Consider the following 71,907-nt stretch of genomic DNA (forward strand, 5'->3'; position numbering starts at 1 on the left):
ACTTGAGTATGATGTGTAAGTATTACAAATCATTAATGCAAAGTAAAGAAATAAAGAATTCTAATATGTGATGTTTTATCGATATAATAAGATCTTGTTTGCATATTATTTAATGTGAAAGGATATGCTTGAATTTAGATATGTGCTAAGGATTATTTGTTTGTTAGGAACCAGGTCAAATACGAGGTAAGGATCATATTTGAGCTCAAGATTATATTATATATGAGATATGGATTGTATCATATACGAATTAGGGATCAGATATAAGCTTGTATTTGGGTTAGAGATGAGTTAGGGATTATATATGAACTCAAGTTTAGGTCAGATACTAGTTCGAGATTAAATCATAAATGAATTATGGAGTAGATCCTCTACAACCCTTTTTTTTGTTTCCTATAACTCTTTGTAGTTATTATCAAGTTGATGGTGTGCAACATCATCGAGACAGTTACATTAAATCTTTTAAATTTAGAATTTCTTTAATTGTTTCATTCAAAAACTCTATTTGAATAATAAAAATGTGTAAATGCTAAAATTCGCTCTACTTCGAGATACTCCTCCTCCCAATCGTTGTCCGCTCGGACATGCAATGGGTCCACTCCAACGATCAAGTTAGAATTCGTGTCTCCCTTTTAAGATTTTTTTTTTAAATCTCAAAAAGAAAAATTCTCCCCCCTTTTGAGTTGACCCCCTCTTTTTATAGGGGTCCTCCTCTTTTACCTTTATCTGACCGCTTCATTAAGTTGACCTAGAGTAGTTTACTTACTCTCTGATTTGCCAACTGCGGGGGTGGTTGTAACTACTCTGACAACCCTGGAATAATTATAACTGATCTGTTAGGGTATGGGTTGTCATATCAGTCAATCAACGGTACACCTGTCAAATTCGTCTTACCGACCTATACTAATTTGTGATATCCATGGAGTCAGTCATCCGAGCTACTTGATGGGTCGGCACCGTCCGTACGAGCTATGTGTCTATACATCCGAGGATTTCCCTCCACAAAATGCATTTTTTTTTCTTTTCAAATTTGATCTAAACCATGAGTACTAGTGGATTGCGTTGTTATTTTTCTTCAATATGATGTTATATGGACTCGAGAACAAGAGCAAAAGAAAAACGGGCGACAAAGGATCTGCCCCCTAACTTTATATATTGCTTTTCATTTTTTCCCCTTTTCTTAATAATAGTTTTCAACTTTACCATCTTTGTTCATCTATGTTTTTTCAAAAATACACATAACGTCCATCTAACTTTATTGTCCTTCCTCTTCCTCACCCGTAATCCCAAAGAAGATTTCATAGGCACAAGCAAACCCCTAGCACAAGTATATATTATATGGGTAAAAATTAGAAGACATCCAGATGTATATTTATCATCGAGATTCATCGTGAGTAGAAGAAACGAGATTCATGGTAATCTCATGATCATGTGTTATTTATTTGATGATTTTTCTCCCGCCAATGGAACCTAATTTTATCGAAGATATGAAATTGAATCCTTTCCCAATATAACTGTTATTGAATCTGATTTTGCTCCTAATATTTTTTAATGTATTGTATTTTAAACGAAAAGAATTCTCTAGGTTTATATTGATGTGTCAACATTAGGTTTTGCATCTTATCTACTTGTGTAGCTAAAAAGATAGAAAAATTTGTAAGGATAAGCAAAATGCTTGCAGTGCAGTTTGAAACAATTTGTGGTGGACAGGCAAGTGTCTAACTCTGCAATTTTATATTTAATGCAGGTGTATCCAAATCCAAGTACCTAACATCTTAAAGCCTGCTTGCTTCCATAAGTTTTGTGTGGTCAAAGTTTGTGGTTGAGTTTTGTTAAACTTTACAAGAAATATAAAAACTTTACTGAAATTTATGATAGATGCATGGTTTTTAAACTAGATATCGCGTCTCGTCTCGTTCAACTCCAATACCGAGTCATCTCGGATAAGTTTTTCAATACATTTGAGACATCATGTGAGATAACTCAAAAAATTGAATGTGAGACGTAAAACTCGATCAAAAAATGACTTTGTGAGTTGGTCTCATTTAGTTCTGATACCGAGTTAACTTGGGCAATACGTCTCGGTCTCGAACGAGATTAAAAATCATGGGTAGATGGAAAGTCTACCAAGCAACAATCGCACGCAAATTTTGGATGCCAATTTACCTGTGGCCATGTGCTGCAAAACAAAACTGCAGTCATGGTGGAATGTGGGAACAAGCTTTATAGAATCTTGAGAGATTCCTAGACCCAATTGACTCCAGTTCTTCCTTTTTTTGTTTCCTTTAAATTAGTTTAATTAAAGACAAGAGATTGGATTTAATGTAAATATGATTTATTAATTTTTAATTAATTTTAATTAATTGTGGTTATATGGACGATACAAGTCACATTCTTTCACCCACTTGTACTTTGGTCCTTTGTCCCCTAGCCTAAGATATTTCTCATCCCTTCCTTATATGTTATTCCACTAGTCACGCCAAAATTAGCGTTTTATCTTGACCTAGAAGCCATTGGATCTAAAATCTCGATTTAATTTTATTGGATCGATTTATATTTATTAGAAAAAAAATTGGATTGACCATCGATTTCATTTAACTCGGACCCTGATTCAATTTTATTAGATTGATTAATAGTTATTAAAGTATTAAAAAAAAATTGCTGATTCTTGATACTGATTTTTTTTAAGCTCCTTAAATTATCTTCATTTATGTTTGCAGGAAAATAATATGAACGAAAGCTAATGGTTTGGTAATCAAATCGATTTTGTATAAAATCCGGTGAAACCTCATTGGACCATATGTTCAGTTGGATTTTAAAACACTGATTATATCGTCGATTATTCTCTCAAGTATAAGAGATCGTGCCACTAAAATGTCAGTGTAAATGAGATTAACATACAAAAGCAAGTGATAACATGTAAAATAAGGTTGCAAAATAAAATAGTAGGCTATATCATGTTTTGAAAAATTAATTTAAAAAGAAAAAGAAAATTTTAAAGGAGAATATGTGAAGAATTTTAGATTTCAAGGCTTGATAAATTATAATATCTTTAAAATGCACTTTATCCCCTCTCAACCAAATCCCACGAGTGCTTAAATTGTCAATAAGAAGATGTTTACTTGATGATTATTGATAAACATTGACTCGCTAAAACTGACATAATTGACATGGCATGTGCAAATAACCACGTATCCATTTTCCTTGTGTATTCCAAAGAAAAAGATATATGATTCTGTGCATTGTCATATCAACTGCGTCAATTACCAGTTTTAGCATGTTAGTTTATTGCAACTCTTACATGATATAGTACAAGTCAAAATCTTTACTATTACTATCCAATTATGCATGATCTAAATGTTGCTCGAATTCATCCTTAATGTGCATTGCCCCCTCACCACCAAAAATTAAAAGAAAAAAAGTTGGATTAGAAAAATATCATTTTTTCTCTTGTACATGTGTTTTTGTCGTTGTTTCGACTTATTTGGATTCTTTTGTTTTATTTAGGGGTAGAGTCAGATTTTGCTCGAGTGGGGGCAACCAAGAGTAGAAAAAAATTGTGGGACAATTAAGAGTGAAAAAAATAGTTGCGAAGGCAACTAAGAATGATTTTATTTATTATTATTATTTTTTATGGGGGCAGTAGTGACAAATTTATTTATCCGTCGCTAAAATCTATCGCAATAGAACATTAATCCATAGAATTTGAAAACTCTTATAGGGGCAAGTGCCCCACTCTAAATCCGCCCTAGGTTTTATTTATGGTTTATATCCATTTGCACTACCGATGATTGGATCTTAGGTGCCGTACTTCTTAAATATTATATATCAATTTTTTTTCCGATAAGTCTATTTTTAATGAGATTAGTAAGTCGATGGTGACGAGAATTGAATCTGAGTCAATGGCATCATCACGTCCATACTTGACTAACTAAACTAAACTAATTGGCACTTGCAAGCTATTACGTAAAATTATGAACTCGTAGTAATTGATTGATGAGATTTTGATCTTACTTATGATGGAGGGAGGAGATTATGGTCTCATAAATAAGGCCCCACAACTCCTCTCAATAATGCATATTTGCCAAGTACGCAAGGGGGCTCAAGCCCATTACACACTCACACGTATACACGTGCACTTACAGGATAGGGACTCGTTCATTTATTGATTGTATGTGAGAGGACGACGATCACGAGGTAAGTCAAATTTCCTTAAATGGAGGGAGGCATGTAGAATATATTTAATTATCCAAGGAAACATTTCAATTTTGCCCAATCATACGGCCCCAGTAGTACCAAAAAAATGTAACAAATAACTGATCCCACCAAATGACCAAAATATCTGTTACCTATAAATATAATTTTGGGAAAATTACTTAAAAGATTTTCAGAAATTTTTATATATATATATATAATCCCTAATTTTTGTGTGGTAGTTTGATAGGACATTTATTACATTTTTTTCTTTCTTATCGATCTCTTGTTATTGTCGAGTTCATAATTTTTAATGTCGAATTCATCATTATTTATTGTTGAGTTCACCACTTTTTATTTACTGTAGAACTCGACACTAGTAATATTCATCAATTTTCAATCTTTGAGTTTTTTCGAGTAAAATACATGAAAAGATCGATTAAAAATTTGAGATGATGATTTCACCCAAAAGAATCATTCTTGATCAATTTTCATTAAAAAATAAAAATAATGAAATTTTTTTAATTATATATATATATATATATATATATATATATATATATATCTTCAAAATTTAAAAATAATCCTTGAAAATTACTCTTTTTTTCTTCCTACATTTTTTTTAACAGAATTGAGTTTTCAAAATTCGATTGAGATGTTAAAAATCTATTTTTTTTAATGAAAATAATAAATTTAAACAGTTAAGACATTCAATCGTGAGAAATGTAAATAAAGTGAGAGATGATGTTTAGGGATTATCTAGAAATAGATATTTTTACTAAATGAATAATTGAAAAATCATCCAAAACTTATGAATTATTTAGAAAGAAGGCCGTCCATTCCTATAATTTTACATAAGCTTGGAGACCATATCAGTTGTAAGTGTAGCAATATCATTTTAGTGAGAGAGAGAGAGAAAGAGATAATTGTCCAAGTGGTTATCGGACCTTGAGAAGATTAGAAAAATTAAGTTGTTTTCTTCGAGGGACTTTTCTCATGTCCAACGTCATATAACACGGAGCAAACACGGCTAAGCAACAAAGAAAAATACAAAAAATTTCAAGAGATCATTTTCTATAAGGTCTGTCAATGGTTCGGATCGGATCGGATCGCAGTTGATTTAATACCAATCCAGTAAGGATTGGATCCCCAACTGATCCAATAAATTTCACGTTCGATTCTTATCAAATCTCAATATTATGATACAAATCCCATCCAAAAAAAATAAAATAAAATGGATTCAGTCTCCTTTAATCAAACCCGTTTTGATATAAAAAAAAAAATCTAAGTAAACTTTCTCCCATATTCATATCCGATTCCAATTGGACCGGAACATTGATGATTTGGAATTGAACCTATCAGATATTTCTAAGATCGGAATTGAATCTCATTGGATCAAATCCTTATAAGAATTCGAAATCCTTAATCCAGACTCATATTTATAAGATCGGAACAAATTGAATTATGGGTCTGATCCGATCCATTGATAATCAAGTTATATGAGTATCCCTAGGAAATATTTACACATTTCATTTATTCGAAGAAAACATCTAATTGACCCATTCAAACTTTCCTTTTTTTTTTCCTCTTCAGTACTCTTAAAAGTGTAAAAGCTCAGTAACGAGTGGGGCAAATTGTATTTTTAAAATTACAGAAATACCCTTATTAAATTAATAAAAACAAAAACCTTATTAATGATTCTTATTTGTAGGTACAAACGTTAAGAATGGGTATTTAGGGAATACTTACAGATGGCAGTTGGTTTTCACAGAACGACAAATGTCTGTTCCAACCAGAGAGAAACGGAGAGAGGCGGGATCCAGTTGTTTCATTTCATGTTTTAGGGTTTCCTTTCTTTCTCTCTCTTACTTTCTTTAATTATTTATATATTTCTCTTTCTCTCCCTTTCTCCTCTAAAACAAGACCACAGATCCTTAGCTTTCGAACTGTTCTGAGACCACCCCCCACCCTCTGAAACCTTAATAAAGCTGTTCTGCCTTCAACAATAGAGAGACCAACTGGGTTATTATTGAATCTTCTCAAAGCAGCAACCACCATAACTCAACTCTCTTTCAAAAACCCATCTGGGTTTAATCTGATTTTTCAGTACTTCTTTTCTATTTCAAGGGGTTTTTAATGGCTGAGGACTTAGATGATGGAGAGTTCTGGCTTCCTTCAGAGTTTCTCACAGATGACGATATATTAATGGAGAAGAAGTATATCAACATCAACAAAGGGAGAAATAATATTGAGACTGATGGTAGGTTCTGCTTCCCTACTGAGTTCCCTTGTGGGTTTCCCTCTTATGGGCCATCGAATCTGAGTTCACCCGTCGAGTCAGTAGTGGGTTCAACAGAGACTGAAAGCGATGAGGAAGATTACCTAGCAAGCTTGACTTTGCAGATGGCTCGATCCATGCTTCAAGAAGTTGAGAAAACCTCAGCCCCTGTTTTTCCTGCCGAGAACCCCAAGGTTTGTTCTTTTGTTTATTAAATCGATTGAAGGGAGCCTTCGTTTTCCTACGATTTTTCATTAGTGGGTTTTTTTTTTTTTTTTTTGTGAAGATTCTGATTTGGGTTTCTTTTTTCATTTACAGGCATGGGTTAAGGTTGGGTCGCCGCAATCGACTCTGTGTGAGGTTGGAAGTTGGTCTGGTTGCAGCGCTGGCTCAAGCCGAGGGAGTCCAAACGGTCCTTCGCAGATTTCTTCTCCGCCTACAACACCTATGAATGGGAAAGACGACGCTTGGGATCTCCTTTACGCCGCAGCAGGGCAGGTTGTGAGGATGAAGATGAACGATGAAGGACCCAAGTACAACTATGGAAGAGGTCTTCTGGGTCCTCCTCGAAATCCTTCTCCAGTTTCAGTTCCAATGAAACCATCTAATGGTGGATTCTACGCCAACCCACCACTCACTCAGCAACAGATACAAGTCAATCAAGTAAGTTCTCTATGACAACAGTATAACCCTTTGATAGGAAGTTTTAAACCCTTTGATCCGTCTTTCTCAATGGCTTATTGGGTATTTGGGTTCTCTTATTTTCAGTTTAATCAGTTGAAACAACAGCAACAGCAGCAGCAACAACGAAACTCTGCTGTTTGGGGAAGACAGGTTAAGTTAGCTCCACCTGTTCATCAAAACCAGCAACAACTACAAAATGGAGTGAGGACTGGTGGGTTTGGTAATGGAAGATGTGGTGGTCGTCCTCTTGGGTTGCCTTCCTCTGCTTGGCCGCCTTTGCAACAGCCACAACAAGCTAGTTCGGGCATGAGAGCTGTGTTTCTTGGTGGGTCTGGTGCAAGAAGGGAGTCTAGCGGAACAGGGGTCTTCTTACCTCGCAGAGCAGGAAACCCTACAGAATCTCGCAAAAAACCAGGTAATTTTTCAACCCAGATCTTTAAGTTTGCTATTTGGAGGTTTCCCCTGTTTCACAGATTTTCCAAATATCTTCACTTTATTAGATTTGTTTGATATTTCTTTATTTAACTTGGTTAATTTGTAAATTGGGGTTTTAATTGGTGTACTGTTTTGTGGTTTTTCTTTTCAGTTTGTTCGACGGTTTTGCTTCCTGCCAGAGTGGTTCAGGCTCTGAACTTAAACTTGGACGACACGGGTTCTGCTCAACCACGCTTTGGTGGAGGGTTTGGTCCTGAACATGGCAACCCCATGTTGTCGCAACAAAAGCGAAATTTTCGGCCACAACCAAGTATGAATCACGAGGTGGTCCGGCTCCCTCAGGAATGGACGTATTAACCAACTTCAGTACCTAACCAATTTCTTACTGAATAGTGTTGTTATTTTGTTGAAGTTAGAAGAAAAGAAGAAAGAAAAAAAGAATCAAGGAAAAAAAATTCAAGAAAATGTTGAAGTTTGTTTTTAGGGGATTTATATTAATTTTGGAAAAGAAAGAAGACAACAAATTAGTAGAAGTAAAGTTTTTTGTTAGTGTTAGAGAAGGTTAATAAGAAAGCGTCCTGGTTTTTTTTTTTTTGGGTGGAAGGAAAGAGTGTTGAAGCTTTCTTTCTATATGATAGTGGTGGTTAGTGGGGAGGAGGGGAAATGGTGTTTTTGTAATAATAAATGGGTTATAAGTCAGTCTGTATTTGTTGGGGGGTTTGCAAATTGTATTTGGGTTTGTTCTGTGGTTCTGTTATTTTTTTCATGTAATAGCAGAATTATAGGAAAAGAAGATGAAGAAACTCCTCCCACCACTGTTTCCATAACTAAATAAATGATATATTAGTGTTTTTTAATATAGTTTTTGTAGTCTTCTAATCATCTTCGATTTTCTTTTTAATTTGTAACCCATATTTTGGATTCGAATTTGAAAATATCATGTGTGAGCTGGAACTAGTTGGATAATTTGCTGGATATAGCTGGACTCTGTCCTCGAGGTTGAGATTGCAGAGAGATTTGAAATGGGTCCCTCGTTCAGGAATTCTGATTTCTAAATTCTAAGAACTCTTCTTCTACTGCTCTGATCTGATTCTGAAATTAAAATTTATGTTTTTTTTGAAATAAAATTATAAAATAATAAAATATACTTTAATAAAGAGAGAGGGGTCAGTGGGGGAGTGGTTCCTTCGACACGAAGTATGGTTAAGTGATTTGATGGGAGAAATGGGGGGAATGGGGGGAGTGGGCCAAGCTTTACTCTCTTTATCCTCGTGTCTCTCTCAAAGCTATCTTCCGTGATTGGTCTCTCTCGCTCCCGCAGTGTCTTACGGTTTATATCTCTATCTTTTTCGGTTGACTAATGTCAAATCTGTTACGTGTTAATTGTTTATAATTTAATTACGAGTCAAGTCGTTTGTCGTTTCTTTTCTTTTTCTGTTTTATTGCCACTTGGCATTTTTTTCCCTATCTGATAGGTTTTTTTTTAAGTCACTGATTAATTTATTTACGGAAGAGATCCACCAATAATAAATGTGGCAAATATCTCCTCCAAAACTGCCTCGAGATTCACATCACCATTCCATCAAATTTGCTATGGTGACTGTTGTGGTACTTGTCAAAGATACTTGAAATTTGGATTCAATGGTCATTCAATCGGGATAAACTATGCTTAGTTGTATGATTGAAGAGGTTTAAGATGAATGATTTTAGAAAGAAATTCAGAGATTTTTAATTAGAAGTTGAAAGAAAGATATTTAGGTCATTTTCAATTCAATTAACATATGAGAATGTTTGGCCACTAGATAATGTCATCAATAAAAAATGGAAGAGAGTTGGGGGAAGGGGGGTTAGGGAGTAGGGACAAATGGGACATGTAATTAATTGAAAATATAGGGGTGTCTCTACGTTCTGTGGGGGCAATTGCCCCACTAGCTCCATCTTGTTTGGAATGGGTAATTTTTTGTGAGGTCGAAACTTCTAACCCATTGAAAAGTGATTACAAATTAACAGTTAGAAATTGATGATGCATGATTCTTTTAAATTATAAATTAGGATTAGAAATTTAAGAATGAACTGTTTTTTTTTTTTTTTTGGGTGGGAATGATTTCCTCCCGATAAATATTCTTACAAAAAATCAGGCCAATTCAAAACTTTTAGCTCTTACAGGACAAGACACTTTGTCTAACTTTAACTATCAGTTTATCTACGAAAAATCGACCCATTTATATTTATATCTTTAGGATTTCTTTGGATTTCATCTCCAGTTCATCTTTGTTTTAATTCAACTTCTATTCTTATAAAATCACAATCAATCCCTAGATCTTCTTTGAGATACTAACTATTTAAGTTCAATTAGCAAATTTATCATGATTTTTTGATCTTTTCCAGCAAGCATAACAACTTCCTTTGCCATTGATCGATGGATCATGAACTATAGCGTTGACATGGGGTTTTCTTATTGGCCGTCTTTCCAATCCCGTCTCCCAAGTTTCACTTTCCTCTACTTCCATGTGCAGATCTCGAGCATATTTTTAACATGTTTTTTCCACGCTATGTGATCTCCGTATCTCTTGGATGAGTCTGTGGTCTTGTATAGAAACCATATTATGGCCACACAATAAGCTTGGAAAATCATTTGTGGTCTGAGTCAAAATGAAAGAAATCAACTTGAGATCATTGGTCAAGTCAACAACAAGGGTCAACTCTTTTATGTACAATTTTTAGAATGAAAATCTTTAATTAGAAGAGAGCCTGACAAAGAAAGGCCCTTAGCCCTTCTCGGATGTTTAGACAAGAAGTCATACTGAACCGGATGAGTAAAATGTCTAGAATGTGAGATAATATTAGGAAACATACTTGAAAACTCAAGGTTTGTGATTGTTAAACCACAAATTAGAACTATTTGAATCACTGTAATTCGAGGGCCTCTGAGATTCAGTTGGTATTTATATGATTATATATAAATTATATGTTTGGTTTGATTTGATCCTTTGGTCAAAAGGCCGTAGTGTCTGTTATGGAAAGGGATTCAAAAAGATTTTCCCATCTCTTTTTCTATCAAACACATAGAGTAGAGAGGCTTGGCAGCTACGCATGTCAGGCTTCACGTAGCAGGAGTTGTGTCTTTTTATTTTTATATTTTTAGTTATTTATCTTTATCTTTTTTTCTCTTTATTTATTTTCTTTTTAAAGTATAATATTGGTACTCAGGAGTTACTGTTAGAGTGGTGGCCCCTCCAAACCACAAGACCTAATCATTTCTTTTTATATTTTTATTTTTATAATGACATCAAGATGCAATCATTTTCCTTAAGATCCGCGAGTCACGCAGTAATCCCTCCATTCCCGCAAATTGCAATTAAACGATGATGCTATTCGCACCCCAACTTTTATTTATCACAATCTAATTAAAATATAAAATTAAATCAATGAGACAAAGATTGAGAATAAGTAAAGTTAGGGGTGTCAATGGGTCGGTTGTGATTCGGTTCCTAAGGAACTTAGAACCATAACCATTAATATTAGTTCAAATCTGATTCTTGTTGGTTCCGGATCTGATTCCAAAATAAATGGAATCGGAACTAAAATCATCAAAGTCAAAAATCATAGGTATCTATCGATTTCGGTTATCAAAAATCGAATGAGAAAAAAAGTATTTCAAATCATTATTACAAAAAATTTATTTCAAAAAAATTACATATTATCAACAAAATTATTTACTTAGTTATACTAAAGATACAAATTAATGATTTTTTTTCAAAAGTAAAAAATTTATCTTTGTTAAAAGTAATAAATTTTTAGAAGAATAATTTATTTTAAACTTCAATTGATAATTTATATGAAAAATTGAATAATTGTATATAACATGCATTTATTTTGAAATAAAAAAAATATCTTAAATCTTCTATAATATGGAAATAAATGACAAAATAAATCGATTCCAGGCACCCGTGGTTTGATTCCGATTCTTATTGGTTCGATTCCATTTTAGACCCGGTTCTAATTGATTCTAATAAAAAGCAATTTGGAATCGAGATTTTCAATTTTAATTCCAGTTAAATGGGTACCCATTGACATCCCTAAGTGGGGTGCTCAGGATGGAGTTAGTTGGGATTTTATGTATTGACATGTCCATTTCACTCTATTCCACCACTCATCATATCCCTCTAATTCTTGCCTCCCCATAACTATAGTTTACCCCCACTAGGAGAAAATCCTGGCTGTGCAACCGGGGTGCCAATAGAAACTCTCTCTCTCAATCATGTGCCTAATCGTAGTTATATGAGTCTAGTCTCAATTTAAAATTTTGAATGTATTATAAGACATTGTAATGTTGGGATAATAACTTGAACCAATCTTTTTGTAATGAATCGTGATAATTTGATTACACCATGTGGCACACTCTATCAACTCTTTTGACGTGATAAGTTCGGAAATCATAGATCTGTACATCTTGAGATACAAAACTGTACTTACCTATAAAAATGTATCCCGAAGGAACCATGTATCCCAAGGCATACAAATCTACGATTCCTGAACTTATTAGTGTGCCTTGTGGAGTAGTCGGATTATCACTACTCTTTTGAAATGTTCAAATGATGTGTCTTACTATTTAATTAGGGCATGTGAAATAATTTAAGAAATTGGGGTTTAATAAGTACAAGTTAGGGTGCAAATAGCAACTCTCAAGATGATAGGCGGGAATTACTACTCTCTCTCACAGCTGGACCCACTGATCCAATTCATATTTTTTCTACTCTTTGGTACACCCAACTCACCTACTCTGAAGAGAAAAATCAACACTATTGTAGATCCCTTCCAATTTCTTTTGAGTATTTCTCATGATTTACAACAACTAGAAATATATAAATAACCATTTTTATTTTTATATAAAAAAATTGGCAACAGAGATGGGTTTAGGAATGTAGCTATATAAAGACTTTTACACTTTAGAATCAATTTTTTTCTTGTCCTGTCCCTCCTCCAATTTCATGGCCGTCGACCTTTGTCTCATTCTCCAGTAGAAATAGTTCCAATAATTTTGTAGATTCATTCATGCATAGTTTAGGAGTCCAGCCATTGAACATGTGAGCTGATGATGTCAATGTTTGGTGAACGAACACTCTCTTGTCCTACTTTTGATTTGCACTACTAATTCCCAAAATTAACAATTGTAAAATAATACGACTAACGTTTAGTTTACGTGTAATTAAAATAATTCTCCCTCTCTATCTAATGATGTAGGCATTGCACGGCCTATACGGCTCTAAGATATAAATTTAATAGTGCTAAGTCGTCTTGTGTAAAGAATAATTTTATTTAAACTAAATGGGAAGGATGAGGATTTGTATGAAATTACGCTAAAAAAAAAAAAAAAACCTAATAAATTAAAGATTACTTGTAACAAATTAGTATTTTGTATTATAGTGAAGAAGATACTTTACTTTCAACAGAACAAAATGAAAGAACACGACCCCAATCCCAAATCTTTGAGATAAGGTTTTGATGACGATAATTATATAAATTGGACCGATAAATGAGCCGAAGATCACTTAAAATTGATGCAAGGGCATGAAAGGGAAGCAAGAGGTCTCATCACATGGGGGGCCATATATTTCTAAAATATTGAAGGGGCATCAATAATGTATATTTGTGGGGAGGGTGTGTGGGGGTCTGATTTTGGACTTAGTCCATGGTTTAAGCACATGTGAAGCCTCAATTTGTGGTGGTGAGCTGGCGAAGCATGTGATTACAACTTTGTGTAAGATAGATCAAGAGCCTATCTAGCGTAAAAGGACAAACGGCTGAGTTTATTGTTGGTTGTCACTAATCCAGTTAATATTAGAACTACTAAACTACATAAATTTTGTTGTGTTCTTCATTTTTATAATTTGATTTAGGGGTTTTTACATTCTCATATTTAATTAAGGGTGGTTTAGATATAATCTTCCATGTTTAGGTGAGTATTTGGAACATCAGTACTTTGAAATGGATAAAATGTTATTTGACCTTGGTCTTCTTTTTTGAGACGTACAAAAAAAAAAAAAAAAAACCCTAATTGCCTTCATCTTCGATCTCTACTCAAACTAATCATCTTCAATTTCTTTGATATATTTTTTTAGTCTCATCCTCAAGTCAACGGTTTTCTACCATAGGTTAAGGTGAGGTTGGAAATAATTAATTGAATAAAGAGTCTGATTAGTCTTACTAACTTAGTGAAGAAAAAAAGGGCTTTGCTAAGTCTCATCCACTATCAAAAAGCCCTCGAGATTCATAAAAAAGTCATCAAGATTTGTAACAGATCTTGAGATCTTATTTTACGTATCTCGATGCTTTTTAAAAAAACTATAGATGGGGCTTAGAAAGGCTTTTTTCCTCACTATCTTAGTAAGGAAAGGGTTTCTCTTGAATTTACTATATAGACTAAGAATTTCAAGATGACTTTTTTGTCTTATGAAATAAATTAAGATTTTTATTTTTGTTAGACTTATAAGATTATATAATTTTTGTTAATTTTTTTTTTAGAGTTCTTATTTTTATTTGATGATGTAGAGTATCTACATCTCTTTTGAGATGTAGACTTAATCCGTACAGTTGTATGTCTCGATCCAATGAAAATTTTCAATGTGCAATAAGGTAAATCAGAAGGTCACCCAATTTTGAACACAAGACCAAATGGAGCAAATTGTTGTTAGTTTTTACCATTAAACCAACCTCATAGAGGGGTATGTCATCAATTTAAAACATTCAATTAAGAACTTGACTTTTATGAAATATAAATATTTTAGTGTTTGGTGACTTACCCACATCAAGCATATATAGGACCTCATCATAAGTTAGGTGTCCTGCTCGTTATTTTGAGGACATGTGAAAAAGTAATCATCTAATTCTATCTTTGTTATCTTAGTGGACTAGCTCACTAGCAATGAGTTAATAGCTTATACCCTATCTGTTGAAGCATCATCATCATGGCCTTGTATGTGAAGGTTTAAACACATTTGTGTCTCTCATGATGGTAATAAGTAGGTCCCTTTATACCGTGCCTAACGTTCATCATCATGTTTGTCACTCTTCCATCAATAGTAGTAATAATCTGAGGGCCCTCATTTACTACTTATATCACATGGTGGCGGGATCCACCAGTTGACCTCTTGTAGTAGGATAGTAGCAATTGGAACTCTGGGTTTCAAAACTCGTCTGAGATCGAGATGTATTGCTCGAGTCGTCCCGATAAAATCCAGCAATGAGATGGACGGACAAGTCAATGTATCGAATGAGATTTAAAACTCACGTTTGTTTTTCTTATTATTGAACGAGACGTCTCAAACATATCGAAAAATTTGTTCGAGACGACTCGACCTTGTTCACGAACGAGGTGAGATGTCAAAATGAGTTTTAAAACCATGATTGGATTGAGAAATTTCTTTGTTATAATGATTTAAAAATTTATTATTATTATTATTTTTGACAACGAAGGGTATTCAGGTCAGTTTGTGTGCACCAGACTAGTCCCTACGACCTACACCCAGGCTTTACCCCACTTACGTGAAACAGTGCGTGGCCACCAAGGTTTTTTTATGGGTAGGGGGATTCGAACTTGAGACCAAAGAAGGAGCATACCCCTTCATACTCTAGACCCAAGTATTATTTACATACTCCCCTTAAAATGAAAAATTATGTTCACATACTAGTCATTCAACTTTAGCTATAAGTTTTCCCCCCTACTAACAACTTTCACTTTTGGGTGATTTAGACGTGCCCCTATGTTTTTGTTAATATTAGACACAAACTTATGTTTTCAAACTGATATTATGCCCCTTTGACCTAGGTTTTGTTATTTTTACGTTTTCCATATATGTAGATGCTACAATCTCAATAATGAGTTACTTTTTGTGTCCAATGCCATTAGGAATTATAACTTTCCTTTTGTGCCTTGTTTACAAAGAAGTGGACTTCATTTCTACACCCAATTTAAAGTAGCCTAAAACAAATAATATTGTAAACCATTGTGTGTGTGCGCGCGCATGTGTAGTGTTCAGAGTATCCTATAAAAAGGGAGAGGTCTTGAGTTCAAGACCCCTTCTTTTACCACCCACAAAGATTTATCCCAACTTACTTTATATGTGTGATTTGTGGGGGTACTGTATGTATCGAAATTTAGGAGGAGATTTGGTGCTCTAAGAGGTCAATTGCCTTGCCCCACTAGTCAGGCTTGTGGTCCAAAAACCCTCGTCATTAAAAAGAAATATAAGAGAACTATTATTACTTCACCAAATTTTATTTATATACAAACGATTGTGAAGTTATTTATCAAACACTAAATGATTTTAAGAGTCATTCTATTTGCACCCACCAGTTATGTTCAATGCACTGACTTACCACTATACATTCTACCCCAAAATGTGTTTTAATCAGGTGCAGTGAGTACAAATGGTGGGTGCAAATAACCTCGTCCTCATATTAAAAAGATGCCATTCCTATTCTCTATGGTCTTATTCTCTTAAAGACCCTATGAAAAGAATAACCTAAAAGAAAGAAATATTCGAAAATAATGGAGGAAGGGAGATAAGAAATCCAAGAAGAAAATTTTGAGTAAAATAACAATTGATCTGAAAAACTGGTGAGATCCAAGGAAAATTATAAAGATGATGGAAACTACCAAGTGAGAAACGAATCAAGGTGACCAATGAAAATTTGTTAAAGAAATACACTGAAAGTTTGGTGTGTATTAAGTAAAAAATGGTGTGCCAATAGAATCTCTCATGTAGAAATAATACATATTTTTCTCCTCTTGATAATTTTTGTCATTACTTCCTTAAAGGGCTAAAAATACTGGCACAATCTCTAAATTTTAAGATGAGCCCATGGACTTGGGCTTTTTATAGTAATGGAGCTTTACGAGGCTTAGGGTTGGACCTTATTCTCTTGTTGGCCTTCAGTCAGGTGGGCCTTAGAAACTTCTTCTAGAAACGGAGCTCTAGAGTTGTGGGTCATATGGGCTTGGGGTCTTTATCAAAATTGGCTTAATGAAGATATGAGCCCAAAATTCCTCAGCTCAATGGGCATGTTATTGCTAGGATATTATCTTTTATAAGTTTCTGAAGGTATTGTTAAGAAGAGTAGTACTAGCCTGACCAACTTACTAAGTAAAAAAAAGGCCTTACTAAGGCTCAACCATGGTAAAAAACCTCGAGATTCGTAGAAAAGTGTTTGTGTGTTTTAGAAGGCGAATAGAGTTATGAGATCGGACATTTTTCCGACAGAAAATTATGTTGTTGTGCCAGCCCTGAAATTAAACAGGACTGAATTTTTTATCTGAGTATATGTTTGACTATTATTATAAAATAAAAAAAAATACTTTTAGGCATCTCATAAAGATCTAACCAATTAAAATTACAAAGTAATTCTCTAGAATAGTATCCTTAAAAGCTAGAGAAATCCTTTCCTTATTATGATAGCGAGGAGACCTCGGGATTTGTATAAATCTTGAGAACTTGTTTTACGAATCCCAAGACATTTTTGACCGTGGATGAGACTTATTAAGGCCTTTTTTCTTCACTATCTAAGAAGGCTAGTCCGACTCTGATAGACATTGGAGAGCATACTTGGGTACTAATTCTACCAAAATAATAAATAAAAGGGCTCAATTACCCGAAATTCTTAAAAGCAAAGATCGATAATATGGCAAAATAAAGTGCAAATTCGAAATGGGTGATATGTGCCACATTTCAAATTTACCATAACTATTCCTCATCTTTTCAAGCTAAAGAAGGATGTACCACAACTAGAATCAGACTCATTCCAATCATATTCACATGGCGTAACCACTAGTTTTTTGTGATAAAATTTTGCTGCCAATGCCTTAAGAACTCGTGAACATTGTGACAAATGATCTATCATGTAATTATGTTTGAGTTTAATGATTAAAAAGAGAGGGGACTCTACAATTCCAACTTACCGATAAAAATATAAAAATTATTACCAATAAATAATTTGTCTTTGCAACTCTTTCTTTTTCTAGGTAAGCAATAATTAATAGTCAAATAGGGGTAAAATTAGGTTTTGAGCCTAAGTCATGGCATCAACACTTGATGAGCCTTACCAACTTAGTCAAGTTGGCACTTTTAACTTTCATTTCCTTTTAAATCTCCTGAAACATTTATAAAATAAATTTTCATTTAATTTTTTTTTTCGCACAGAAGTAAATAGAAGGATGAAATTTCATTTACTAGTTAGAATTTTTTATTTTTATAAGAAATAATAATAAATTTTCTGGAGAGTGTGACTAATCTTATTAGAATAGTTAGGAAAAAGGCAATACTAACGAAAGAATTTCTAAAAAATTAGGGGGAATTTAACAAGAAAAATCTGTATTAGGGTGCGTTAGGAAAATTTCCCTGAAACCTTGAAAATTGAAATCACATTGGAATCAACGACTTTGGGGGTCCATCACAGCATCACTAGCTCAAAGCATCCGGCCGTCGTGTGCAACATTAGGTTTATTTTTCTTCCTTGACTCGACTCCTCTCTAAATTGAATCTTCTGTTACGAACCCAATTGAGTTCGTAAAACTTTAAGCTCCATCGATGATTTTAGGATATTAGGTTTCTCATTCATAGACACATTTTAACCTGTATTCTTAAATCTCTGATTTTTTTTTCCTCAACTGTAAATTAGGCTCTGTGAAGTCTAATTTGGTGTCTGGAGAAATGGTAATGAGTGAAGATCCAGAGCAAGAATTTGTCCCCCAAAAGAAGAAAACTCCAAGCGATGAAGAGAAAGAGAAGAGGTAGATTTTTTTTCTTTTGTTACGCAATTTGAGCTGAAATTGGTTGCTTTCGTTCTTTCAATCGCTATCTTAACTTCACTGAGAACTATTTCTGTTAATTGGGAACATTTAGCTATTTTATTTCTGTGCCCTTGATAATCAGGAGAAAGAAAATCGTGCCCGGAAGTTTGATGAAAGCTGAGATGAGGCCAGGAGGCGGTTCTGTGAAACCTGTAGATGGTGATCAGGTACATTTCCTCCATTTTTTCAGTTGTTAGATTTTCAAGAAAATCCACTTTTGATGAGAATTGCACAATTGAGTTAAGTTGTTTTAGAATTTTGGGTGATCCCATTGCCACCTAATGCTTATAAACCTCTTGGTTTGATGTTCAGTATGTGAAAAATGTTGGTTTTTTATATGTATGTAAGCTGGTCGAGTATTAAAGAGAATTTTCGGTAATAATTTTGAAATTGGGGTTGTACAATTTGCAGGTTATATATCATTGCACGATTCGAACGCTAGATGGTGTTATTGTTGAGTCAACAAGATCAGAACTTGGAGGTATTTTTACTGTTTTCAAGTACTTAATGGGTATATATATCTTCATTGGATAAATTTTCATATCATGGTTTTTTATGGCATGATAACTTCTAATTGGGTTTGGTTGATATATTGCATTCTTTTACTTTTCTTGAACAATAAGGAATTGAGGTAAAGTGTATGAAAAATTGCTGGAGTTAATTTAGTATATGTTGGAGAAAAATTGAGATAAAGTCAATACCTCGAGCAAAAGACTTAGTTTGTTGCCAAACAAGCAACTATCTGCATGGGCTTTGAAGAGCCATTACACTATCATGAATCTTAATATATCTTTATTTGCAATTTGCAAAAGCAATGTCCTTTTGTAGGTGGAAAAGGACATAATTGAGAGCGTGGATGAGAGAGTTGTGGGAACAAATGGTGATGAGAAAAATGAGCTCTCAAGTCCCTAGGTGTATGCTATTCGTAGATAATGTAACACTAGTTGATGAGACTAGAAATGGAGCCAACACAAACTAGAACTAGTGTTATTCCCTTGGGATGTTAGATTCATCCATTGGGTTTATCAATTTGGAAATTCTTCTATAACTAATTAAAAAGGAAATTGGGGTTTGAATAGTAATTAAGAATAGAAAGGAATAACTGAATTAATTCATTGATTTGCCTAGGTTAGTTTGGTTTATGATCAATAGAAAGAAAGTATTTGTATTTTATACTAATCAAAAAAAGAAAAAAAAAAAAAAAAGAAGAAAGAAAGTTTTTTCATCTTTGAAATATTTTACATTCATTTCATTGGAAGGGTAGGTGGCCAAGGAATCATATATGTTCTGCGTGGCAAAAGGCCTGAATCTTTATATCTTTGAAATCTTCAAAACTTTTTGTCTTATATGGGCTAGAGGTTTCAGAATGAGCTGATTTTTTGCGGGGATGATCTCTATGGTGAGGAGATCATCGTCACAAGAAAAGAAAAAAAAAATCATCTCATTCTAAAACTTCTAGCCCCAATTTACAAGTTGAAGAATCCTGGACCGTCAATTTCTAGTGTTAATTTGTAAACCACTTTTGATGGGGTTAGAAGTTTCAAAATGGGTTGATTTTTGGTGAGGATAGTCTCCAAAAGTGATTTACAAAAAGACTTTGGCCATCTTGTTACCCCTTAAATGCTATATATATGTATGTATACATTTTCTTTCATCTCATGTTCTGCACGGTTTTCCAATCTTATCAATTGAATTTTAGAGTATACCTCATCTTCTATTATAGTCCTTGTAAAAGGCCTGGATCACAGCTTGTTAATAGATTTGTTTTTCAGTTGTTAAGAATTAAATGTAATCACTTCCCCCTTTCACACATGTATGAAGACCACTTATTCTAATATAAGGATCTAATAGGATTGTTTGGACATTTACCTTATGTAACAGGAAAAGGAAATCCACGAAGACATGTCCTGGGAAAAAGCAAGATGATACTGGGATTGTTGGAAGGGATTCCCTCCATGTTGAAGGGAGAAGTAGCAATGGTATCTGCCCCCCAACGTTGCCTAGAATGATTATGCATTATATTTTACTGTACCTCTATTGGATAGTTAAAAAAGTGAACAACATCATTGAAGCTAAGAATTCTTGTTGGAGTCTTGTTGCATATTTTTTGCTCTTACCATTGCAAAATTATACCTGCAACTGTATTTTCTTCTTGATCAATTTGCTTTTCTGAATGGAATTAACTTAGCCTAGTTCAGTTAAGACAATATATATTTATATTTTTTCAATTGCTGGATACATTTTCATGAAAATCCTATCAAATTAAATCTTTAACCTAAACAATTTGAACCTCTTATGATAAACATCCCTTGATTTATATTTTAATCTTTTGATTTGAATACAATCTAGGAGAGATTTAACGATTATCCCAAATTATATAATTTGACTTGAAGCATGGGGTACATTTTCATTTGACAAGATGGCTCCTTTGTAGCCTTTATTTTTATTGAACTTTAAACAGCTAAAAAGCAACATTGGTGGGTGTTTTTAGGAATTGCCTAACATTACCTAATGTGGGTGGCAATGAATGTATGCCCCTGCACGTCATTTGGAAGATTGAGAATTGACATTGTTGATAAGAGGTGGACACTTGTTTGCTTTGATGAAGAATTGATCATAGATGATTCTAAGTTTCATTTTTCTCAGAAAATAGTTGAGTTTAGCACTATGTCTCTGAAGTTCTTATCGGGATTGACATGCAAATGATTCATCATTATCTGCACTTTGTTTGTACAAAACATTGCCAGTATATGATGGGTTGTGATTCCTATGATCCGACCATTTGAATCCTACTCCTTGCGAATCCGCTTCGATTCCTTTGGTCAAATTCTTGTCCTCTTTGGTACTTACCAAAACTGACTTATACCATCATGCATGTGCATATTCACCCTTAGGTGCATGCATAAGTGTTGAATTAAATGGACACTTGTTAAAATAATTAACCATTAGTTTTTTCAACACTGGTGTATGATGTGGTGTCTCAATATGTGTTTGTTGCACTACTTAGCCCACTGTGGTGTTGATGAGTGATAGTACTTGTAGGCTTCCTTGGGTTCCCATTTCTTTGATAAATTACATTTCATGCCTATGTCATGGTCACTGGTACGTATTGAAAAAAATGTTAAACACTGGTGCAATATTTTGTGCTTTTCAATATGTAATGTATCAAACATTTCTGCTGGATATATTTAGAGTGCGCTGTATACGTAATCCACCCAACTTATTCAGCTTTGCCCTTCTCTTCCTGACTTGGTGTTTTAAAAGCCATGCTAACATTTCTATCTGCCTCTGAATATTTTCGCAATAGTATGGGCTCTTTGATTTTACTGTTTAAAGTTTAATCTTGACCTAGGATTTTCTCTTGGTTTTGATTCTCGAATCTGAACAATGTAAGATAGACCTTCCCTAATGTGGTAAACAGATTTGTGAAGCTGTTGATAATGTTGAAAACAGAACTTAAATCATGGAGTTGCGTTTACATTTTAATGTGTGCCCACTACCATAGAAGTATGTGTTGGACATCTCATCCATTTCTGACTCTAATATTGATTGTCATGTTTACACTGTCAATCAATGCTGTTCGTACAATGTTTCTTGTTTGGAGTTCGGTTTTTGGTTCCATTTAGTTGTGTCAATATGAAAATTTTCCATCAAGATAAATACGGTTATTACTAACTGTGCTAGTTCGTGCTTCATTAGTAGCAATTAGTTGCTTGTTTGATTTCCTAGTTGATACTGTATATTTCTTTTGACCCATTTCAAATTTTGTGCTTTCGTTCTTGTTTCAGTTCAAGATGAAACCTGAGCTACATTACGGTGAGGTGGATTGTCCAGTTGCAGTTTCAGAGAGCTTCCCCAAACATGACGAACTTCATTTTGAGATTGAGCTGATAGATTTCTGTAAAGTCAAGGTAATAATACTGTTTAATTCTGAGATGTGAATGAGACTGAATCTTGCACATGTACTTCTTAATGGCATTTTTGAGGAACATTACTCGTGGTTTTCTTGAGAAGTTGTAGCTCTGACTGTTCATTGAGATTTATTCAAGGTTTATGAGGTTTGACTATTTTATGTAAAGGGTACTACTTTTCCCCTTCTTGGAACCTTTGGTCACACTAGTGAGGAAGCTGAGACGTGAATGACCTCAGATAAATTTTGTTACTCAGAACTATGATTGGCATTTGCATAATATAATCCAGTTGAATTAATAAGTGATCGAATGATATAGCTCTTCTTATTATTATGTAACCATTTGCGTCCAATCTCGTGCATGATATCCATAGGGTGGTTCTAGGGGTTTCCTCACTAGACTAATTTCTCCCTTGAATTACTATTTTTGTACAATCTGGATGCAATTTTTTTGGTATTATGTTGAGCTTGTCCACAAAAGTGGACCCTTCAGATGAACATATAAATGTTTGATGTCATGCCAGTGGAAGAACTGCCTTTAAAATCCATGAAATTTAAAATGAAGCTGTGCCTAGGTTATCCATAAAAAAAAAAAAAAAAGATTTGCCTATGTTTCAACTGCAGTAATTTGAGATTGTGTCACCAATGGCATGGTTGTAAATATAATATAGTTCACTTGTGGTTAAGGATCCTCAATGCAGCATGGAGCGGTTCTTTTGGTACAAAGAATAAAAGTGTATTTTTCATTAATTTATCATTAACTGTATGTTAATTTATCATCAAATGGGAACTTAGGTGTAATGAGATAGTTTAAGGATGGGCTTGGGTCCTATTATTCGGTGGTTGTCTTTTGTTCTTTCTTTTTCTTGTCCCTTTTCTGTAGCAGGTAGGTCATCTTGAGCTCCTCTTAGAATTTTATTATGAATAAATTCATACGTAATCCCCTCGCCCCCTGAAAAAAAAAGTTGTATTCTTTTTGACATCTAGAATTGTCCCCAAATCTGGTATTGAGATGGAAATTGTATGCGAACTGATGTTTACTTCCATGTTAGGGCTTAGCTCTTGTGATGCATCTAGCTCCTTCTGTAGTTCTGAACTTGTTTCTTCTATTGTTTTTCAGGTCATCAGTGAGGATTTGGGAGTTGTGAAGAAGGTATTGCAAACTATGATGACCTATTACATAATAGCCTTCACTTCTTTTTGAACATGTGGATAGTTCTGTTTCTAGTAATTATGGGGAAAGCCCCAAGTGCTTGCAATTGAAAATGGAAACTAAATTCCCATGTTTACAAGTAGTGTGAATTTTGAATTTTTAGGTAAAAAAATGTTTCTAGTATTAATCTGCAAACTAAATTCTTATATGAAAAAAAGAGAAAAAAACACTAAAATCATATCTGTGCTTGCCTTACTAAAATAGAAAAAATAAATTTTTTCTTGTGACTTATAGAGTCAGTGCTAGTTGGAAAAAGTGGAGGAGTACTTCTGGAGTGTTATGTGATTGGCATGTAAGTATCAAAGTAAACCCCAAGGGGCTTGCTTAGTGGCAAGCCGAGCCTTGATAAGCTTCCCAAGAAGGGTAGTTCAAGTGTTCAAAACCTCACAAAGCAATGAATTCCTTAGGGCCACCCTCCAGTGTCTGGTTGACCCTCAACTCAACCAGTTGCACGTAGGATTTCCCAAGGGGCGGTGCGTGTGACCGTGGGATTAGTCTCACCCGAAGGGTGGGGATACCCACAATAAGCAAAAAAAATGTTATTATCAAAGTGAAGGACAGATTTTACCAGACAACAATAAGGCCAGTCATGCTTTAGGGAGTTGAATGTTGTGTTATCGAACAGCATATCGTCATGGAATGAGTGTAGAAGAGATGCCAACGTTGAGATGGATGAATTGTAAGACTAGAAAATGTATAGTAAAAAATGAGTATATTCTAGGAAATGAAGGAATGGCTCTCCATAGGAGATAAAATAAAGGAAAATATGTCGGGATGATTTGGACATGTACACAGAAGATTAATAACATCAACATTGAGGGGTGCTTTGGGGCAAGTCGAGGGATCTAAAAGGACAAGAGGAAGGTTGAACATGTATGGAGGTAGTAAGAAAATATATGAAGGAATATGCCTCGATTGAAAATATTACTTTGAAGTGTTTTATTCAAAGGAAAAAAGGGAAATATAATACTGAGTGGTCAAGAAGAATAGAAGATCACCCTATCTGGAGTTACATCACAAAAATAATCATAAAACATCTGAAAAGCCAACAAAACACTTATGATATCACTGTTCCATCAAAAGTCTCAAGTCCTAAAAAATACTTCGAAATTCCTTACATAACTTGAACCAGAAAAGGAGTGCTTTGAGACTTATGATCTTTTACTTTCAGCTCTCTTTACTGTAAAATATCCTCCTCTCTTTCCAAAGTCCCCAACGAATAGCAAGTGGTAAGAATTTCCAGATTATCCTACCATTTGACTGAAGATAGGGTTAAATGATTGAATAAGATTCAAGTTGCTGACCCCAATAATTGGGATAAGGTTTAGATGATGATGATGATTTTTCGCATCGTGACCTTTGTTTCTCTTGGCTACTAGCCTACCATTGGGTAGATCTTCATGATATTTCGGTCACAAGGGGAATTAATGTATTATTGTTGAACAAACCATTGTGTGGTCGGCATCAGATGCAAGCCTTCACTTTGCTAATCTTATTTTACATAACCTGAACACTACCTCTGTGCCTGTTTGAATCCAGTGCACGAGAGCCGAGATCAATGGTTTGAAATCATGGGTATGGAGATTCCCGCCGGAATGCGCTCCTCAATCTTGATGTGGAGTTCATGCTCGCAAAAAGATAGTGCTTAATGGATCATGGTCATGGTGACCCATTCATTTTCCCCTTAATTGATATCTATATTCCAATTACGCTCGGCTTTTAGGTTTTTTTTTTTTTTTTTTTTTGTTGCCAAATCACGTTTTGAATAGGATATGCTTGGGGACATGTTCCATCACACATCCTCATATGTATGGTAATGTTACTCATTTTTTATGATTTCTAAATGATGAATTGTGCAATCCATCCTCCGTAGATGAATTAATTAAGTTGTTAACTACATAGTCTCTGTGCATATAATTTTATCTATATTTTATTGGATAAATATATAGGGTGAAAATTTTCTTTTATTGATCAAGTATTTTTATCCTTTTTTTATTATTTATATATAACTGAACTATTATATACATGTACACATATGTCCAAGTTTCAGGCTTCTTGAAGATTTCTTGTCTGATGGAATATGCTATATATATATGGGGGCGGTTCATGGGACATATGTAAAAACAATGGTTTTTCAAAATATGGGTTAGAGGTTTTGGATTGAGCTGATTTTTTGTGAGGATGGTCACTATGATGAGAAGATCATCCTCACAAAAAATCAGCTCAATCTGAAACTTCTAATTCCATCAAAAGTGATTTACAAATTATTGACAAAAATTGGCAAAAAATCGGCAGTCCACACATTCTAAATCACTTTTAATGGGGTTAGAAGTTTCAGATTGGACTGATTTCTTTTTCGGATGATCTTCCCATCATAGAGATCATCCTCACAAAAAATCAGCTCAATCCGAAACTTCTACCCATATTTTGAAAATTTATTAATGTTACATTGTTTTTACATATGTCCCTTGATCCGTTCCCTATATATATATATATATATATTTTTTTTTTTTCATTTTTTAAAATAGATTTTCTTGATATTTGCCCACATATGATATTGTGTGATCACTTCTCTGCACATGCATATGATGATTTCATACAATAGCAAATGCGGTTTGATAACATTGCTTGTAACTCAATTAGGGAGTATGTCTCTACTCACATGGCATTTTACACCTCGTGTTTGTTTTTGGGGTCCAAGATACACGTCCTTATCATTTTCACATAGCTTGAAACAAAACTTCGGAATGTGTCCCTATTCATTTTCTCAAATTCAACAATAAAGGGCATTGATGTGTCCTCTTATTTTATAGTACTAGTGGGGTATTACTGTCATGTATAATTTATTTTCCAAAACGAATTTGGAAAGAATCAAAAGAAATTGAGCAGGAAAATACATGTATGTGAAACCAAGGAACCAATTGGCAAATGAGTTCACAAATTAGTTTTGTAGTTAGATAGATGCAAATTTAGTTTAAGTTCCTTATGTTTCTATAACTTGAATTATATTTGTGTGACAAATTATAGCATAATCATTCTTGCACACATTTGGATAGGTAATAAATGAAGGGGACGGATGGGAATCCCCAAGGGAGCCTTACGAAGTAAAAGCTTGGTAAATGCTTACTTTATCCTTTTGTATTCAAATTGTGCTGCAAATACAATTTACCACTGGACTGATTTAGATATTTGTTCTCCTGGATGAAAAGTTATAGTTTTTCTCCATTTTTGTAAAATTTTGATTGGATTAAGTTGGGGTTATCATAAGCGAACACTGATTTACAAACATTTTTTTCTCCCAATTATCAGTCTACACTTTTGCTTTTGAATTTTGTGCTAGATAATTTCCTCTAGAATTTTTAAAGTAAACAAGGAATTGAAAATAATATTCAGAGCACTTAAGAGAAGAACTCAAGCTAGTACTCTTAGAAATAATTTGTAAATTGTTTCAATACAAATAAGGTAATTTAGACAGTCTCCTCTGGGTTTTGGTGAATATTTGAGTTACTCCCTCGTTTTCAAATTTATGACATACCCTCTTGACCGTAGTCTTCTGTAAAGACTAGCAGAAAATGATGGAAATACCCCCATCTTCACCATCTTGTAAAAACTCTTTCCCCCCAAACCCTTCATCTTTAACCTTGGGGTTTGAAAATGCAGGGAGGCATCTCAAATATTCACCAAAACGTGGAACTTTATTCCTAGATTACCCACACAAATAACGTGAGATTACTTCTACTTCATATTTTACCTCCTCGTTGCCAAAATCATCCACGTTATTGTCTGCATTATCATTGTCCAGCTTCAGAACAAGTGAGAATGAGATGTTCAGTTTTGAGGCGAATGTATAGCATTGGTCCTAAGTTGGTTCACGAACAGAGGGTTAGTGCAGGCTAAATTTGGTTGAGAACTGATGAACCACCCTTCCACACCATGTTTTGCTGTGGAAATAAGTTTTTAAATGTTCTCCCCCCCTTCATAACTACTGTAATAGAGATGTTTCAAGTTGACAAGTTTATTTCTAGACTATTTAGTACAAGATACAGTTAGTGAAACTCACTATTGTTGACCAATGACTTAGATGGTTTGCTCTCTTTCTTTCCTTTTTAATGGATGGGTCATATGAACAGACACTCCAATTCTAAGCACCACCCCCCCCCCCCCCCCCCCCCCCCCCCCCAAATATTAATAGCTTTCTGATTTGGGAGGGAAGCCTTTGGAGTCACCTGGAATTCAGTCACGTCCAAGAATGTGGCATTATAATCTAGTATTTCCCCCCATTAATTACTTTCTTATTTGGGAGGGAAGCCTATGGAGTCACCTGGAATCAGAGTCACATCACTTTTGTTTTATGGTTTTTAAATAAGGAACATTAAAAAAGTCATAAATAATATTTTGTCAGAGTAGAAAACATTTTCCTGTTAAGAATATATCTTTCTCCATCCCATTATCTAATGATAACCACTGTCCCACAACCCATTGTATTGTTATTTCCCTATGTACCAATTCAATCACACTTGAAACTAATCTAAGCTCATTGAATATTTCTGTGTCCAGAATCCTTTTTAATGACCTTACCCAAAAGAAGTTGACCTCCCCCCCCCAAAACAGGCTCGTTGGCAATAGTTCACAGCTGAGTTTGACCTAGCCTTGGAAATTGGAATACAAGCCTAGTAGAACCAACAACATTGCTGATCCTTGGGCCACAAGGCCAAGCTAGAAAAACTGAAGATGTTCAAAATAAAAAGAAAAGACTTTCTAAAACATGTATAAGATTGAAAAATAGAAGAGTATGCTATAAACAAACAAATCATGTTAATTATTTTCCTGTTCTACAACATTTTACCAGTCAGTGAAAATAATTTTTTCACTTATCAGAAAAAAAATGTGAATATAAAACCTGGGCTAAGCACATTGATATTTCTGTGTCCGAAATTCTTTTGAATGGGAAACCGAAGAAGATATTCAAAATAAAACTAAGGCTTCTAAAACATGTATAAGATTGAAATATAGAAGAGTATGGCAGTATGCAATAAACAATAAAAAACACATTAATTTTTACTTCTAAAAAAAAAAGTGAAAATAAAACCTGGATCTTGAAGTGAACAGTAAAATCATAGAGGAAAGTAGACACACATGTTGAAAATTTTGAAAGAAGAACTACGTGGACATAGGGATCCTAAAGATCACATTTCCCCAAGATAAAAACTAGCCAAAATTATGTTTTTAAAGCCCAAAGGTTATTTTTCCTCTTCTCAAGTCTCTTTTCCCCTGAAGGAAAATACAATACTTATTCCATGCCTTACTATATTAAGTGTGGTCATCCCCCATAATATATTGCAACACTATAAAAAAGTATTCCATTCGTTTCAATTAATTTTGATTTTGATAGAATTACATAATTCAGCTTATGCCTCAGGAGTCCTTGCTGCTGTGGGGTGTCGAGTAATTGGCACTGCTGATATTTGGATTATGGGATTCATCCTGTAATTCCATTGACTTCACTTGGCAAGCGTGAGAGTTCTCTTGAATTGGGAAATCCGAGATATGTTGAGGACCTAATTAGACATTTTATTTTGTCTTTTCTTGATAATTAGAAGAAAAGAAGATAATAATGAAAAGCATAAATCAAGCTTGCTTGTATATTGCTATAAGCTGTAACAGACTTGACAAGTTTGACTCTGCTCAGACCACAACTGACTCCGGATCGATACCCCTATAAATCCTTGGTTGTGGTGGTTCTTATCCAAATATTCTGTCATATATCCAAAAATCGATGTATGTTTGAATTTTGTATTCATATCTGCATTTGTAAATGCCCCTCAAAATATATCCTCTTTTTTTTTCAGGATTTCTGCAAAGACAGGTGATGGAAAATTGATTCTGTCACATACACAAGGCGAGCCATTTTTCTTTACCTTTGGAAAATCTGAGGTTTGTGGATATATGCTGTTCTGTACTTTAATTAATGTGTTTTATCTGATATTCTGAGTCTACTGCATCTAGTTCTTACTGGGTCCCTGAGCTTTGTTAGGCTCTGTGGACTTCAAATAAGTTACTTGGCAACTCAGTTGGCAGTTCCATAACAGCTTGATTTCCTTGTATATGTGGTTTGGCGAGGTTGAAATTACGCAGCTGATTAGAAAAGTTCTTTTGGGTGATGCTTTATTAAATACTAGTTTCCTTTCCTTCATTATGATGTTTGTTATTGCTTTTATTTAGTTTAGGTACCTAAAGGTCTTGAGATGGGAATAGGAACAATGACACGTAAAGAGAAGGCTGTGGTATATGTTAGCAATCATTACTTAACTCAGTCCCCTTTCATGCCGGTAGTTGAAGGTTTAGAGGAAGTTCAGTTTGAAGTGGAATTGGTCCACTTTATTCAGGTATGCTTAATTTCAAGTGAATCAGAATTACTGTTCCTTCCTGCTAATGCATCTGCTTTTATATTGACATTGTTTTGCGGTTGACTTTGTGTTTCCACCTATCTTTGAATTCTTGTACTATTAAACAATGGAAGAAATCCCTCAACTTATGCCTAAAGAAAAATAAAAAATAAAAGAGGGAAGACAGTTAACTATCTGATTGAGATTATCTCTTGAATGATGTTCGATATATTAATTCCATTCAGAATGTTATATTTTATCAATTTTAAAATGAAGTTATTCTCTGCTTTGGGTGAAACTCATCTGGTTTTCTTTTCTGGTTGATATCCAAGTTATATGGTTTAAATGTTTTTTTTCCTTGAACAAAACTTTTTTTGTCAGGATTTGAAATTTTGTGTGTAGTTCACTCATCCATCTCTATCCACAAAAATAATTGTTATTTCTTTCACTCTTTGATGTCCATCTCTTCTCTGGCAGTTAATTATATTAGTCGGGATTTTTCTTTTCTCTCTCTAAATTCAGCCTACATATTGACAGGTGCGAGACATGCTTGGTGATGGCCGTCTCATAAAACGCCGTATTCATGATGGAAGAGGTATCAAAGATGGACTTCAACAGTGTTATTATTAATCTAAATTTATTTATCACAACCTCCTAATATCTAGCTCTTTTTACTCTTAACTTTCATTGACTGTTTTAAAATACCATAGGAAAGATAGGATGGAGTTCGTGGCAGTAGGTAGCATTATGCTTGCAGGATACTACTTGCTTTTGATAAACTACCTCACAAAGTAATTAAAATCTTTCTTTGTTCCTATGGAAGCTGCAAAACTTAATCAGCACTAGGAATCAACTCCTTGAGTTGGTCTCTGTCATTTGAATGAGGTGACTCCGGGAAGAAGGCTGGATGGTTCGATCTGGTGGTGGCAAGGTGGTCAGAGCCTCTCTACCACTCACAGGAGTGGAAGATGGATGTCATTTAAGTCCGCGAGTCTTGTGTTATGATCAAACTTTTGGCAGTATATACACCATCTTTATTTTCAGTTTTTCACATGCTATCCCGTGTTTGTTCATTAAAAAATGAGTTCAGTGTGTGAATTAGTGTGATAAGCACCATATTTTTGTTGGGGTAAAAACTATCCTATACATAAAATGGAAAGGGAGAAACTGGTTGGGAGGAGTAAAACCAACAGAAAAAACCGTGCTTTTGTGTTTAGACGTTTTGAAAGACCCATAAGAATTGAAAAATGAATGACCAAATGAACTCCAATCAACAAACTAATCATAGATCTTGATAGAGCGAGTGACTCAAAGCATACCACATTTGATTTGTTATGTGTATGGCTTACTAGACCAGTGTTGGCATGGGTGGACGACAGTGAATATGGCCCCCCTAGATAGATCCTCGAATGATGAACATAAGTCTCTTGCGCCTTCCCAAGTTGGTAAGCAGTCAAAATTATCTAGCCTGGAAGCTCTGATATTTTGCAGAAATTAGTAAAGAGAAGGAAGTGTAAGAAGGTGCAGAAGAAGGGTTATGTCCTATATACACTAAGTACTGTCTATACTAATATTTAAAATTTCACAACTGCCCATAATAAGCTTTTGTACAGTACGGATGGAGAAAAAATACCCTAAACATGTATCATGTAGGCCAAAACCGGAAAATAGGAAAACCTATCTTGCGTGTTATCTCATTCTTGATTTTAGAATCAGCTCACCTTCACCTAGCTAAAAAAGATTGGACTTGGGTGAGCTGATTTTGTGAATTGGATGAGTATCACTTTGGTCGCTGTGTTCCCTTCTCAATACTATGCCGAGGATTGGCCAAGTTGTTAACATGAGTGAATTGAGTTTTACCAACTCACGCAAAAGCTTTGCCCAAGTTGCGGGTAGTCCTAACCGAGTAATTTAACACTTTGACCTGGTAGGCCAATGACATGCCTAATTTCAGTTGAATCACAATAGGGTTGTTAATTTTTCAACAATGTATTATCTAAGAGGATATGTTAGATGAAGTTAAGTATGTTATGAAAGTATGTATGGGTTTTACTTGACCTCTGATCATTTCCTGCTTATCTATTCAGAGACGTGTATATGAAGTTTCTAGTGGTTGGGTATTAGAAGTCTCACATTAATAAATTTGACATTTTATACTCTTATTTCTTGGAATGATTAGGTGAATTTCCTATGGATTGCCCTCTTCACGACAGTCTGTTGCGCATACATTACAAGGCAATGATTCTTAATGAAGAAAGGACGGTGTTCTATGATACAAGAATTGATAACAATGGTCAGCCTCTGGAGTTCGGTTCAGGAGAAGGGCTTGTGAGTTTTTCATGCTTCATCTTCTTTCTTTGCTGCTCTAGATTGCTTGATTTTCCAATAATAGGGAAGGTCTAGGGCTAGTGCACCTGGGTCTTCTGAAATTGAAATTCCCCGATTGGCTATATTTGTGCATGTATCTTCGTTGTAGTATTAGAGAGGAACAAATTTGTCTATGTAACCTAGATGGCTTACATGGCACACATTTTGAACCAATTACAGCTCTGTTGCATCGTCCCCAGCTGCCTTGAGAGTTGCTCACATGCTTCCCCCTATTCATATCTTCCGTCTGTTTCTCAAAAGCAATTGCTTTTTTATTAACTAAGTAGATTAGTTACAAATTAATTATAATGTGTTTGAATTTGACATGTGTAGATAATATATTTCAATTATGTTAAATCATGGTATAGACTATAGAATGCCTAACTTGTCTGTTATACTCAGCTGGTTATCAACTCCTGTGCATAAAAGGTTACAATTGTAAGATGGAATTTTTGTGTGATAGGTGCCTGAGGGACTTGAAATGTGTGTGCGTCTGATGCTACCTGGAGAGATAGCTCTTGTGACATGCCCACCAGATTATGCGTATGACAAGTTTGCAAGGTTATATTTCCAAATCACCTTTTTAAATATATATTGTTGTCCCAAGATTGCAAATAGACCAGGACCACATGAAATAAAGAACTTACCATTAGTTAACTGATTAGATTTTTATTTTTCCAAGATCAGGCCTGCTAATGTTCCTGAAGGTGCTCATATTCAATGGGAAATTGAGCTTCTTGGTTTTGAGGTGCCAAAGGTAATCAAATGGCTTTCTTTTCAGCAATCTTATTTCTCTTCATGGTAAGATTGTATATTGGAACTCCTGAAACTCTATACGAGTCTTAAGCCATAGTGGCTCGAGATCTGGTTGATTCTGTAACCTTCATAGTTTACCCCCATTAAGAGTTGATTTCGTATCTGCAAGGTCTTGTAGTCTGCTCATATGGTGAGATAAATGCACATAGATTCCTAGGTGTTATAATTCGAGAACTAAACTTCATTCTACCAATCTACACCTCTTATGAATGTCATCCATATTGCAGGACTGGACTGGTTTAAATTTCGAAACTATAATGGAAGAAGCGGAGAAAATAAAAAGCACGGTATGAAGTCAGCTTCCTATACTTTGCACCCCTCTTATGCATTCCCTAGGACTCACCATAATTCAGAAACAGTTATTCCTCTTGTGATTATTCTTTTCTGCTTTCTTTTCTCTCTTTTCAGCATAATAAATTCTTCTGTGTCACTTATGTAACTTGTTTGTTCATCTGTAATTCTTTATGTAGAATTTGAATATTTTTTGGGGCAAGGGCTGTGAGGTTAATCTTCAGATGCTTAATTCTTATGTTCAGGGAAACAGGATTTTCAAAGAAGGAAAGTTTGAACTAGCTAAGGCGAAATATGAGAAGGCATGTATTGTATTTCTTCCATGCTATTTTGAAGAGGTTTTATGAATTGGAAGTAACTTTTTTATGTTATACTACTTTTCATGTATTCAAATATGCCCACGTTGTCTCATCATATGGATAATTTAAGCTGCAGAACTCGCATTGATTTGTCACTCTAGCCCATAGAGTTAGATTTTGAGCCCATCACTTAATTCGGTGGTCTGACTTTGCATGTTGTATTCAAGAATAAAAATATATATATATATCTGACATGGGGATTGGCTCTGAGAATTGTCTTGCAAGTATGAGGACATGGAAACTGTCAATTTATTGGCAACACTCAGTCAATATCCTTTTACAGGGTTTCCAATTGCATGGGATATCAAGGAGAAATTTTCTCCAATTGAGTTTAAGATGATTGTGATTTGGGATCTCTCTTTTTTATTGACTGTATAGAAAATAACTATTGTTCAACAGGTGCTTCGAGAATTTAATCACGTTAATCCTCAAGATGACGAGGAAGGGAAAATCTTTTTGAATTTCAGAGTAAGTGTTCTTCTGTAACATGATTGAAAGGAACTTCGATAAGATGGGTTATCTAGGATTTATCCTCCTCTCTTTTGGATGCTTGCAGAATTCGTTACACCTAAATGTGGCTGCCTGCCTCCTGAAAATGGGTGAATGCAAAAAATCCATAGAGGCATGTAACAAGGTATGCTTCCAGACCAATTAAATCAATGATTGCCTTACCTAAAAATTTTGAAATTTATAAAATTTCCTGGTGGTCTTCATTTACCTTTTCTGTGAATCCACATTTGGGAATGAAGTTGAATGGCATTGCACTGTTCAGAACTTAAAATCATATTGTTGATCTCTTCTTGGATTGGAATTGAGGTTAACTATTGACCAAGGTTACTCGCTTAGGTCCAAGTTCAATAATCTCTTCTTCCCATCCTTGAAAAACCAATTTCATTACATTAACACTTACAACTACCAAGTTTTATTTTGGATTAGTCCTCTTATGAGAAGCAGTTATCAAGTAATCATTGGTTTGGGCATGCATGCACAGAGGCTAGCACCTATTGTATGAGTTTGAATACTTGTGTTAATACCTTTGGCAATGAGGACAATGAGTTATGGCATAAACTGTGTCCTGATAGAGATTTCCAATGGAGTGATGCAGGTCTTAGATTCGAATCCTGTACACGTGAAGGCTCTCTATCGCCGAGGTATGGCCTACTTGTCAGCTGGAGATTTCGATGAAGCAAGGAGTGATTTTAACAAGGTACAAGTTTCTCCACATCATTTGATGTTTTGTCCATCTTTGATTACCTGACGCCTTCCATATTATCTGAACTGCTTTTCTTGGTGCTATTAGATGATAACTATTGACAAGTCTTCAGAACCTGATGCAACAGCTGCTCTTCTCAAGCTCAGGCAAAAGGAACAGGTGGGGATGAAAATCGATATGTACATCATAGCTTTTACTTAAATTAGTGAAAACAATATTGTTTCCAAACACCTTTTACGTGTGAAACAGGAAGTTGAGAGGAAGGCTAAGAGACAATTTAAAGGACTGTTTGACAAGAATCCTGGGGAAATTTCAAATGTTGGAACTGATTCGAATGAAAACCCGAAACCAGAAGATGAAAACCATGAAAGTGGTGATGGGCCAGATTCACAGGGAGATGAAGTAGAAGAAATTCATGAAGCTGAACCACCTCGTACTGGTTTATTCTCCCGATTTTGGCGTAGTAGACTTTTCACAGCTCTTGGGCTACAAAATCGATGTTCCATTTTGTGACATTAGTTAGTATCATATTCAGAAACTCCATCTCGGCTCTTTGACACAGCCCCAAGTAAACTTAGCTCCTCTAAATAAAATAATTATAATATCGTCTTTGCAGGATAAGTTGAAAATCTTTCCCTGGCTGCAGAATAATGTGTAAATTGTAAAATATTTATGTAGACTGGTAGGGATGTAGTTGCTAGAGAAGGCAATATAACTTTACTAGTTCAAATTCTGGAAGAATTTTTGGAGGCCTGTACCAAAATAATGGACGTAAAATGATATAATTAAATGAATGGTGGACATATTTTCGATTTCAAAATCATTTTTTGCAAAAATGATATTGAATTGAAATATTTAGTTTTCAAAGTGGGCAATTTATGCTCTGTCTAGATTGTATATAGCTGGGTATGATCCTACTGTGCAATCTCATGAACAAGGCCTTAGCCCTTGTCTTTCTGGGCTGAGTTGGTCAATTTAGTGTGCCAGCCAGTGATGGTAGCTCTAAATCTTGAGCTGCTCTTCTAAGAAAGCTATTAAGCAGCTTGATTGCTAATACAGGGTTGGAATAGTTCGAGCGACCTAAACCTACCTAATTTAGCAAGTTTGATGCATAGTTCATGAAAAAAGCTTTGATGTCTGGAGAAATCAAACTGATAATATACATTGGGAGTCGAGCAGAGATGTGGAAGGGGGAGTGAGACTAAATAATGAGTAGTGGTCATAGGCGACACCCATGTCATCCACAAACCAACTTGATTCCTGAATTAATGTTGGCAATTCTATGTGTTTTTTATATAAAAAACGATATTTTGTGATTGTGATAATAACATATAGTGAGTAGTGATGGAATCTACAAAAGGAAAAAAAAATGAAGGATTCTTCAAAGTCCCCCCCCCCCCAGGTGAACTAGAAGCCCTCGACCCGTAGGGGAACTACACACATACTCACGTAATTACATTATCATTGTTATAGCTAAACGGCTAGTATGGTCGGTGATAAAGGCTTTTTAAGGCCTCTCAAAACTCCCTATAGGCCTATCGCTCAACTCATCGTGGAACTCGTGTTTTGTTGCCCATATACCGGCCTCTTAAAAGCTTCTCCGTATGATGCTACTCTATTAGCCGGACTCTGCGGGTGTTCTGAAACACCTCAATGACTACAGGATTGCCCTTTCCTTCCAATAAAATTGGTATGATTAGTGAACTGGGCTGATGAAATTAATTGAAAAGAGTACATATTTAAATTATTTAATAAATGTAAAGTAAATCCACCATAGTCAGGTCAATTGGACAATTCTTTTATCCAATCATCGGTTTGATTTGAAAAATATTAATATCAAGTGATGTTGAATTGGTTCGAAACTTGAACAGTATGGAAGGGAAAGGATAAACTCTCTTGGTACAAACTGGAATTGAGGAGTCAACTTCGATTGAATCGATCCCAAAAACTACTTCTTGAAACCGTAACCAGCATCACCCATAGTTGGATTTAGATCATTCGAACCATTGGACCCTAAGAAACGAACAAATAAACCAATTGAATGAAGTATACTAGAATCAACCCAACCCAACTAGAATAATTTAACTCTTAAACCTGACAAAGAAATCAGGTTCGTCCCACACATTGTTTCATGATCACAGAGTGAGTCACCCAAAAAATCACAACCCAGTAACAAAATTAATTAAAACCACCCATATATAGTCCGCACATAAAATCTCAATTCTAAGTAAATTCTCACAGAACTGAATAATAAATTTCTAAAATTGTGATTCATATCTAGTCTTTTTATTCTAACACAACAATCAAGATTAATACAGGCACCATAAAGAAATCCAAATCCTGTAGCACTTCACTTGAAAACCTGACTTCCGAAAATCAAGAATCCGAAAGCATGTCCTCCAACAGCAGCGATGAAGACACCAACGTTGAAGGACATGACAGCAAGCATGACCAAGTAAGCTAGTGCAACACGAATAGTGTGCGCAAACGTCTGGACAAACCCCGCAGCGACATAATTTGAATCAGGTTTGATCAAGATGTAGTGGGAGAGAAGTTCGATAAACATGGCAAGCACGAAGATGAAAACCAAGGCCACTATATACATGCCTGTTGGATTTCCCGGCCATTTTGAGAACAGAATTTCGTAGGCCTTGCCCCAATAGAACGACGAGTGCATCATCATCATCGATGGATCTGCCATTGTTTACTTGTGGAGTGATACAAGAAGGGTTTGTTTATAGTGCAATTTGGTGAGAAATTTTTTTTCGGATTGATCGAAGCTTTTAATTATTAGAAGAAGAGGGTAGAATTAGTGCCGGATGTAAAAATTCGAGAATTCTGAATGGTCAAGTGGGCATCTAATTAGACTACTAAAAGCTTCTAAGATAGTTACAAACTTGAAATAGAGGACGTTGTTGTTATCGAGGAAGATAGTGTTATTTTATTAAAAAGTGGTGATTGGTACTAGGGAAAATTGACTTTTATTGACCTCCATCCATGAAGTTGTTGTGGTTTGTGGAGCCTGATAGTACTGGTCAACAAGGAGGTACACTAAATCAAGCCACGCTGACCAAGTTAATATTATGTAAAACCCTAATTAGGTTTTCTAATATAATGTAAAATCCTAATTAGGTTTCCTAAGATATTTATATTTCTCGTTTTTAGTGAAAGGGTGTAGTCACTAACTACGAGTTTTCTCTTCATGATGAAATCGGTGTGATTCGTGGATGTACCTTAATCTTGAGGGAACCACGTAAAATCTCTGTGTTTGTTTGTTTGATTACATCTTGCATGTGTTTATTTTTCTATTCATTTTCTTATTTCAATTACACATGTTTTCTTAATAGAAGTGCTAGATGGCATGGCATCAGGACTCAACATCATGATCCATGCAATTGGTCCACACTTAATGAATCTACATCTCTAAAATTAACTTGATTCGTGAGTGCTGTCATTATGATTTGGGGGTACTTCACATGTTTAACTATCAAGTGATGGTCCACATTTCAATGGAGGTAAAAGTTTGGATCAGAGAAAATTGCACATCTTTGAACTATAAATTGATTTGAACATTGGAATAAAATTATACATACCCACCAAAGTGATTTGAATGATCCCTCCAAAACCTTTTAGAGAAACATTTTCCTTACTAAATATTTTAAACCTTACCAAGGTACTTTTGCTCAAATGGATTGCTATATTAGCAAAATCCAACGCAACATCCCTCTAAGTTTAATCGAAAAAACTCGAATAGGAAAAAGCAAATAAAAAAACAATTTGTTCTGAGCTTGATTTAAGATTTTGAAAATGAATGACCACCAAACTTCGACATAACTCCAAAACTTGATATTGATATTCAACAGTGAAAAATAATAATTTTTGGATTTTTTTTTACATTTATAGAATTTTGACCTGTACAACCTTGAAGCATCGGATCAAGTTCTTGGATAACACAAGGTGAGCCCGAAGATCCTTAGCAAGGGTGAAATCCTTACTAACTTAGTAAGGCTAGTCAGACTGAATATTTTAATGGATTTCATATGGTAAATATAACTGATTTGGGTTATTCATTTGTATGGTTAAAGAAGCTTTGATGAACCCTCCTCAGGAAAATTGGTAAAATGCACAGAGGGAATCATTTAATCTTTGAAAATTTTTCTACTTAGTACAAGGATCCTTTTTATCCAGGAAAAGACATGCTACACTCCGTGACGAGCAAGGTTTGATCCACCTACATTGCCGTTTGGCAACTTACTTGGGTTTGTCGTCCACCACTTAATTATAGGTTTATAATTTAATCGATGATTTTTAGCCATCTCTTTCAATCACTGAATTAATGGATCATGCGAGCTGCAAGCCTACCTACAATGGAAATAATATTCACTAATTACATGGTTAGTAATTCAGGCTGACTTTTAGCGGAAAAGACATCTTGTAACTCCAATTTATTTTATATGAGTAGCGTTCAATGGCCAACAGTTTGGCAAACATTTTGGCAAACACATTTTTCAAAACATGGGTTAGAGGTCTTGGAATGGGCTGATTTTTGGTGAGGATGATCTCTATGGTGAGGAGATCATCATCACCAAAAATCAGCCCATTCCAAAACTTCTAACCTCATCAAAAATGGTTTACAAAAAATGGACGGTTCACGATTTTTCAACTCATAAAATGGGGCTAGAAGTTTTGGAATGAGCTGATTTTTGGTGAGGATGATCTCCTCACTGTAGAGATCATCCTCACCAAAAATCAGCCCATTCCAAGACCTCTAACCCATGTTTTGAAAAAGTGTTTGCCAAAATGTTTGCCAAACTGTTGGCCACGGATAGGGACCCATTTTATATTATACTACTGAGTAGCCTTGCGTTTGCTCATAAGTTACAAAAAAAAATAGTATTTAAGATCAACTTTTTTAACATTTGATTTCAAATATTATTTTAAATTTTTATTTAAATAGTGTAATTTTAGGTGTTGTGTACCTGCATGTGGTAGAATAACCCCTAGGGGTTGGCCTAGGGGCAACTCCTCAAGACGGTTAGGTCAAGTGTTCGAAACCCCATGAAGCAATGAATTCCTTAGTGCCACCCTCCAGTTCCTGTTGACTCTCGACTCAACCCGTGCATGTAGGAAATCTCGAGGGGGCGACGCGTGTGACCATGGGATTAGTCTCACCTGAGGGGTGGGGATAATGGATAAGAAAAAAATATGTGATAGAAGGGCATTTTTGTATTGAGTCAATACACCACTTTCCTTATTATCATAGGCACGGGTCATTCAAGCATGTGTTGCCAGATAAAGACTCTTAAAAATTGTGGGCTCTAACTCATTTAGACACCCTTTTAGGGTAGGGAAATTTTATTTATACGCCAACAATCTCTAAGGGTTGGCTAATTAAATTTTTTTTTTTAATGAAAAAATGTTTTGGCCACTACATGTCAAAGGGCACCTCTTGCAACTCCATTGAATCAAGTGATCGGCAAGAGAGAAGAAAGAGAAAAATTGGAAGAGGAGGAGAGAGAGAGAGGTTGGCGTGTTGGTTCACAGGAGAAGATGTAGAGGTGACGGAGAGAGTGGTGCCCTTAAATTTTTTATTTTTTATTTTAAATTGGCTCATGTTTAAGACAACTTATTGTTTTCAAACTCATGACTTAGGTGGTGTTTGTTTACGCTAATTTTCAACGCGTATTGTTGAAAAAAAAAAATTCAGCACTTTTTGTCAAAATAATACGTTTGTTTACTCCATATTTTCAACGCTTATTGCTGAAAATAAGTAAAAAATTATACACTATTTTGATGCTAAAAAAAAGTGCTGAAGCGATAAACACTTCACTTTTTTTGACACAGACAAGCATACCCTTCATTTTTTGGGCATGGATAAATATGCCCTTATACTTAAAAGGATATTACCCCTTATATCCCATGGATAAGTATATAAACACCCCAGAAATTAATAAACCCACACCATGGCTAAATTGTTGTTTTATATGGGTTAAAAGTTTTGAAATGAGTTGATTTTTGGAGAGGATGATCTCTAAAAAAATCTATAAAACATAAAAACAACAAATTATGGCGTATATCAGAATTATTCTAATACAATTTCAATTTATGCTCAAAAAATAAGTTACAAGAACGTATATTAGATAAAATGCATGAATAAAATTATCACTAAGTACTACTCATGTATTGAAGAAATGAAATAGTTTTAATAAAAGTGATACACTTGTGCATACAACTATTCTATAAAATAAAATAAAAAATTTCAAATTATGTATCAAAATTAATTAAAAAATAATTTTAAAACAAAATCTGAAACCCCATCTTATTACTAAGAAAAAAAAAAACTGAATCATATATAATAGTTTTGCACAAAAATTGGCATTAGATCAACAATGATATTCCTCAAAACACATCCCCGCATCCAATTTCACCTTAAATGTGTAATAAATTAGCCTATAGGTTTATTGGCCAAGTGGATGAGCCATGGTGAATGTATAAATTGAAAGACTCTAGTGGGATAAAGAGAGAGATATTAACCAATTGTTACATAGTTTCGAAGGAGTGATAGGTCAATTAATATTATCATCGTCCTCCAATGATGAATGGCGCAATATGTTATTGTATATATATTGGGGAAAAAAAAAAGAAGCAAAGTGGTAATTCTAACAACAATATAGGAGAAATAAACCACATTAGTTTTTTCGATAAATAAACCACGATATTTGTCAATGGCTAAATTGTTGAAGAATGATGACAGCTTATGAAATGAACACCAAACTATCAAAAGTTTTTTGTGAACTATTTGTGACTTACATGTTAGATTTTAATAATTTGTGTTTCGTTTTGGTTTCTTTCTCTTTTTTTTTTTTTCTTCTAATTTTTGATACCATGACCTTGATTTCTTTTGTCAAGTAATTTCTATTTACTAACAATGGTTTCAAATATTCTCCGAGATTGATTGAGATGACTTGCAAAATGAGGCGGACATTCTATGTGAATCATCTCACATACACGCTGTCGTGATAGACAACTGAGATGACTAGTTAGAATGATATTTTGAAAATCTTGACTGAGTCAATAACGATATTATATTTTAATTAAAATAATTATTTATTATAATTTAAATGTTTATTATTTAAATAGAAACATCAAGACTCTTAGATAAGGAAATCTGAACAAATTATGCTTGGCACTTTTGATAGCCTCAATTATCGTTTAAATATGAGTGCTGATTTTCTAACTAGAAAGTCTTCACTTGGTCAATAATCAGATGGTGTGGCATAGACACAAAACCATAGATCTATTTCCTCAGGATGTACAATTGCAAATCCCCATAAAAGATGTGTAGTTGTGTATCCCAAGGAAACATATCAATGGTTTCCTATCCGAGCCACATCAACTGAGTATTGACCGACTGAAGACTTTTTAGTTAGAAAATCATTATTCTTTAAATATGGTGACAAAATTCAGATTTAAGCTATATTTGGAGAGGTGTCAATTTGTTAATTTGGATCATTTGGAAAAATTTAATATATTTTTAGTATATTTTTATAAAAGTCCAACTAGCCTAACTAAGAAAGGATTTCACCTTCACTAAAGGTCCTTGGGCTCACCTTGTGGCATCCAAAATCATGATCCGATGCATTAGGGTTGTAGAGGATAAAATTCTATGAACTGAATTTTTATATTTATATTTAAAAACTTAATTTTCATTGTTAAATTTTAATTTTAAGTTTGGGAGTTACATGAAAATTGGTAGCGGTCATGACAGTTGCCCCCACCCAAGAATTTTTAAAACTTACAAAACTCTATTAATAATTTTAATATATTTTGAGTTTGCCCTCACATTGGGAATTTTTGGTATAGTTGCCCATTCAAATTTTTATGAATATTTGAGACACCCCTTACTTTCAAAATCAGTATATGCCCCTTCAATTTTTTGCGATATTTGAGATACCACTATTTTTCTAGCTGATGACATGCCCTCCCTCAATATTTTTGCTGATTTGCCCCCCTTCACTTTTGGGTGAATATTTGAAATACTCTTGTGTTTTCAAACAAACTGAAGACATGTGCCACATTATCCTTGTTCTTTCCTACAATGAAAAAAAATAACCTAAGTACCTTCAACCTTAACCTATAACTACAAACCCTTCATGTCTTAAAATCAGAAATCTTCAAACTCCTCAACTTGTATAGAAGATTAATTTTAATTTATATTTAATTTCATCTTCAATCCATCATTTTGAACTTTCCATTAGTCCCTTTGCAAAATTTTCTTTTAAAAAATTGCATGTTCTTCTCCAAAGATCCTACCTTGTTCTTTAGTTTTGAAGGTAAAGTAGATTAATCCAATGATCTAAGATTAGGGTAAAATTTTTACCTTGGGAAGAAAAATGAAATGATTTTTATTTTCGGATGAAGATGAGGGTATTGAGGTCATTTTCATTTGCCATTAAATAAGACCGAGGTCATAGAGGCATATAAGCATTTTGGTCAATATTTGAGCCCCTATTATGTTTTATACTTATGACCTTGTCTATTGACTTGGGTCTTTTCTCATAGATTAATAAGAAGTGACCTAAATACCCTTTTCTTCAACTTCTAACCAAAAAACCTTTGAATTTTCAGCTCATAAGAGTTACTCATCTTCAAGTTCTTCGACCTTATCAATCAATTCTAGTTTGTTCACACTACAACAAAATCTTGGCTATGCCATTGATAATGGTCCATTTTCAAAACCTTAGATTAAACTCAAATGAAATTATGTTTTGAATTTTTTTATCTAAGTTTTTCGATGAAATTTAGAGGGTTGCAATGTTGGACTATTGATGTGGTAATCTATTTGAGCAAATAACCCTAATTTAGGCTAAAAAACTTATTATATTACTAAGAAAAGTGTTTCTTTTTTATAATTTGGCCAAAGAATGTATAATAATAATAATAAAGTAATTTTTTAAAAAAACTATAAGATATTAATAGTACGAGTCTGGCCAAAGCATCCTTTCAAAAAGAGAAAGGTCTTGAGTTCAAGCCCCCTCATTGGCCACACACACATGTATCCGGGGTTTTGGGTAAGATATGATGATTTAAGAAGTTAGTTGCCTCACCCCTGCTAGTCGGACCTATAGATCTGAAACTATGTCTTAGAGTCTATTAAATAATTTCCCTTTTTTAAGGGTAGATACATGGAAGAGTAATTTTAGTAGCGAACTAACTAGTTTTTTAATCACGAGTTGTGATAATCAGACTCTCTTTATGGGGATGACAGTTGTGCATCCTGAGGAAACTATGATTCTAGGCTCTAGCCCATGCCATGTTAGGGAGCATAGTCAGAAAATCATGGCTCCCAATTAAATCAATGTTTTTTTTTTATACAAGTCATGATAATTTGGCTCTCTCATGTGGCATACTCAAAATACTCTCATGATATGGCATGTGCTAGAACCATAGATTTTGCCTTGGGATACATATTTTCATATCCTGATAAATATGTGCAATTATTTATCTCAAGGAAAAATATCTATAGTTCTAGCACATACTACATAAAGAGAGTATTTTGAGTATGCCGCATGGGGGAATTAGAAAATCATTATTCTTTTCATACCTGCAAATTTTGAGTTGTGACAATCTGACTACCCCACTAGCATACTCAATTGACTATTTGACATGACAAGTTTCGAAATCATAGATCTGTGCTTCACGAAAAACACGATTCCCTTCTGATACACTTTTTTATGGGAAAGTGCAGACGAGTACCCTGAAGAGTACAGATCTACGGTTCCCAAACATGTCACGTCAGGGTAGTCGATTGAGTTTGCCAAGTGGGATAGTCAAATTATCACGATTTGCAAATTTTCTCAAATTTATTCGAAAATTCAATGAGTTTTGTAACGGTATTAGATAAAGCGCTCATAGGAAGTAGGGTTTGAATTTGAACGGGTGCATTTCATAATGAAAAAAAAAAAAAAAACCGACACATTTTTATTTTTAAATTATACATAAATTGCTTACTCAAATACCTGATTCTCTCCCAGTAAGATCTTAAACCCGACTAACAAATAAAAAGCATAAAATCAACAATCATGGGGCTGGGGAGGGTCAGTCGGTTTCTGATAAACAGAAGGCATCTCGGTCTTAGTAGAATTAGAAACCCGACTTCCAAAAAGCAAAAACCCGATGGAATGCCCAGCAACAGCGACAAGGAATATTCCAGCATTAAAGGACATGATAGCGAGCATGACCAAGTAGGATAACCCGACTCGAATAGCATGCATGAGAGTCTGCACTAGCCCAGCCACTACATGGTTCGAACCTGAACCTTGTTTGATCAGTCGAGAATGAGATAGCCATTCGACAAGAACCACGGTTAGGAAGATGAAGATCAAGGCCAAAACATACATGCCAATGCTCATGTTGGGCCAACCCGAGAACAGAATTTTGGTGTTCTTGCCCCAGAAGAAGGTCATGTGCATTGTAGATGCAAGAATTTGCTCTACACTTTTCCTCTCCTAGCTCGGGCGGACCTGCAAATCAGCCCACTCCGACGATCAAGTTAGACAAATTAATTAGTGTAATTTAGTTTAGAGAGGAGAAGAATTCGAACCTCTTTTACCCATAGTCCTCTTCTTTTTATAGGCGTTAAACTTGATCGTTTTCTGTGCCATCCTTTGAAATGATCCAAGGCAGTTAGGTTACTAAAGGTAGTTAGCTCACTCCCTGACATGTCAGCTGCAGGAGTTGTTGCAACTACCGTGCCACTTCTGGGATGATTATGGCTGATTTGACATGATGTGGGTTGTTAGTGCTGTCAATCAATGGCATATCTGTCAGATCCGTCTTACCGACCTATACTGTAATTGTCCGGGCTACTTAATTGGTCGGCAACCACATTCTGATCTGGTTATCCGTGCACCCGAAAAGTCTAATAAACTGGTCTTATATGGCAGTCTATCCGAGCTTAAATCCATTACTTCCGGGCTTTGCTCGAGCCACGTGTCCATGCTTAAGAATTTTCCCCACAATACCCCCTCTCGAGGGCTCGGGCAGACTGCTCGGGGGCTCGAGAATGCTAATAAGATATTAGAAACTTGACATGTGGCGGCCTCTCATTGGGTCTCAGCTGGGATTAATGATTTCTTTATGGCAAATCGTTAACTAGCCTTTTCATTTTTCGAGGACGGCGGTCGGTAGAGCTGCTCTCGTGAGGTGTGCAATGCCTGCTGAGTTATACGGTGCAATTATGTACAGAGTACACGTGGCGTTCTGTGAATAGCTTGATTAGCGTGCGAATTTCGAACGGTCATATCGGATCTCCTAACAATTAATACCCCATCATTGTTCGCTTAAGAGATCTTAGCCATTGATTTCAATCGCGAATCTCGAGGCCTCTCAGGTTTATAAATACCCCACTCATTTCTGGTTTCCGTTTTCACTTTGATTTCCCTTGCCGTTACGCTGTCCTTCTGCCCTCTCGCGCCTTTTCTGCCTTCGCCCGCGTTTTCACTAGTGCCCCTGCTGCGCCTTCTTAGTGCCCTCGCGCCACCAACTGTCCAGCCATCCAAGGCTTCCTGATTCCTCGCAGAAGAGAACAAGGTAACCAGATCAAGGTCCCTCCCCTCTCCTCTGCCCCCTTTCTCCCTTCAAAATGGCCAAGGGGAAATCCCATTCCCCTGTTCGCCCTCCACTGGGAGCTGTCCGGGATGTTTTCGGCATCCCCAGCGGTGTGGGTCTGTCCTACGTGGATGAGACCCTTGCCCAGCGTGAGTGTTCCTCAGGTGCTACTGTGGTACACTGGGGACAATTGAAGGCGGGCCTCCGAGTTCCTCTTAGCAGGCTAACTCGAGAGGTGCTGAACTTCTATAGGAGGGCTCCTGGCGAGATGAGCTGGAACTTCTTCTGTCTAATTCAAGCCTTCGAGCTTATAAATGACAGACTGGAAGAATGCCTGCAGCTCGGCCTTCCGGACATTAGGGCCCAGTTTGTTCTTAAAAAATGTCCGAACAGGCCGGGTTTCTTTTATCTTTCCAAGAAGAGGGGGAAGCCATCCTTGATCGAGCTTCTTGACTCGGACAAGGACTAGTTTTTATTTCCAATCCAACTCTCCAGTCAGTGGGAAGGCGTTTCCGGGGACGAGCTTCCCCCCTTGTTGTATCAATCCTTCAACCCCCATGGTGAGTGTTTCTCAGTTCTCTTCTTCTTGTTTTTACCAATTTCCTTTCCTGAAGACTGATTTTGTATTGTTTGATTCTACGCAGATCCGACCAAAGATAAGTTTCCAGGGGATTCGGTAGTGATCACCCATCTCTTCTCCAACCCCAATCTCTACATCCACGCCACTGCCTTCCTTCCCCCCAACGTCCGTCCGTCTGACATGGCGTTGTAGTCCAAGCGTCCTCCGCCAATAATAGGCTCCGACTCCGAGGAGGAAGTGGCGGAAGTCCTTCTTACTCTGCCCATTGGAACCCCCGGGGTGGGGCGTGCCGCCAGGGAGGACGAAGAGGAAGAGGAAGACCACCAGCCTCTCCTCAAGAGGTTGAGGAGGGGCCCTCGCTCCCCGGCTCCAGTGCTCCAACTGCCTCCTGCTGCTGAGGGGGCAGGCCAACTAGCCGAGGTATCTCAAGCATCCTCGGCTGGTTCGGTACAGAGGGGAAGCCTACCCCCCTTCTCCCTGGGTGATACAGCCCATGGTTGGGGGAAGGCCGGTGTCGGACAGGGACTCATCCTTGTCCAACCCGACGGTAGCCAGGGCTGCTTTTGAAGCGTCCGCGCTACCGCGGGACGTGGAGAATGTAGACACCCAAATTTGATCGGGCCCTCGACGCAAAATGCCCCAAAAATCGTAAAAATTGGAATGGGCTCCGAGGCCCAAACCTATAAAAATACAACGTATTTTGTCATCATATTTTCAATAGACGGCCCAAGGCCTCTCACGTGGCCCACGGACCAAATCCCTTACCATCCTTCTAAACCCAACTCAACTCAATCCAACATAAGTCCAAACCCATTATCCAAGCCTATTCAACTCAACCCAAATCCATTCCTATTCAACCAACAACCTAAGCCCAACCAAACACATTACCCAAACCCAACACATTACACAAGCCTAATTCTCTACCCAAGCCCAACATCACAACCAATCACCCAACATCATCAAGATATGACACATGTCATCACCCCATCTCACCTCCCTCATCCAACCACTAACCCCATCACCTTAACTATCCCATTACTTTTCTTTAAATACCATCTACCCATACTTACAACCTACACCCTCCCTAACCTATCCTATCCATTCTCTCAAATCAAACACTTACAACCTACACCTCCCCCTAATCTACCCCCATCATTCTCTACAAAACCCATCTCTACAACCTAAACTTACGCCTATCCTCTCAAATCAAACACTCATCATTTCCTATCAACTCATCTCAACCCTTCATTTCCACCCACTTTGACACATGGCATCATCTCCTTCACCCTCCAAAAATATCATCAACCACCCCCTTAAATCCTCCATTCTCTTAAAATCAAATACCATTTAATCACAACCACCATCTTAAACTCATCTCACCAAACACTCCACCCAAATGGGTTGGGTAGGATCCAAACCATTTGGGTCAAAACTCACCCATTTAACCCCTCTTCCCTAAATACCCTCCAATCTCCTCTAAATTACACCCACTTCTCTCTCAAACTCATAACCGTTCTATCATTTTTCTTCACTTCACCCCATTATACCCTTAAAATAACCCCACAACCTCTATAAAAACCCCATCACTCTCAACTCTCAATCCTTAATGAAAAATCCCACATCCAACCCTCCAAAAGATAAAAAAGAAACCACTCTCTCAACCTTTCTCTCTTAACCAATTCTACTACCTCTACTCTCAACTCATCTCAACTCTCAATCTTCTCTCAAACAAGTCAAGTAAAGAAAAAGAAGACTCATCAAAGAAAGTCAAAGGAAGTCAAGGAAGGAACAAGGTGAGTTTGGAAAAGGCACACCCCCTTCAACTTCCCTCCTCTACTCACCCCTTTCTATACACTTTCACACACACCACAATGATTTGAGTCCTTCAAGGGCCCTTTTTTTAATAAGGGTGCCCTCAATGGATTAAATCAACATCAAAGCCCCTCATGCTTGAGGGCACATATCGACTCTTTTCTATTTTATTTTTCTTTTATTTTAAAAGATCGAATCCGAGGTTACCACATTACGTAGATGGAGTACGGTGCCTAACACCTTCCCTACTCCATAAATGGACCCCCTTACCTTTGAATCAAAGGTTGGACCATGCACCTTATCCTACGAGAGTCATTAAAAAATGTCAAAATGACATGTTTTTTCAAAAATACAAATTCGGGTGACCATTCACACCCATTTCCGAACATGAATAGTGACGACTCCAAAACACCCCAAAGTGGAGGGATGTTTAAAAAATGATGAAAATCCCATGTCCACAGAGAAGACTCGCCAAAGTTTTGCAAGTGACTCGGCGAAGTTTTCTAATGACGCATTCCGTGCTCTGGCCGCGGTAAGTCTTATTCATTTTATTTCCTTTGACATTTACTTTCTAGGCTTGCAATCTTCTAACACCCCCTCTTTTTTTTACTTCCAAGCACAACATGTCGTGGCCAAGCTTGCTAAAGCTCGCGACACCTCGGCGCATGACTTCAAAGTCACTGAGGATCGCATTCTTCAGCTTCAAGCTGAAAGGGATGCAGCTGCGGCCAATTCCCAAAAGCTCCAATCAAGCCTGGATAGCGCACTATCCGAGCTAGAGCAAAATAAAGATCGACTCGCTCTGGCGGAGGGGAAGATTTCTTCTTTGGAAGAACTGGTGAAGGCCAAAGAAGTGGAGCAAGAGAGAGCCCTCCAGGATCAACTCAATTCCCTTCAAACACAATTGGATTCCTCGGAGGAGGCTTGGGAGAAAGCCTATAACAAAGTGAAGACGAAGCTAAGGAAGGCTGAGGAGACGACGAAGAAATCTGAAATTGTCCCGGTCGTTGTCCCCGAGCCTGTCCCTGAGCCAATCATCGATGATACTCCCGAGCCGATTCCTGAAGATCTGGCAGCACCAACCGAGGACCGAACCTCCAATGATGCAGAGGCTAACCTTGAGGCAAATGCCTGCTCATTTTTCTTCCTTTTTGTAATACAGTTTTTGAATTTTGAAATGTAAATTTTCCTTCCATATAAATAGAAATACTTTTTGCAACTTTCGCGTCATCTGTTCTTTCTTTTCCATCCCCTTTTTGTTTTCATATTGGGATTTGCTGTTAAGACCCTGCTTTTATTTTGGCCCACTTTCTAAGCTCGTCACCTAGGCTCGGCACCAGCAGAGGGGCCGAGGCTCTACCTTAGACCAACTCCTCAGTTGGGCTCGGCTCCTGTTGAGGGGCTGAGGCTTTTCCCTTAGACAACCTCCTCAGTTGGGCTTGGCTCCCGTGGAGGAGCCAAGGCTTTAATCTTTGGACTAACTTCTCAGTTGGGCTCGGCTCCTGTTGAGGGGCCGAGGCTTTTTCCTTGGACCAACTCCTCAGTTGGGCTTGGCTCCTGTGGAGGGGCCAAGGCTTTAACTTCGGACCAACTTCTCAGTTGGGCTCGACTCTTGTTGAGGGGCCGAGGCTTTTCCCTTGGACCAACTCCTCAGTTGGGCTTGGCTTCCGTGGAGGGGCCAAGGCTTTAACTTCGAACCAACTTCTCAGTTGGGCTCGGCTCCTGTTGAGGGGCCGAGGCTTGGCCATAAACCAACTCCTTAGTTGGGCTTGGTCCCCGTGGAGGGACCAAGGCTTTAACTCCGTACCAACTCCTCAGTTGGGCTCGGCTCCTGTTGAGGGGCCGAGGCTTTGCCATAAACCAACTCCTTAATTGGGCTTGGTCCCCTTGGAGGGACCAAGGCTTTACTCCGTACCAACTCCTCAATTGGGCTCGGCTCTTGTTGAGGGGCCAAGGCTTTGTCCGATCAGTTAGGCATATATGCAAAGATAACTGTTTATTGATAGTATTTCTTCAAGTTGAATACATTCCATGGTGACTGAATTACATCTCCCGTTGATGTTTCTAAATAGTACGTGCCAGATTCCCCAACTTTACTCACGATGTAGGGTCCTTCCCAGTTAGAGCCGAGCTTTCCACTATTGACTTCCTTGGTGTTGGAAAATACCTTTCGTAGCACCATATCGTCGACTTTGAACTCCCTATGACGTACCTTCCGATCATAAGACCTCTTCAACACCTGCTGGTACCGTGCCAATCTTTCTATGACCCTTTCTCGCGCCTCATCCAATCAATCCAAATTCCGAGCCACCATTTCATTGTTCAGGTTTGTCTCGGTCACTTGTGTTCTCGCAGTAGGAACCTGTATTTCAGTTGAGATAACGGCTTCCGTCCCATAGGTTAGCTCGAACGGGGTGAAACTTGTTGCCCTTCTGGCTGTAGTCCGGTAAGTCCATAAGACGCTGTGTAACTCGTCCACCCATATTTCTTTATGCTCCGTCAATTTCTTTTTTAAGTTCCCGAGGATTGTCTTGTTGGATGCTTCCGCATGCCTGTTACCCTGAGGATACCTCGGTGATGATTGGAGTGATCGGATCCCGTACTCCTTGAAGTACGATTGCACACGGTTACCCTTAAATTGTGTTCCATTGTCGGAGATCAGCACATAAGGGATTCCGAACCGAGTTATGATGTGTTCCCAAGTGAATTTGATAACTTCTTCTTCCTTAATCTGAGTGAGAGGAATAGCTTCAACCCATTTAGTAAAATAATATGTAGCTACAAAGATGAAAAGCTTACCCCCTTTTCCCCGAGGTAAGGGTCCGACAATGTCCATTCCCCATATAGAGAACGGCCAGGGTGACTTCATAGGGTGGAGCTCGCTGGCTAGCTGTAGATGCGTGGGGGCATGTTTTTGGCATTTGACGCAGGTCCTTACGTATTTTTTGCAATCTTCCTGCATCCTGGGCCAAAAATAGCCCTGGTTGATCACCTTATTGGCAAGTGACCGTCCCCCCTAGTGGTTGTCACAGATCCCTCATGAGTTTCGACCATTATGAGTTCGGATTCCTCCTTTCCAAGGCATTTCAGAAGTGGTCCTCCGAACGACATCCTATAGAGTTCTCTTTCGACGAGCGTATATTTACCGACCTACCATAACATCTTTCTGGCTTCAACCTTGTCCTGTGGTAACGCCTTTGTGTGTAGATACTGCGTGTATTCGTCTATCCATCCCGAGGTTCGCCCTACCCGTGCACACTCTCTTTCATCGTACTCAATGCTTGATTTAGGCATGTATTCTACAGGTAGAACCCGTCTTTCTGTGTCCCTTAGCATCGAAGCGATGTAAGCCAACGAGTCTGCATGCCTGTTTTCATCCCTCGGTATCTGACATATCTTGATTTCTTCGAATTTTTCCACTTTCCTATTTACTACCATCAGGTATTTCACCACACGCTCGTCCTTCGCTTCGAATTTTCCATTGCACTAATTTGCTATGAGTTGAGAGTCAGTACATAACGTCATTCGGGCAATTTTCAATTCGCTTGCCATCCTCAGCCCGTTGATAACTGCCTCGTACTCAGCCTCATTATTTGATGCCCCATACCTGAGCTTGATTATCTTCTCTAGTCTGTCATTGCTCGGCGTTACAAGCACTATTCCAACCCCCGAGCCGGAATAATTTGACGAACCATCGACGAACATCCTCCAACCTGCATGCTTGTCCCACAATTCCACTTCTTCCGTCCCTTCGTCTTCGTCCTCTAGCTCTTCCCAGTTTGGATCTTCAACCGGGAAATCAGCGAGGAAGTCTGCCAACACTTGCCCTTTTAGTGCCGTTCGTGACTCGAACTGTAAGTCATACTCGCCGAGAATTACCGCCCATCTCGCCATCCGCCGGGACTTTTCCGACCTGTGCATCATTTCTTTCAATGGGCTATCAGTCACCACTCGGATACGATGTGAGAGGAAATAGGGCCTGAGCTTATGTGCTGAGTAGACGAGCGACAATCTTTCTTTCTCCGTCTTTGTGTACCTCGCCTCTGATAGACCCAACGTTTTGCTAACGTAGTAGATAGGGTACTCCCGTCCAAAGTCAACTTTGAATAATACCGAGCTCACCAACGATGAGCTGGCTACTAGGTAAATTCTTAACTCCTCTCCTTCCTCCGACGAGCTAAGGATCGGCGACTGCCCTAAGTACTTTTTCAGGTCGTTAAACGCCATCTCACATTTCGCGCTCCAAGCGAAGTTCTTCTCTTTTTGTAACAACTTGAATAGTGGACGACATCTGTCGGATACTCTTGAAATAAACCTATTCAGTGCAGCTATTCTCCCCGCTAATTTCTGCACCTACGTTTGGTTACTGGGGCTCGACATCTCCACCAAAGCCCGGATTTGGTCTAGGTTGGCCTCAATGCCTCTCCTGGTGATAACGTGCCGGAGGAATTTTCCTGAAGAAACTGCGAATACGCACTTCTTTGGATTCAGCTTCATTTGAAAACTCCTCAACCGGTCGAAAGTTTGCCCGAGATCTGTCAAATGGTTTTCCGCCTTCTTGCTTTTTACTAGCAAGTCGTCGATATAAACCTCTACAGTCTTTCCGATCAACCCTTCGAACATTCTTGTCACGAGCCTCTAGTAGGTGGCCCCAGCGTTCCTCAAGCCAAACGACATGACCTTAAAGCAGAACAGCCCTTGCTCGGTAATAAATGACGTTCATTCCTGATCCTCCACTGCTAGGGGGATTTGATTATACCCCGAGTAGCCGTCCATAAATGACATTCTCTCATGCCCGGCTGTAGCGTCGACCAACGTATCGATCCTTGGCAGCGGGAAGCTATCCTTTGGACATGCCTTATTAAGGTTTGTAAAGTCGATGCACATCCCTACTCTTCCGTCCTTTTTTGGCACTGCCACTATATTGGCTACCCATTCCGGGTAATCTACTTCCCTGATGAATCCGGCCTTCAAAAGTTTTTCTATTTTCTCATTTACACCCTGCCTTAGACGGGAAGACAACCTCATCGGCTTCTGTCAAACGGGTCGGAAGTTTTCATCAATATTTAGTCTATGGCACGCCACCAAGGGGTCAATTCTGGGCATATCACCCAATGACCATGCGAACACATCCTTGTTTGCCCTCAGAAGTTGGAGCAATGCTGCTTTCTCATCCCGCAACATTGTGGTGCCAATACTAACCAGCTGACCTCCGTCATCGCCGAGGTCCACGGCTTCAACTTCCTCAACTGTTGGCCGCCGCTCTTGCTGTGGCTCCTTCTGTAATTGCTACGATGCTTCTCCTTCGGTTGGTGGCTCCTTTATCTTCTTCTGAGGAATGGCCTCGGCATCCTGTCCTTGTTTCAAGGTCAGGTGAAAACACCGCTGCGCCATCTCCTGGTCACCCCTGATCTCCATCATTCCTTCCTTGCTTAGGAATCGAATAACCTGATGATAAGCTGAAGGGACTGTCCTCATCTCGTGTATCCACCTCCGCCCGATGATCGCGTTATAGGCTGAGTCCGCATCTATTACCACGAATCTTGTCATTACCACTTTTGACCTTGTTGTGATCGGGAGTGTGATTTCTCCCACCAAACTGCTCGGAGCCCCATTGAACCCATAAACAAGGGTCGGTGTCGGTTCCAAACTATCTGAAATCCCCATTCTCTTTGCCGCGCTTAAGAAGAGAATGTCCACTGCACTTCCCGAGTCCATCAGTATCCTACGGAGCTCGACGTTTCCAACTGGAAGTGCGATTACTAGTGTGTCCTGATGGGGTTTTGTCGTTCCCCTCAAGTCGTCCTCCGTGAAAACAATCGCCCGGGAATCCGCTCCGTTGCTCATCATTCCTGCTACCTGTACCCCTGATGCTACATTGTTGACTCCAACCATATGTCGGATCTTTTTTACCCTCTCCCGAATCACCTGCCTATAAGACACTTCGGCCCCCAACACCCCTGTGGTAGTATGAACTATCCTGCGTTCTTCCACCTCTCGACGCCCTCCCTTGGCCGGCCACCTTGGTCCGGGCTTCCGTTCGTCTCTCTCGGCGGTTTCCCCTCTTTTCCCTCTTTTCGACGAGACATACCTTTTGAGCTTCCCTGCTTCAACCATATCCTGGATGATATGGCGTAACCTGTAACAGTCCTCGGTAGGGTGGTCCTCGGCCTCATGGTACTCGCAGTATGATTTTTCGGGTTTCCCCTTATACCCCCGAGGTGGCTGAATGAAATCGGGTTCGCTCTTTATGTGCCTCAGTATCACAGATAGTTTTTCATTGAGCGGTGTATACACCCGGCCTCTCTTCCACCTTGACTGCTCATTCGGCTCTCTCCGCCTTTTCTTGCTTCCTTCCCCTCCGAGATGAGTTGGTGCTTTTGGTGCCTCAATTCCTCCCTTGCTGTTGGCCACTGTTTGAGTACTTCGTCTCTTGCCCTTCACGGATTCCTCCACAAGGATGTACTTCTCCACCTTTGAGTATAACTTTTCCAGACGAGTTAGGTCAGATTTGATCAATGACTCGTGTAACCGTGTTCCCGGGATGACTGCAGCGATGTAAGCCACACAGGCGGTTGCTTCGTCCATGCCTTCTACATCCAACGCCTTCGTTCTGAAACGAGTTGCAAATGACCGGATGCTCTCCCCGACCTCTTGTCGAAGATTAAACAGAGTGTTGACTCCGACCTTCTTCCTTCGCAGATGTACGAACTGTCCAACGAACGTTTCTTCTAGCTCGGAAAAATTCATAATGGACCCAGCTGGTAACGCTTGGAACCACGTCATGGCTCAGTGCCTCAGAGTTGATGGAAACAGCTTGCAAAGTAACGAATCATCGCCCTGGTACAGCACCATCTAGCTCCTATAATGCAGAATATGGTCCATAGGGTCTCTCGTTCCGTCATAAGTTTCAAACTTTGGCATATGGAACATTCTCGGTGGTTCCGAACTCATTATCCTTGGCGAGAATGGCGTCCCTTTGAGCTCCCGGATGGCATTCCGTACCTTCTGCGCGGGATCCTTCCCACGTGCGAGTTCCTTATCCCTTCTTCTTAACATTTCCTCCACTTCTTTCCTCGTCATTGTTTCTTTAACTTCTGAGCTTCCTTGCTGCGTTTTTACTACCGCTGAATCTCCAGTCCAATCTACCTCCGTCCGCGCTGTTCGAGCGGTTTGATCCTTGCTCTGCTCCGCATTTGGGCCTTCTTCGATTTCCGCACGCTCGCCCAGCCTTTGCCTGAATTGCTCGTTCTCCCTTCTTATATTTGTAATCTCATCATTCTGTCTCTCCAAACCCCTGCGCATCTCCTCCCTCATCTCTGTGAGTAAGTTGTACATTACGAGCATAGGGTCTTGCACGTTTGGAGGTGAATCTGTTGGTAAGGGATTTGATGGCTCTCCGCGTGTCTCGCCTCTAGCTCTTCCCATTTTGGTCGTTTTTCTCCTTGTAAGTTTTCCACGGATGGCGCCAAATTGTAGATGCAAGAATTTGCTCTACACTTTTCCTCTCCTAGCTCGGACGGACCTGCAAATCAGCCCACTCCGACGATCAAGTTAGACAAATTGATCAGTGTAATTTAGTTTAGAGAGGAGAAGAATTCGAACCTCTTTTACCTACAGTCCTCTTCCTTTTATAAACGTTAAATTTGATCGTTTTCTGTGCCATCCTTTGAAATGACCCAAGGCAGTTAGGTTACTAAAGGTAGTTAGCTCACTCCCTGACATGTCAGCTGCAGGAGTTGTTGCAACTGCCCTGCCACTTCTGGGATGATTAGGGCTGATCTGACATGATGTGGGTTGTTAGTGCTGTCAATCAATGGCACATCTGTTAGATCCGTCTTACCGACCTATACTGTAATTGTCCGGGCTACTTAATTGGTCGGCAACCACATTCTGATATGGTCATCCGTGCACCCGAAAAGTCTAATAAACTGGTCTTATATGGCAGTCTATCCGAGCTTAAATCCATTACTTTTGGGCTTTGCTCGAGCCACGTGTCCATGCTTAAGAATTTCCCCCACATGCATCATCGTATGTATCATGTCTATGCCTACTATACCATTGTTAGATGGCATGTGCATCATATCATCATCCATCCTTATCTCTCCTTGTTTTGGTTTATTAAGGAAGTTGTGGTTGTGAAGACTAATTGATGAATGGAGGATGTTGGACTAAATTGTGAACAAAATGCTCTTTATATAGTATATACTACAAGACCCAGTTCTTTTTTTGGACTTTTATAGCCTGAACTCACGGTTGACGCTCTCTATCAAACAGACGGATGACATAAGAGAAAAATCAAAGATTTTCTTGAGATTAGTGTTGAATTCATCGACATAAGTAGATTTTTTTTTTATAGGATACAATATTCTTAGAAATTCCTATCATCTCAACAGTCTGTTTGATGGAGAGCATGTTTTCCATTTTTTAATAAAGAAATATCTGACCCTGATTAATGAGGAAAGGGATTGTCGAATACTTGTAAATTGAAGTCGTCGGTTGCAGTTGAACACTTGCACTCTGATCTTTAAAAACAATAGTATTTTTAAAGCATTATAAAAGTACTACAAATTAACAACGTTCAGTAAAACGCTGTGAACCAACGATACGATACCCTTAGATATAACAACTTTCAGAACATGCTGTAGAAGTATAGATCAACAATATCATTCTTTAAATGCCATAAACTTACTACAATTAATAGTATCTACTAGGAAATGTTATAAGATAGAAAAATGCTGAAATGACAAAAAAAATTTACTGCGATTCTCACAAGTCTGACGTGGGATGTGCACATAATCATAGATGTGTTTCCTTGTGATACAAGTAAAAATCATCTACGGTTATGTATGCATGTCCACATTAGAATAGTGAGAATCACAGTAAATCCAGTGTCACCCCAGCATGACTCTAAAAAGAAGAGGATCGTATGCACTAGGGTGGAGGATTGAAACTCTCCTCCCACACCCCATTACATGCCATGTAAGCTATTTTCTAAGGAATTAGTGTCTAAAATATCTCCTTTTAAAATTTTCCTTGAATTATGACTAATGTGACATGTATTGGGGTGTGAGAGGAGGGCTTCAATCCTCCACCCTGGGTGTGTACGATCCAGACTCATTCCAAAAATGATATAAAAGATCATTTATAATGTTTTTTGAATGTCAAATTAAAATTCTTTTTTTTTTACTATTAAGAGACCGCTTAAAACTCAAGGACTATTTATAAGAAAGTCCCATTGTCATGATCCTTAAAGTAATTTTCCCAATATTGCATCAACCTGTCAGAGTGAATTGAATGCTAGGGTAACTGGAACAGCTACATTGATTGTATCACATATCTCATGTTAACGTATTTTTCCCCGCAAATACATTCTAATGAATCCCACTTGGTGAATCATGATTACTTACCAATTACTAAACAATGCCACCCATGCCGCTTATTCCTATGGTTGAAGAAGATTCAATGAACCATCCTTTTAAAAATAGGCAAAATGCACAAATGCAATCATCAATAGTTTTTCTAGTTAGTAGGAGGATCATTTATCACAGAAAAGGAATCTTCGACCAAACCAGGAACAATGTTTTCACAATGCCATTTGGCAACTTCTTCGAATTGGCATTTCCACTACTTTTATATAGTTTTATGGTCTAATTGATGATTTCAAATGTAATTTTTATTGTCATAATCAGAGAAGGGCGGATGAGTTTTGTTTAAGCAAAGGGATTTTAGTTTTTTTTTTATTTTTTTATTATATTTTTTTAATTATCGTTGACAAGAATACATGATTATTAGTTTTTCAAAATTATAAAAATTGAGTTGTACTGGAGTAACTACATAGGACACTGTGTTGATGTGGAGGTGAGAACAAAATCATAGATTTTTTTACTTGTAACTCAGATGAAAAACTTATATGGTTCTTTATGCACTCCACGTTAGCATGGTGTCTACTGTAGTGTCGTGTGCAGCCACTTCAACGTTTTTCATAAAAAAATACCTCACATTGTGATGCAACGTATAAAACTAAGTTATTTCTTTAAAATTTTTAAATGAATAATAAAAATAATTGATGCCGTCACTGTGAAAGAATTTCATACTTTCTCTCGCAACAATTCCCCTATTGTCCTTAGTTATACTTTTCTCATGTTAATTTTAGCTAGGGTTGTTGTACTTGCACCTAGCAAAATAGCCAATTGTACCCTCTTGCTTGTGGCACCCACCTTAATTTTAAAAAATCTAATTGCACACACCTAATAAATGTACTTTAACTTAAATTGCTGATGTCATCTTCATAAAGGTATTGAATAAAAAATTCTTCTTCACCCCACCCTCTCTCTCATATTTCGTCTTCTTTGCATTTAGAAGGGTTTTAAAGAGAATTTTTAAGCTTCGATCTTACTTATTTTTTTCTTACCCTAACACTTTCAATCATGTCGAAATCGTTCACATGAGAAAGTTTTGTTAGTTAGATACCTACCAAATCTATTTTGTAAGATTTGATAGGGTACTAATTGAATCGATTTGTAATGTTCAGTAGAAAGTTTGTTTGGTAGGTATCTACCGAAACTGTTTGGTAATATTCAGTGGCTACCTATTAAATTTTCTAAAAAAAATTCGTTCTAAATCTATCGAACAAAATTTGTCAAAAAATATTCGGGTTCTTCGAATCAAAATCGTCGTTAATAGTGGTTTTTTCTTCTTCCTTGATGATTAAATACAAAAAAAAAAAAAAAAAAAATGATAAGTTGAAATAAAATCCTAAAACCTAATCTCCATTGATTCAATCTCTCACAAAACTCAAAAAGAGATAATCTAAAGAGAGAGGAATAAGAAAAAGGAAGGAAGAAGAAAAAGAAGAAGAGGTGAGTTATAATGTGAGCAATAACTAAACACAAAAGGGTAAAAATATAATTTACCTTTTTCTTTATTATACAAAAATCACTTAAAGTGGGTTTAATCAGCCATCCCTATATGTGCAAATAGAGTAACCCTTCTAGTTATGGGGAAATATTGTATAGGCCGGGCCACTTGTATGAAACTTATGACACTACCAATTTAACTTTGATCACACAATCATCGATTTTAGAACAAAAAAAATCAACAGTGGGCCATTAATTCTGCTCCCCAACTGATTGGTGGTCCCACTAAAATACTGAACCCGGCTCCATTAAACATCCTAATTTTTGAAACCCTAAAAAGGTTTAATGACTTCAACCTATATCTGTTACTCCATATAATATAGCAAAAATTAGGTACAAGGGGATAATGCAGTTTTAATTCAGATTTGACATTTGATAAAAATAAAAATAAAATATGAGCTATAAATGAATATATAGCATACATAAATAACATTATCTCTTATAACAACCCATATATATATAAAATGACATGTTTTGGTCAGGTAACCTTGCGGTTTCAAACTAATGAATGACGACATAACCCCTTAACCTAGAATTTTTCTGAAAAGCCAATAGAAAATGATCAAAAAGCCATTGTCTTCGACCCCAAGCAAAAAAATCTCTTTTGTTTTTTTTCATGTCATTTTCAATTTATTTAACCTCATCTTTTAGAAAATATGTTAGTTTTAACTTATCAACCAACAGGGATTTTATACCAACTTTCCTGATATGTGTAGTTTGTGAGGTATTGCAAGTATTTAAGGGATTTGGACAAGATATGATGCTCTAAGAAGTCAGTTCTCTTGTCCTTACTAGTTGAGCCTACAAGATCGGAACCCTTCATCATCGTCATCACACACACACACACACACACACACACACACACAAAATCTGCGGATCTTATGTTACTTGAAAATATTTAATTTTTAAAATCTTATCTTTATTGATTTTTTTTTTTTTTTTTGAGCTCTCTCTTGATTTATATTTTATCATATATATATATGGGGCGGATAGTGGGATATATGCAAAAACAATGTCTTTTCAAAATATGGGTTAGAGCTTTTGAATTGAGCTGATTTTTTGTGAGGATGGTCTCTATGATGAGAAGGTCATCATCACAAAAAATCAGATCAATCTGAAACTTGTAAGTTTATCAAAAGTGGTTTACAAATTATTGGTAAAAAATTCGACGGTCTACATTCTAAATCACTTTGGATAAGATTAGAAGTTTCATAGTAGATTGATTTTTTTTTTAGGATGATCTTTTCATCATAGAGATCATCCTCATAATAAATCAGCTTAATCCAAAACTTCTAACCCATATTTTGAAAATTTATTATTATTATATTAGTTTTACATACATCCCATGACGTCCTATATGTATGGGTCATAATATGTATACACATAAAACTACTCATAAAGCTACAACATGTTTTGTCTTATATGGGTAAAAAGGTTCGAAATGGGCTGGTTTTTTGTGAGGATGATCTCTATGGTGAGGAGATCATCCTCACCAAAAATCAATCCATTCTGAAATATCTAGCCCCATGTTTACAAGTTGAAGAATTATGGACCATCCATTTTTTGTAAACCACTTTTGATGGGGTTAGAAGTTTTGGAATGGGCTGATTTTTGGTGAAGATGATCCCCTCACCATAGATATCATTCTCACAAAAAATCAGCCCATTCCAAATCTTTTACCTCAAGTTACTCTACTTTGTTGCTCGGTTATGATACTCCTGCCTCCTCCGTGATGACACCAGTGTGGTACCTACCAATAATCCTTTGATGATTAAGTCAAAAATACGGAAAAGAGATTACTTAGATTATAACTCAAAAAAAGGGTGAGCCAAAAAGCCCCTTCACTCTTGACCCCCCCCCCCTCTCTCTTTCCTTTATATAGAACTTTCCTGAGAAGGGGGCTTCCTCTTAGGTTCTTCTAAAGGGGAATCCCATGTTCACAAGGATGTCAACCAAATTAGAAATATCCTTCTTATGCCCTCCGGTTCTTGGGATTCTCCTTAGATCTCGGAGTCTGGTACACACAGACCGAGATCTATGCGCATACATTGATTATCTCTACCTGCTACTAGGGAAAACGTCCACACTTGTCATGCCCTCTTGTTGGGCAAGTCTAGACTATTGGGCTGATCTGAGTACCACTTGCTTTTGGCAATTGTTTCCATACCCTCCTGATTGTTGTCTTGATTAAGACATGTGTAAGGTCCTGATGAAATACTGGTTTTACCCTCTTCATATATAATTAGTTAAATTAATAGAAATTGATATGTCCAAATTGAACCTTGGTTGAACATCAATCCAAGCATTGGAGTAAATGTTCGTTTCGATTATTAATCCATTTTATCTCTCTCATGAGCACATCAGATCTTCAATCAACCTTGACAAAACCTTAATAACAAAAAAAAGAACCCCAAACCCGTATAAATCATGTTCTTCCTAAAACAATACTAAAAACTACCCCATCTGTCACCTATCGATTCCATACCCACCCTCCCTCCAAAACTCCAACTTTGAAAATCCTAAAGAATAATGATTTGTTGTCGTCCCCTTTAACGTACACCCCATCATAGAACTGTAGGTCAATTACTTCAGGATACGTAAAACTATAAATCTTTTTCTTGTACATCCAAAGGCAAATGGTCTACAGTTCTGTGATGGGGCATAGGTTAGAGGGGGCATCAGAATATCATGACTCAATCCAAAACACCCTAAATTGACTTAAAAAAATATATTCAAATATACTAAATTGAGGTGGAATGAGAATAAAAAAATATTCAAATATACTCAATTTATGTGGAATGAGCACATAACCACTAAAGTTTTACCCGACTGTATTCGGAGGAAAGAAATATCTATCCTTCTATGCACTTACCACCCCACTTATGTGTTATTATTATTTTTTTGAATTATTAGTTTATGAGTTGTTTATTTGCTCACAAACTCTTCAGTGTTTGCCACGTCAAACATATAAGGGTATTTTATATATGAGATTATTTGGATTTTGTATTTCAAATCAGGTTTGATCCGATCAGATTCAGACCGATTGTTATTGGATTGGATTTCAATCTTAATATTGAGATACCATAATGAAAATCAACCTTGACCCATTATTTTATTTTTGATGGGTAAAGCTGGACTTGAACTCATGACTTCAAAGTTGCATTATAATATGTTAATCAATTGAGTTATGAGTCTATGCCGATTGACCCGGATGTGGACCCATTGACCTGTAGTACAGATCAACAGACAAGAATAGTGTTGAGACATAGACGTTTATGGCTTCATTTTTTATTTAAGGGTCTTGGCAATTGGGCTTAGGCATGTTTACCTAGAATGGGGTGCAATGGTGAATAAAAATAAAATTATTTCACCCCCTTAATTATGAATTAATTAATAAAGAGAGTTGTTATTGGCACCACAACTTTTATTTATTACACTCCGATTTTTTTTTTATTATAAAAAAGGTGAATCTTCATTTCGTGCATTGAATATGACGAAATTTCGAATTTGATACAATATTCATTTTAATTCTCAAAACATGCAGTCGTCATTTTTATAATCTATGAACTCGTGAGTTCGTCACTTTTAATATCTACTAATTTGTAGATATATCATTGAATTCATTGATTATAAAAGAATTCACTCGAAATGCATGTTTTGGAAATTAAAATGAACAATGTACCAAAATCAAAATTTGAACACAAGTTGTGCACGTTTTAGGATCTATAGGAATCCAATCATAATTGTTAACAAGTAATATAATTGTTTAATGAGTGATGCTAAATGCACGTTGTTTTTTGCCAACACTCCTGATGCCCTTTTCTCTCTTCTACCCATAGTAAAAAAAAAGTAAATTTTCTGATTTAATTACCTTATAACATTCAAAAATATGATCCGATGCAATGAAGTTGCAGAGGACAAAATTATATGAACTTTAAAAAAAATAATTTTTTTTTCACCATTGAATTTTATTTTTAAATTTGAGTGCTCAGTAGCCGTCGATTTTCAACACCTTAGATCAAGTTCGAAAAATAATAATTTTTTAATTTTTTTTTTAAATATGAATATTTTTATGAAATCTAAAAGATTGTATTTTTGGATTGTCGATGTGACAATAAATGTAGGCCTAACGACTCTTTTTAAGATTTGAAATCTAAAAAAATAAATATATGGGCAGCAAACAAGAAAGAAGCTCTCTCTAGTGCCGATGTCATTGCATCACGTGCCAAACGTTTGTTGGGCTATGAGTTGACATGTCATATGGCATCTGGAGTGTTGGCCAAAAATGACTTCCATTTAGCATTTCTCTTGTTTAATCAAATCTTTTAATATTTTGTAATGTTTAAATAATAATTTGAGTCAAACCTTTGTAATGTTTGATGGTGTGTTTTAATCTTTAATTGGGGCTTCATAAATAATTTAAAAATCGGAGACAATAAGTAAAAGTTGAGGTTCAATAGTAACTCTCTTAATAAAATAAATTTGCTTGTTATAAATTAAAAATTGGTGCGCCAATTATAGAAGTTCTCCAATATAGTTAGTACTCCACCAGTTATTTACGAAGAATTAAAGCCTATTAATGATCATGTCGGTTTCTGCCTGTGGGCCTCGTCTAGACGGTGCGGTTATAAATGCTTATGAAAGTCTTCAAGAAACAGAAATTTTAGCCTCAAATAGCGTTTGAGATTCTTCCTGAGTGAACGGCTCAGATTTCATTAAACTCCTAACGAGTTGATTGAGATTCTTCCTGAGTGAATGGCTCAGATTTCATTAAACTCCTAACGAGTTGATTGAGATTCTTCTTCAAGTGAACGGTTAAGATTTCATTAAACTCCTAGCGATTAATGACACGAGAGGATCTCTACACAAATAGAAACGCATATTTTTCCCCCTCTCACTATGATTGTACTCCATTTGAAGGGGTCTATCTCATTAGGGATGCCAATTTTGCCCTGTCGACGCATTTATATGATTCAATTTTCGATTTTGAAAATCAAAATTGATTCGATTTTGGGGTTGGGGCGATTTTGATACATCTCACCTTGTATCGAGTATACCTATATAATAGAGTTATAATTAAGACATGTTATTATCATCAAATTATGTGGTAGGATGAGTGAAAAATTATTCTTTCATTTTAATTTTAAATTTTTGACTATAATTTTTTTAGAAATTTTTATTATTATTAAGAACGAAAATTGATCGACAAAAAAATCAGAATCATGCTTGAATTGGGGCCGAGGATAGGTTTAGCTAAACCCAACGAAATCAGAGATGGGGATGGGTCGAAAAAAAATAAATCAGAGCCCAATCCAAGTCGGGGCAAATAATTATAATCAGACCGGAGACGGATTTAGTGAAACCCGACGCAAACTCTGAAACCCGCCCCGTCGCCATCCCATTTCATCGTCCCACTCCCACAAACCCCACAAAAACATATTTCAGAATTGGGCATATTTCAGAAATGTTAAAAAAAAAAAAAAAACGTTCATTTTATTTTTCCAAATTATATATAGATTGATTTCTCAAATACCTGATTCTATTCAATTTAATATTTCTAAAATATAGATTCTGAATTTATCTCTTCTAACAATTTTCTCATAGAACTGATCACACCCATCTCCTCCACATATACATATTTTTTTAAAGAAAAAAAACCCAAATTACAAGAAAGAAGAAAAACTAAGAAACAAGAAGTAAAAAATATTATCTAATCAACAAGTGCTTGGGGGAAGATCAGTTCCTTTCTGATAAGGTGGAGGCATCTCAATCTGCTTAAAAACCCGACTTCCAAAAAGCAAGAAGCCCATCGAATGCCCAGCAACAGCCACGAGGAATACCCCACCATTAAAGGACATCACAGCAAGCATAACCAAGTAAGATAACCCCACCCTAATCGCATGCATGAGAGTCTGCACAAGCCCAACCACTACATGATTCGAATCCGAACCTTGTTTGATGATTCGAGAGTGAGAGAGCCACTCTACGAAAACTGCCATCACAAAGACGAAGATCAAAGCCAATACATACATGCCAGTGCTCATACCGGGCCAACCCGAGAAGAGAATTTCAGAGTTCTTGCCCCAAAAGAAGGTCATGTGCATCAACATCTTGTGATGCGTGTGCATATCCATGTCCATGCCTGTGTGATTGTGGTGTGGCATGTCCATCATACCATCCATCCCCATCTCTCTCTCTCTCTCTCTCTCTCTCTCGGTTTGAGTTTAGGTTTTGGGGAATTTGTGGTTGTGAAGACTTGGACGATAAGGCTGTCAGTACAGCAGACTATTAATATGGAGATGGGTTCACCAACTATAAAATACGAAATACGAAATACGAAATACGAAATATGAAATACTCATACGGTAGGGGTGTATGTACTTGTATGTCGTACAAGACGGTTGATTAGTACAATTTTGAGCAAGTCTGGTCTTTACTAACTTTTAGTAACATTTTAAATCTTAGTAAGGGTCATTTAACTAACATTTTAGCATCCAAAAATATGATCCTATACTACAGAGATTTAGAGGTTAAAATTAAATGAGTTTAAAAAAAAAAAAAAAAAAACTTAAAAAAAAAAGTTTGTTTTTCATTTTTAAATACTAATTTAAAATTTGGGAATTATTTGACCCTATATTTTTCAGAAATTGGATTAAACCCAAAGTAAATTATATTTTTGAAATTTCTGTTTGGGTGTATGAGTTTTTCCATGAAAGCTATAGGACTGATGTGTTGGATTTCCAATATGAATATCTATTTGAGCTCAAAACCCTTATTAAGTTCTGAAATCTTACTAAGTTGGTAAGGAAGGATTTTTTCTACAATTTTTAACTTATAAATATTTGACTTTTGCTGAACTGTGTTTCAAATCTCGAATTTAATACGGCAATACCTTACAAGTCAAGTAGTAATTTCTCAGTCCTGGCTAATTAGGAAACTGCGTTCTTGTCGGTAAGAGCGAACACGTGATTTCTTTTTCAGGGTTTCAATTTTCCTCCCTCGTGAATTTAGTGTTTCAAAACTTAGACGTGGTCAACCGTCAACGACAAGAATGGAGGAGACAATCAAGGAGGTCTCGTTAATTTAACTTAAATAAGTTTCAAAGTTGACGTCAAGGATTGAAAATTTTTGAAGCGGACAGCCGGCTTCAAAATTTTGAAGAAACCTCTCTGTTGAATTACACGTCGCATTTTAAGGATGTGTTTCAAATTTTGACTGAAATGTAGGGGTGCAATGCCACGTGTTGTGTAATGAGGATAGTTTCTTCAAAATTTGAAGCGGGTTGTCCGTTACAAAGTCGGACTCGGGGATCCAGGAGGCAACCCACAAATGCAAGTGGATCAGTTAGGGCCCGTGTGGATACATGAGCCAGAAGTACTTAGAACATAAGTACTTTTTGAAGTATTGTCTAGAGTAGGTGGATAACTGTTATGCGTTTGGATGCAGGTTCTGAAAAGTACTATTAGAAGTACTTTTGATAGAATTTTGTGTTTGGAAACTATTTTGGATTTTATTAAAATGATCAAAATTCCCTTATAAGTATCAGCTATTACTTTTAACATTGTAAATCAACAAATTATTCTTCAAAAGAAATAAAAGTTATTGTTTTTATCCATAAAAACTAATATAAACACCCAACAATTATAAATAAATAGAATATATTGTGAGCAAATATATACAACTACTAAAAATATGAAGAAGCTTTCACCACATCAATGGATAGTAAATTTGTGTGTAATTGTTCACATCAATTTTGCAATAAGAAAATTTCAACCATGGTTAGAATGCTCATGAATAAATCATTAAGTGAGCAATTGGGGGAGGTAAAAATCCAAATTCAAATACTATACTAAAAGACTACCACCACATCAATGGATAATAATAAAATATTATTTAATTGTATTTTTGAGGATATGTCTGTAATTTTTAAAATTTATGAGGGGCATACTTGTCCCAAATGCTATACCAAAAAGCTACCACCACATCAATGGATAGTAATATTGTATTACTGCAATTACATTTTTGAGGATATGCTTGTAATTTTCAAAATTTATGAGGGGTATACTTGTCTCAAATGTAACACCAAAAGGTTACCACCATATCAATTGATAGTAATATAATATTATTCCAATTGCCTTTTTAAGAGTAGGTTTGTAATTTTAAAATTTATGAGGAGCATATTTGTCCCAATCCTGTCATTTTGACAATGTTTTGTGGTTCCGTGCAAGAGTAGTTTAGAGAAGTAGCACTATCGGTACTCCGTAAAAAAGTACTAAAATGACTCCACAGTAAAGTAGTTCTTTCCAAGAGTTATTTATCCAAACACCTTTAAAATACTTTTGACTCCCCGCAAAAGTTAGAAGTACTTAGAAAAGTCAATCCACACAGGCCCTTAATTTTTATTCAAGGTGAAAAACTAGAACACTAATGCTAGAGTGACTTTTTGTGGTGGCACGCGCATAATTGTAGATGCATTTAACTTATATTTCGAGAAAAGCATTTACGATTATTTGTGTGCCACCACGTCATAACGTCATTTTGCCACCCCAGCAAGCTCAATCCATTGTATCTCAGAGCCAACCTAGCTTTTTTATATCACATTTTTAGTGTTGAGAGAAAATATCAATATCAATTTAAAAATGATATTTCTTTGCTTCAAATTTAATTTTCATATTTTTTACTCCTTTTCCTATTGCATCCAAAATTTCTCCAACGTACCGATGTAAAAAGTCTAGAAGACATGATAAGCTTCATCGTGTACGGTATATATATTTATTGGATAGGATTTGAGAACAAAATAAAAAAGACAGTAGGGAGGCAAAGGTTCTTGAGGCACAATTCCAATATATAATTGATTTTAATCAACAAGCAATAACAATACATACTTGCTATTACAGGCAATATATGCATGATAGACAGACAGCCTTCAAACAGTTATCAGATTCAATGGAACTTTAGAGCATCCTCCAGAATTTGACAATCATGCTTGCACATATCTCTTTTAACTATAAAGTTATATTTGTATACAATGAAGGTAGATAGCAAAATGCGTTCTTGTAGTGAACATTTGCAGTTTTCCTCAATGTCCACCTGAAATAATAATCACTAAATTATTAGTCCCTAATGAATAAAAATTAGGGCGTTTGGTCTAGTGGTATGATTCTTGCTTTGGGTGCAAGAGGTCGCGAGTTCGATTCTCGCAACGCCCCCTTCCAAAAAACATTTCAGCTTTTTGTAAATCAAATATAGCATTGGAATTTGGGTGGGGGGAACAATTTGTTCCATGTAACAAAATCTGCAATTTTTAAATTAATAATTATTTTCATATTTATTAAACATATGAAATATTAGAGAATGAGATGGATTATATTAATTCTTAACAAATCAAACATGGGCGTTTGGTCTAATGGTATGATTCTTGCTTTGGGTGCAAGAGGTCGCAAGTTCAATTCTCGCAAAGCCCCCTTTCAATCTGATTTTCAGCTTTTGTAAATCAAATAATGCCATTGGAATAGGAAGGGGGATCTCGGTCGGAGTATCTCATTGCCTATGTATATCATCACAAATGGTAGGTTGTGATGAAGATTGATATATTTTAAATAAGTCCCGATCCTAAGCACTCTGGGTGGAGGAATGAAACCCTTCTCCCACGAAGCGGATCCTCTTTATCATACGGTTCCTGTAGCACAGATCCAATGGTTGAGAGAGAGCTATCTTGGAACACAAATTAACATCCCACCCTCTTGTAATCATGATTTAGATCTGATTTTTAAAAAAATTAATCAAAAAACAAATTCTCTGCTTTAGATCCATGTCTTTGAAAATGCTACTGAACACCCAATATTTTAAGAGTGAGGTCGAAGTGTATGGCTGGTGTGGCACTCTTTCAACCATTGGATTTGTGCTACAGGAACCGTGTGCTACAAAGGATCCACTTCCTCCTCCCACACCTCAATCCTTGGATTATGGCTTATGTGGTGTGAATTGAGGTGTGGGAGGAGGGCTTCATTTCTACACCCAAGGTGCACATGATCTAGACTCATTCTAAAATATATCAATCTTCGTCACAACCTTCCATTAGTGCATCTCATTCTCCAATAAGAAACTCATTTATGCTTGTAGTAGCACTTCACTGCTTTTGCAAATGATAAGAGTTGGAGAAAGCTTTTGGATCCAATCTTTTAACAAAAATTAATTTTTTTTTATCAAAACTAGATATCCAGGATTGAGAATCATCTATACTTGCACTCACTAAATCAATAAAATGCGCTCTTCATGCTGGAGGTATTGAAGAATGCACTAAACCTACTAAAATATTGATTGTGAAACACTACTTAAGTTCCAAGAAGGGCTTGAAATAGCTTATGTCTTATGAGGATGTGTTGTATATTATTTTTATTTTTGTGCTATTTATTACATGATAATCTTTATAAATATAAGATATAAGATTGTATCTTTTTATTTGGTTTACAACAAACAACCTCTGCTCTATTTCTATTTCTTTTTTCCATGCCCAACCTACTCCTCTACTTGACCTTCTAGTCATTAGAGTATATTGGAAGTATGAACTACGAATTAAATTTGATTTTGATGAGTTTGGAATATGAATTTAAAATATCAAGCTCTAGAATGAGAAATTGTGAATTCGCATGGTTTACTTTTTTTTTTTTTTTAAATGCGTGCTGGTGAGGCTTGTGCCTTCTCCTTGAAGCACCAAGTGCCACACTTTGGCATTTAAAAACTATGAAGAGATGCTGCCTAGTTTACTGGAATCGACTAATGCAGTTACCGAATTTGAATTTGTTAAGGATACAAGTTGTAGTAACTTCTCCGAAACATATATTTTTTAAAAATGCAAAAAAAAAAAAAAAAAAAAGAAGCATTTTTTAAAACTGCAAAAATTAAGGTTTATTTCATTTTAGAAACTAGACTAAAGCAGTTGTATCCCCCAACCCAAGTTCCAGGATCCAGCTGATTCAAAGCTGACTCAGGTTAATTTGTATATTCTTGACATGGAAAGGACAGATAATGATAAATACAATGAAGTCTGTTCTCACCAGTTGACTAGATAGCTTTCAAGAGCTGGGAATAACTGCTCAGATGTGTGACCCGTCCTCTCGATTTAAAGTTATAAGCCCTTGCATCTCGGGTCTTTTTCAATTCCATCTGTACTTGAAGAAGTGAATTAGCAATGCCAATATCTTCCGGCATCTCCTCGCTCAATAATTTGTAGTCCCTCAGAGACTCTTCCCAGCGCTCAAGCTGATTATCAAAATTTATTTTTGATTATTTGGACTCGGTAAATGAATATTGAGTTAACTAAAGTGACAATATATCACCATATTCTGCACAACCAAATTACCCTTAATTTAAAGAGAGGATAAATAAATGGATAATGATTTTCTGATGCCCCCCTCTGACATACGCCCCGGACATGGCATGTGTCTGAACTATAGATCTTTTACCTTGGGATACACAACTGCACATATTTATGGGGATGCACAGTTGTGTATCCCGAGGAAAATCTATGGTTCTAGCCCATGCCACATCGGGGGCGTCAGAAAATAACGACTCTAAACAAATATACCTTTGCATTGGAGTGAGCACGCCGAAGAAGAGCTTTAGTGTAGTCAGGTCGGTTTCGTAAAGCAACATTACAATCATCAACCGACATTTCCCACTGTCCAAGCTTAGCTCTGCAAGCGGCTCGATTACAAAGCAAGACACTATTTGTTGGAGAATACTCCAAACCTTGACTATAAGCCATGCAGGCTTCAGAGAACTTCCCAGCCTTAAAAAACTCATTTCCAGCTTTTCGAGCATCAGCAACAGCCCGGGCTTTTCTCAGCCACATCAAGGACGCAGGTCCAACATCTAAGTTTACTGCACGCTCTGCTGCCATAACCCCATCATCGAACCTGAAATTGCAGTAGAAATTAAGATAACTGGGTAATAATCAAATGAGGTGTAAAGTCATAATGGCCCAAGAGT

General features: G+C 36.6%; 5 protein-coding genes, 1 non-coding gene and 2 pseudogenes across 8 annotated transcripts in view; 3 read left to right on the forward strand and 5 right to left on the reverse strand.

The window, feature by feature from the left end:
- Nucleotides 1-5,973: 5,973 nt before the first annotated feature.
- LOC147386126 (uncharacterized) lies at nt 5,974-8,464 on the forward strand. The gene is made up of 4 exons (XM_086423623.1): nt 5,974-6,666; nt 6,791-7,135; nt 7,241-7,571; nt 7,743-8,464. The coding sequence occupies exons 1-4, from the start codon at nt 6,331-6,333 to the stop codon at nt 7,946-7,948; spliced, it is 1,218 nt and encodes a 405-aa protein (XP_086279749.1). The 5' UTR covers nt 5,974-6,330; the 3' UTR covers nt 7,949-8,464.
- A 9,445-nt stretch (nt 8,465-17,909) lies between these two features.
- PAS1 (FKBP-type peptidyl-prolyl cis-trans isomerase family protein) lies at nt 17,910-35,815 on the forward strand. Of its 2 annotated transcripts, XM_086422412.1 has the most exons (21): nt 17,910-18,088; nt 18,269-18,380; nt 18,523-18,607; nt 18,852-18,921; nt 20,322-20,419; nt 22,229-22,351; nt 23,471-23,503; nt 26,620-26,678; nt 29,413-29,497; nt 29,791-29,949; nt 30,487-30,544; nt 32,129-32,277; nt 32,780-32,877; nt 33,004-33,073; nt 33,360-33,419; nt 33,669-33,725; nt 34,182-34,250; nt 34,339-34,416; nt 34,888-34,989; nt 35,083-35,154; nt 35,245-35,815. In XM_086422412.1, exons 2-21 carry the CDS (start codon nt 18,301-18,303, stop codon nt 35,506-35,508), a joined length of 1,869 nt encoding a protein of 622 aa, XP_086278538.1. In that variant the 5' UTR covers nt 17,910-18,088; nt 18,269-18,300; the 3' UTR covers nt 35,509-35,815. The 2 variants fall into 2 exon arrangements, with proteins under 2 accessions (XP_086278538.1, XP_086278537.1); XM_086422411.1 differs by lacking the exon at nt 17,910-18,088 and having other exon boundaries at nt 18,095-18,380.
- A 1,402-nt stretch (nt 35,816-37,217) lies between these two features.
- On the reverse strand, nt 37,218-37,828 carry LOC147386128 (copper transporter 1 pseudogene; annotated as a pseudogene).
- A 7,145-nt stretch (nt 37,829-44,973) lies between these two features.
- LOC147386129 (copper transporter 1-like) lies at nt 44,974-45,467 on the reverse strand. The gene has a single exon (XM_086424024.1). The coding sequence runs from the start codon at nt 45,465-45,467 to the stop codon at nt 45,069-45,071; it is 399 nt and encodes a 132-aa protein (XP_086280150.1). The 3' UTR covers nt 44,974-45,068.
- Nucleotides 45,468-54,286: 8,819 nt separating this feature from the next.
- Nucleotides 54,287-55,783, reverse strand: LOC147386130 (uncharacterized). The gene has a single exon (XM_086423299.1). The coding sequence runs from the start codon at nt 55,781-55,783 to the stop codon at nt 54,287-54,289; it is 1,497 nt and encodes a 498-aa protein (XP_086279425.1).
- A 9,650-nt stretch (nt 55,784-65,433) lies between these two features.
- Nucleotides 65,434-66,195, reverse strand: LOC147386131 (copper transporter 6 pseudogene; annotated as a pseudogene).
- Nucleotides 66,196-68,802: 2,607 nt separating this feature from the next.
- LOC147386132 (TPR repeat-containing thioredoxin TTL1-like) overlaps nt 68,803-71,907 on the reverse strand; it is a 6,385-nt gene continuing 3,280 nt past the window's right edge. The window contains exons 4-6 of one of the 2 annotated variants that reach the window (XM_086421994.1): nt 71,504-71,834; nt 70,974-71,178; nt 68,803-69,006 (exon numbers count right to left, since the gene is read on the reverse strand). In XM_086421994.1, coding sequence (XP_086278120.1) covers nt 70,981-71,178; nt 71,504-71,834 — 529 coding nt within the window. In that variant the 3' untranslated portion in view covers nt 68,803-69,006; nt 70,974-70,980. Of the gene's footprint in view, nt 69,007-70,793; nt 71,179-71,503; nt 71,835-71,907 lie in introns of those variants that run through there. The other variant, XM_086421993.1, reaches the window with a different exon arrangement.
- TRNAP-UGG (transfer RNA proline (anticodon UGG)) lies at nt 69,054-69,125 on the forward strand. Its single transcript has one exon. It is a non-coding gene; the product is annotated as a tRNA-Pro (tRNA).

The sequence above is a fragment of the Akebia trifoliata genome, chromosome 14 (assembly GCF_017979445.1).
Source record: "Akebia trifoliata isolate Shusen 1 chromosome 14, ASM1797944v1, whole genome shotgun sequence".
Taxonomy (NCBI): Eukaryota; Viridiplantae; Streptophyta; class Magnoliopsida; order Ranunculales; family Lardizabalaceae; genus Akebia; species Akebia trifoliata.

Excerpts from the sequence above, each read along its gene's own strand:
- LOC147386126 (XM_086423623.1), top strand. The coding sequence starts at position 6,331 with ATGGCTGAGGACTTAGATGATGGAGAGTTCTGGCTTCCTTCAGAGTTT. Across the intron at positions 6,667-6,790 it reads TTCCTGCCGAGAACCCCAAG|GCATGGGTTAAGGTTGGGTC; the intron begins GTTTGTTCTTTT and ends TTTCATTTACAG. Across the intron at positions 7,572-7,742 it reads AGAATCTCGCAAAAAACCAG|TTTGTTCGACGGTTTTGCTT; the intron begins GTAATTTTTCAA and ends TTTTCTTTTCAG.
- PAS1 (XM_086422412.1), top strand. The coding sequence starts at position 18,301 with ATGGTAATGAGTGAAGATCCAGAGCAAGAATTTGTCCCCCAAAAGAAG. Across the intron at positions 18,381-18,522 it reads GATGAAGAGAAAGAGAAGAG|GAGAAAGAAAATCGTGCCCG; the intron begins GTAGATTTTTTT and ends CTTGATAATCAG. Across the intron at positions 34,251-34,338 it reads AAATCTTTTTGAATTTCAGA|AATTCGTTACACCTAAATGT; the intron begins GTAAGTGTTCTT and ends GGATGCTTGCAG.
- LOC147386129 (XM_086424024.1), bottom strand. The coding sequence starts at position 45,467 with ATGCACATGACCTTCTTCTGGGGCAAGAACACCAAAATTCTGTTCTCG.
- LOC147386130 (XM_086423299.1), bottom strand. The coding sequence starts at position 55,783 with ATGACGTGGTTCCAAGCGTTACCAGCTGGGTCCATTATGAATTTTTCC.